At 37.6% G+C, this 72,089-nt stretch overlaps 2 protein-coding genes across 2 annotated transcripts; both read right to left on the minus strand.

Annotated features, from left to right (window-relative positions):
• Positions 1-39,031: 39,031 nt before the first annotated feature.
• LOC142550055 (uncharacterized) lies at positions 39,032-39,646 on the minus strand. The gene has a single exon (XM_075659296.1). It carries the CDS (start codon positions 39,644-39,646, stop codon positions 39,032-39,034), a length of 615 nt encoding a protein of 204 aa, XP_075515411.1.
• Positions 39,647-41,310: 1,664 nt separating this feature from the next.
• On the minus strand, positions 41,311-44,258 carry LOC142549167 (putative xyloglucan endotransglucosylase/hydrolase protein 28). Its single transcript, XM_075657982.1, has 4 exons — positions 43,796-44,258; positions 43,615-43,715; positions 42,887-43,095; positions 41,311-42,138 (listed from the first exon to the last, which is right to left on the minus strand). Exons 1-4 carry the CDS (start codon positions 43,998-44,000, stop codon positions 41,640-41,642), a joined length of 1,014 nt encoding a protein of 337 aa, XP_075514097.1. The 5' UTR covers positions 44,001-44,258; the 3' UTR covers positions 41,311-41,639.
• Between the last annotated feature and the right edge of the window lie 27,831 nt (positions 44,259-72,089).

A 72,089-nucleotide genomic window follows, 5' to 3' on the forward strand; every position in this document is an offset into this window, starting at 1 on the left:
CGAGCAATCAAGAAAACACGCAACAGTTTACTTCAAAATTTTGGAGTAGTTTGCAATCAGCTTTGGGTTCAAAGTTGACCATGAGCACTGCTTATCATCCCCAAACAGATGGTAAGGTCAGAAAGAACTATCCAGACTCTAGGGGATATGTTACGAGCAGTTGTAATGGATTTCAGGGGTGGTTGGCAAGAGTCATAGTCTCTGGTCAAATTCTCTTACAACAATTGTTTTCAGACAACGATCGGTATGGCACCATTTAAAGCTTTATATGGCAGAAAGTGCAGATCTCTGATTTGTTGGGAAGATGTAGGAGAACGACAGATGTCTAAACCAGAGGTTGTACAAGAAATGAAAGATAAAGTTGAATTGATCAGGAAAAGAATGAAAGCAGCCCAGGATCGTCAAACAAGTTATGCTAATAAAAGGCGTCGGCCTTTAGAGTTTCGAGTTGGCGATTATGTTTTCTTGAAAGTATCACCGTTTCGTGGTACTATGAGATTTGGACGTAGAGGGAAGTTAGCTCCACGTTATATTGTTCCGCATGCAATTGTTGACAGGATTGACACTTTGGCTTATCGTTTGGACTTGCAACAAAGTTTGTCTGCCATACACGATGTGTTTCATGTATCTATACTACGGAAGTACGAGCCAGATCCATCTCATGTATTGAGTACCGAGGATGTGGAGTTAGATAGTTCCCTAAGTTATGTTGAGCATCCAGTTCAAATTCTTGATCGCAACGAGAAGCAACTCAGGAACAAGACGATTCCTTTGGTTTTGGTACAGTAGAGTAGATGTGGGATAGAAGAAGCTATAAGGGAATTAGAAGCTAGAATGCGTCAAGAGTGGCCTCACTTGTTTGAAAATATGATGAATAACTCCATGTACTCAGATTTTCCTATGTATTATCAGTGGTAAATATTTTAACCACTTTGTGTAAGTGGTGTATGCTAGATTTCGAGGACGAAATCTTTTATTAGAAGGGGAGAATGTGAGAACCCGAATTTAATTATTCAGTATTTGGTAAGAATTAGAAATATTTATTTTAAAGTGCTAAATTAAAATAATTAAGCCAAATAATTATACTTGTGTGTTAAACATATGCATTAGAAAAATATTGAGATTATAGACGATATTAAAATACATATCGATGTTTAATAGCACACGGGAGTTGTAAATATTTGGATCGGGTCACATTCTAGCTTTTGAGCTAATTGGATACATGTATATATGTGTATATGTGTAATAGGAAACCCATTTCCCCCAAGCCCAATCCATTTCCTCTCAATCTTCTCGTTTCTTCTCTTGGCATCTATTTTGTTTTATTTTCCAGCCTTCATTCTTGCGTAAATGGTGTACTTTAAGGCTTGAAGATCTCATTTCCAACTCTATTTTAGTTCAAAGGAAGCTTTTGAAGGTAATCTCTAAGCCTAGGTTTTCAATTTTTGTTCATGGAAGAAGATGTTGAGTTCTGTTTCGAGTTGAAGGTTTTGGCTTCTGATTTTCAGGTTTCTGTGTGTATTGCACTAAGAATCTTGACTTGTGGTTCAAATATAACTTATAGATATTTGTGTTAGTTTTCTGGAACCACTGACAAAATGGAATTCCAATTAAAAACAGATTTGATATGATTTTAAAACCAAAATGTGTCAAAATGGAATTCTGTGTTGGATCTGTGCAGATTAGCTACTGTAATTCGAGTTTATGACATTTATGCGCTCGGATTCTGGACTTATGATTCAAATAGGCGTTGTAGAGCTATGTGTTTTCTTCGTATTGATATAAGATTCGTTAAATTCCACTAGGAATTGAGGTAGTTATGCTCATTTTTCCGAAACTGCTCATATACAGTCTTCTGTCCGCGAGGTGCGCAGGTAGTAGAGATTCTGGATAATTCTGGGATTTATCTATTAAGATTATGGAAATGGTTTCTTCTAGGAATACTTATATATTTGAGCTGTTTTTCATCTCCAATTGGCCGATATCAATTTGAGTCAATGATGAGTTAGATATGAATTTTATACTCATAAGTGACTAACCTGAATCTGTCACAGAACTCATTTCCCATGGCTTCTAGTTTTGGGCGTTTTTCTGTGTCGAGATGATTGAATTCCTTTATGACATCTTCTGATGAATTATGGTATTTTGTGTTAGGATTCCAGCCATGTATGATAAGTATGTTTTTTGGTTAAGTTTTGGTTGAGTTAAGACCTTACAACCGAGCTTAGGTCCAAGCTGGAATTAGTAAATTGTTTTTGGCTAAGAGCTAAATCTTTATTTGATTGAATAAATTATTTCCCACAAGTTTTAATAGCCAGGAAGCTCCAAGGAGTTCATAAACTATTGTGGTAATTTAATTTGAAGGTTAAGGTAGGTATTGCTCGATTCTTTACATCGTCTATAACGACGTATAATTTAATTGATGTGATTTTATGAGAATTATGTGTTTATGTGCTCTTTGTGCTGTTTAGGTGTATTTTAAGATTATTCCTCAAATTTTTTTAAAATAAATGTGAGTTTTTAAATATATTGGAATAATCTGTGGATTATATGCATTGTTGAGCACGCATTCATATCGAGCCATGACTCTGTTGTTTTCGAGATTTCTGTTTACTCTTGTATGAGTTATTTAGACATCAGAGCCGAGGGCGTTTAAGCGTCACACCTCTGATGACTAGCGGAAGGGCCGATCAGTTCTGCAGACTGACACTCCTGACGCAGATGTGCAGGGCCGAGGGCGTATTTGACATGTCACACCCCTGGCACATGTGGCCACATTTGTTGTTATCGTTTCTTTGGATCCAGTTTGATACCCGAGATTATTGGTACCCTACATGCATTGCATTGCATTGATTTCATTACATGTCATTTATTTATGTTGTAATTTATTTGATCTTCGTACTGGGGTTTGACCCCTGTCCCTCGGGGCTACTGTGGTTTGTTTTATGATTCCGTAGCAGGTTATACAAGTGGTTCTGATGCAGCTGGCGGAGCGTCTGCCAGTGGAGCCCAGTGAGTCGGTTCGAGTTGGGAGTCCCCAGATATTTATACTATATATTTAGTCATTTGCCGAGGAGATGCCTCGTGTATTTGTATGGTTGTATTGTTGAGTGTTGGATCCTATTTGGTGTGATCGGGCCTGGTTGTCTTTGTGTGCGATTGTTATTCTGTTTGTTTTAACGGAGTCTCTTTTCGAGTATAAATGTTTTGTTGTGTTGTTTTGAAATTTTTGGTATGTCCTATTTACGGGCAGGTCATGCCGAAATTTCTGTAGGCCCAAAATGGAAAAATTTTACTCGTTTTCATTGTTTACGCTAATAAATCCTGGTTGTTTGATAATTAAAATTAATCAGGAACATGGGACCTCACACCAATTTTCTCCATTATCCCCTGATCACAAGTATAAGAAGAGTATTACACCATTTCAGAAGTAACATTCTCCAAATTACTAAAAAAAAAATGATTTTGGATCATGAAACATTAAAACTTCGAAATTCTCTCCCTTTCCCTCTCGGAGATGAGAAAATAAGTGAAAAAAAGTATAAAGCTACAGAAGAAATTAAGAAAAGAAGCGAAAGCGATATCGTATCTTGTGTCTGTACGTGGTGATCAGATAAAAAATTTCAAGATTCTTCTTTTAAAAAACACACAATTTAAGCTTTTTTTTAAATTTGAAATGTCTAACATCAAATCAATCCAAATACAATTTTAACGAGATATTCTATTTTAATTTATTAAAAAGACACTAAGGTTGTTTTCGCATTTCAAATCTATAATAACATATTAATTTCAAATCTCAACTAATTACTTTTAAAGTTATTGCAGTAGATTTTAAATCCATCATAGTATCTTCTTTCAATCCAAAGTCTTCTTTCAAACACAAACTTGCAATCTAAGCAATATAGCACCGAGTCTTTCAAATTCTCTTTCTTGAAAATCACATCTCGAATTCCTTGAAACGAATTGTAATCAGATATGAAATTGTTTTTTTACTCTTAAATAAATTGCTCCGACATTGGTGCCAAAAGTTTGATCGCCTAATTGTGTTTACCTAATTGATTTTTCTTCATATTTTTATCGTTTTCTATTTTAGTCCATCGAAAAATGCAATTGAAGCAATCAGGTGCTATTGTTTGTTGTCTAATATTTTTTTAAAGAATTTTCCGCTAATTTTGAACAATTTATATTATTTATTTTTTAACAACAATTTATATTATTTCTTTTATTAACTGAATGATCAATATTTGTATATGCTAATCGGATAGATCCCACAATGCTGACCTACGCTTGTTTCATTTTTTTTACTCATATATCAAAGCATATTTAATATTCGAATTTGATAAAATGTGGGCTATTAGGTAATAGAATTGATTGATCGAAATTCTGGTTGTGTTATAGGATTGATGGATTTGATGGGGGTGATCTGAAAAATAAGTTTCAAATTACATCCACAAAAAAATTATTATTGAAATTGTTTGATTGTTCAAGAGATCCAATCGGATCGATTGTTGGACTGAATAACCGTTATATTGTATAAAATAATAATAATTTTAAATAACTTAAATATATATATAATAAAATATACATTTATTCAAGTTTAAAATCTAAAAAAAAATCATATAATTAAATATAATTATATATTTTAAAAAAATAAAAATAAACCCACAGGTTCGATCCGACTTTGAAAACACCGGTTCACATTGAAATTTTCAAATACAAACCGTCAATTTTAGTTTTATGTGTATTTCGTTGTGACATTTTTAGTCATATATTTTCTTTGAAACAATTATGATTAAGTAATTATATCTCAACGATCAATTTTGATCGATCTCCTCCAAATCATGTAATTAAATTACTACTATCTTTGTTAAATTTTTATAATTACGCGACTAAAAAAAATTCGTGTAATACACATATATTTAACAATATAATTATAAAAAATTAATAATGATATTAGTCATTTATTATATAATTTTGAGGAAAAATATTAAAATTGAACATCGAAACATAGTTAAAAAGAGTATAATTGATTCAATAACATACACAATGCTAAAAATTTCATAATCATGTATTAATGACTAAAATCAATATTTTTCATGATTTCAGATCCATTACATTTGTTTGATCAATTAATTAATTAGGTGAATTATGAATTCATATGGCTACAGTTTAAGATATAATCCAAATCCAAATCCTTGTCAAATCAAATTCTAAACTAAATTAAATATTCCTGATACTCACAGAAAATTTGGGGTCTGATTCCAGCAAGTGTCACTAGTCCAGACGCAGGTTTTGGAATTGTCTTGAGCCTGAAGTCACGAATAAGACCGTTAGAAGTGGGCCAGGAGAGTGTTCTGGCATAGCCCCTCCGACGCTCAAGTCAGAGACTGAGGATATGAATGAAGAACAGCTAGGAGTGCTGCTGAAAAATAATATAGTGAATGAATTAACTGAACACTCAAACCTGATATTTATAGGAGAATACCTAGGCCCTTGATGGGCTTGCCTTCCATTTGGGCTGGGGATGGACCAAGGGTAGTGGACCCATCCACGAGGTATCACAAGTCTCCCCCTCCCGAGTCAAACTGAATCGTAGGTTAAAATTTCGATTAATTGGGTTCTCTTCGATTTATCATCGATGAAGGCATACCGTGTTAGAGAAATTTACTTGGTTTGTCGTTAACGAACGATGTTTACCGCTCCGAAAATTACGAGGATCGACCTGACCGGTCAGGTCGTGGGGTGAGATCGAGCATTTTCTTTCTGCCGCTCCTCAATCTCCAAAAATTTGGAAGGAAAGATTTGGTTGGACTTTCCCTATAAATATATTTCCCCTCCTCACTTCAATTTCACTTCTCCCCTACAGAGCTTTCTACGCCCTTCAGTCACTAGAACTCTCCCGCCTACTCCTCACCCACACGCTCCTCCTTCGCTCGACCGCCCGTGCGCCCTGCGCTCTCACTTGCACAGCAGCCTCGCCGAGCATTCATCTGCACCGCCTCGCCACCTTCGACAGCCCTGCCGATCTCCCCAGCCCTGCCTCGCCACCCTCGGCAACTTTGCCTCGCTGCCCGTGCGCACCTCGCCCCACGCCCGCGCCGCTCGCCTCACCCCTCGCCCTCGTCTCGCCCGACCATCACCCTTGCCCTACCCCGCACACGCCCTCGAGCGTTCGCCTCATCCCGCCTCGCCTAGCCAGTGCGCGCCTCGCCCCTGCCTCGCCCTACACTCCTGCCTCGCCCCTCGCCTAACTCGCGCGCTTCGCCTGTAAAGTGCGCGCAAGCCCTCGCCATGTGCCTCCTCGCCTTCGCCTGCTCCCCGAACGCTCGCTAGCCCTGTCACCCGAACACCGCCCTCGTCTGCTCGCCCTTACCCGTACGCTCGCCCGCTCGCCCTCGCCTCCGCCTAGCCCGAGCCACTTGCATGCTTCACCCCTGCCTCACCCTACACTCTTGTCCTCGCAGCGCCCGAGCTCTCGCCCGACGCCCTGCACGCTCACCCCTCGCCCTGAGTGCTCACTCGTGCCCGGCGCGCTCTCGCCCCAAACAAGCACGCACGCTCGCCCGAGTGCTTACGCCCACCCGGCACGCCTGCTCGCCCTCGCCCCTGTCGAGCGCTAGCCCTCGCCCCTGCCAAGCACTCGCCCCCCGCCCTTGTTCGCACGTCCGCCCCAGCGCGTGCTCACCCTTGCCAGCGCGCCTCGCCCTCGCCTGGAAGCCCTCGTGTCAATCGGCTGCTTGTTCTCGGGATCTAATTCAGTGATTACTTTTTCATGTCTCATACGGATCAGTTTTCTCCTTTTCTTCTTTGATTATCCTTAATTGTTATGTCTTCTTCCGATTCCGAGTCTAGTTCCTCGAGTGGTTCCGAGAGGTCTAGCAGGTCTAGCGAGTCTAGTGAGTCTAGCATGAGTAGGAATTCCCTAACTGATCCTGAATTTACCCTAGATTCTCATGAAGAGGAAGTCACCACCCATAGCCGCCCTGGCAAAGAAGTTCGTCATGTGACCCAACAGATGAACATCTCAAACGCTGATATCCTCTGGTATGGCCACCTATCGTTCCACATCTCTTCTCCCAGTGAATCAAAACTTAGGGCTTTGTGGCACATTCCTTCTTCTCACCAGATCAAAATTCCTACGTCCAAGGACCGGCCCTACTTAGCTTCCAAGGGTTGCTACACTTTCTTTCAGCACCATTTCGACATAGGCCTCCGCTTTCCCCTATGTGACTTCTTCCAGGAGTTGAGCAATTATTATCAAGTGCATCTAGGTCTGCTCACTTCCAATGCTTCTCCGCTTGATAAGCTGTTCCGATGTGTTATTCCGGGCCCTAGACCTCCCTTTGAATTGCACCACTTGCTCCTACTTCTTAGTTCTGTCCAGATCAAAAGAAGGACCTTTTTATGTGACTTCTCGGTCTAGCCATAAGCTTTTCGAGGGGGCTCCTAGTCATGTGAAGGACTGGAAAAAATACTTATTCTTTATCAAGCCACTCAAAGAATTTACTTGTTCTACCGATCGGTACCCTACTTTCACCAAGCCTGAACTTTCTAAGGGTTACAAGAAAGATAAGGAGTATCAGCAGATAATGAGTGTACTAGGAGACCGATGTTTTAGCATTCCCCAACTTCTATCTGAAGATCTCCTGTGCCATGCCGGGTTAAGTCCCGCGAAAATTAAGCTGAAAGAGGATGCCGATAGATATTCTCATCTCTTCATCCTTTATGTCACTCTTTTGCTTATCGTGTTCTTTGATAATATTCTCATTCGGTTCACTGTTTTTATTTGCAGGTGTTAGAATCATGAATGCCGCATTGCTTCACGAGGCTGCAAAAAAAAAGGCTGGGAGTTCATCCTCCGCCCCCCAGAAGTCAGTCGTTCCAGCTGTCACGATGGGCACAAAGGGAGAGTGTTATGTTGCTGAGAAGAAGAAAACAGGTTCTTGCCCTACTACTGCGAAGAAACCTGCTAGATCCCCTACTGCTGTGAAGAAGAAGGCAGGCTCATCCTCCTCCGCCCCAAAGCGATCCTCCTCTCCACCTCCTCGAGCCAAGTCCCCTCCTCCGTCTGGTAAGAAGAAGGCGTCCACTGATCCTAGCCCGTCAATCCCACAACATGGTAAGTGCAAGATTTCTGAGATCTCAGTCGTATCGGTCTTTCCTCCAGAAGAGTCCGGGTCAGATGAGGGGCCTCCCCCTGAATCGGAGGTACATCCTCTATACACCCCGGATTCGGCCATCATGGGGCGGGATCCTACTCATCTGGCTTAGAAGATAATGTATCAGCTTCCTTCCGACAGCGTTCATGAGTTCAATGGTGTGGTCTGAACTCACTCGTCGGACATGCAGCAGTATAACTGAGGTATATTTCTCCTTCTAGTCTCTAGATTGATGTCCAATACATATTTGATTTTCTTGTCGTCTTTTCACTCTTGTCTACTTATTCAGGGCATGATGTACATAGGGGAGTTGGTTGAGCATGCTAACGACACTCGATCTACCGCCTGCCAAGACTTACGCGAGGGCAAGGCTCTTCACGAAGAGCTCCAGGTTACTATTGACGAGATGAAAGTGATGCATGCTAAGGAGCTTAAGAAATCCCAAGCTCGAGGTGACGAGCTTCTGAAGGAGAAACAAGAGCATCAGCGGTGGACAGAGGACCACGCAAAGGAGAATCAGAGGCTGAAGGAAGAGTTAAAGAATGCTCGAGCTGAAGCGGCACAAATCCGTAGGGACCTCAAGGACGCCAAGGTGCAACATGCTTCCGAAGCCTCTTCATTCAAGGAGGAATTCCTCAAGTCCGAGGAGTTCAACGAGATATGTACCCCTAAAGCTTATCATTTTCCTGGAGGTGGGTTTCGAGGGTGCAGTCGGCCTCTTCAAGGCTCAGGGCTATCCTCCGCTTGGCACCCCTACTGACTTCATCGACATTGGGGGTTTCATAGCGAGTCCCCCCCCCCCCTCCCCGACTTTAACTCCTCTGCTAGGTGATACCTTAGCAGGAAAATAATCCACACCCTCGCTCTCTAACTCCTGTGCTAGGTGATACCTTAGCGAAAAAATAAAAATTCAACACCCTCGCTCTCTAACTCCTCTGCTAGGTGATACCTTAACCGGAAAATAAAAATTCAACACCCTCGCCCTTTAACTCCTCTGCTAGGCGATATCTTAGCAGGAAAATAAAATTTTCAACACCCCCACCCTCTAACTCCTCTGCTAGGCAAAACCTTAGCAGGAAAATAAAATTTTTTCTCTTCTTTTCAACTCTACTCCTCTATTAGGCATAACCTGAGTAGGAAAATTAAAATTTTTCTCTTATTCGCCTCTGCTCCTCTACTAGACGATGTCTTAGAAGGAAAATTTAATTTTTCTCGTCCACTCTGCTCCTCTACTAGGCGAAGCCTTAGTAGGAAAATAAAATTTTCAACACCCCCACCCTCTAACTCCTCTGCTAGGCGATACCTTAGCATTAAAATAAAATTTTTTCTCTTCTTTCCAACTCTGCTCCTCTACTAGGCGCAGCCTAAGTAGGAAAATTAAATTTTTCTCCTACACTCTGCTCCTCTACTAGGCGATGCCTTAGTAGAAAAATTTAATTTTTCTCCTCCACTCTGCTCCTCTACTAGGCGCAGCCTAAGTAAGAAAATAAAATATTTTCTCTTCTTCGCCTCTGCTCCTCTACTAGGCGATGCCTTAGTAGAAAAATTTAATTTTTCTCCTCCACTCTGCTCCTCTACTATGCACAGCCTAATTAGGAAAATAAAAATTTTTCTCTTCTTCGCCTCTGCTCCTCTACTTGGCGATGCCTTAGTAGGAAAATTTAATTTTTCTCCTCCACTCTGCTCTTCTACTAGGCGCAACCTAAGTAGGAAAATAAAAATTTTTCTCTTCTCCGCCTCTGCTCCTCCACTACGCGATGTCTTAGTAGGAAAATTTAATTTTTCTCCTACACTCTGCTCCTCTACTAGGCGATGCCTTAGTAGGAAAATTTAATTTTTCTCCTCCACTCTGCTCCTCTACTAGGCGCAGCCTAAGTAGGAAAATAAAATATTTTCTCTTCTTCGCCTCTGCTCCTCTACTAGGCGATGCCTTAGTAGAAAAATTTAATTTTTCTCCTCCACTCTGCTCCTCTACTAGGCGCAGCCTAATTAGGAAAATAAAAATTTTTCTCTTCTTCGCCTCTGCTCCTCTACTTGGCGATGCCTTAGTAGGAAAATTTAATTTTTCTCTTCCACTCTGCTCTTCTACTAGGCGCAACCTAAGTAGGAAAATAAAATTTTTCTCTTCTTCGCCTCTGCTCCTCCACTAGGCGATGCCTTAGTAGGAAAATTTAATTTTTCTCCACTACTCTGCTCCTCTGCTAGGCGATGTCTTAGTAGGAAAATTTAATTTTTCTCCTCCACTCTACTCCTTTACTAGGCGCAGCCTAAGTAGGAAAATAAAATTCTTATCACCATCAAAATACAACAACATTCATGAACTTGAAAAGAAGGACTTGATTTTATTGAATTCCAACGGATTACATAGGAAAATTCAGAAAATAAAATACATCAACGATATAATCAAGAATAGTATTTCCTAAGGTGGTAAGCGTTCCAAGGTCTCTTCAAAGCCTTGTCTTGCACATTTTCCAAGTAGTAAGCTCCAGATTTAAGCTTTTCAATCACTTTGAAGGGACCCTCCCACTTTGGGTCTAACTTCCCTCTCTACTCTTCTTGCACCTTCCTCAGGACCAAGTCGCCTACCTGGAAGCTTCTCTGAATGACCATCCGATTATAAGATTGCGCCATGCGGTTTTTATAGGCTTCCATGCGAATGCTCGTGGCTTCCCTCTTTTCTTCCAACAAATCAAGGTCTATGGCGCGTCTCATATCATTATCTTCATCATAACAGATCACCCTTGCAGATTCCAAACAAATCTCAGATGGGAGCACCGCCTCATTACCATAGACCAGACTGAATGGAGTTTCTCTGGTTCCTTCTCTCGGAGTGGTTTGGTACGCCCATAAGACACTTGGGAGTTCATCCACCTAATTGCCCTTAGCTTTGCCCAGTCGAACCTTTAGACCCTGCACCAGCGTCCGATTAGTCACCTCCACCTGCCCATTACTATGCGGGTAAGCTATAAAGGTAAAGACTTGTTGTATCTTCATCTCATTACACCAGGCTTGGATCTTAGCTCCTTAGAACTGTCTTCCATTATCGGATATCAGTTTCCTGGGCACCCCATACCTGCACACTATATTCTTGCACAGGAACTTCAGTACGTCATTCTCAGCAATTCTGGACAACGGCTCTGCTTCAACCCATTTCGAAAAATAATCAACTGCTACCAATAGAAACTTTTTCTGCGCGGGAGCTATAGGAAAAGGCCCTACTATATCTATTTCCCATTGGTCAAAAGGACAAGCAACGACGATAGCCCTCATCAGCGCGGCCGGTTGGTGATGCAATCGGGCGTGACATTGGCAGCTATCACAGGACATCACCAACTCTTGAGCATCATGTAGCACTGAGGGCAAACAATAACCAGCGAGCGACACCTTCTTTGCCAAAACGTACGCCCCCGGTGATTTCCACAACACCCTTCATGAATTTCTCGGAGCACATAATCAGCCTCATGATAACTAAAGCATCGAAGAAGTGGTCCGGCGAAGGATTTTCGATACAATACCTCCTCGATCACATATAACCCGAACATTTTATTCTCAATTTACGAGATTCCCTCGGATCAACAGGAGGTTTTTCCTCCTTCAAGTAATCAGTTATAGCGGTTTTCCAATCCTCATCTTCTCGCTCAACTGCAGGTGAACTCATGTGAGGTGTGAGTTCGACTTGAAAGACCACATCTCTAGTCTTCCAACTTCCCATTGTCCCAGCCATTTTGGCTAGAGTGTCTGCCTTCTCATTTTCTTTTCTGGGAATCTGCTCAAACGTAACCTCGGTGAATTTTTCTCTAACTCTGTTCACCTCTTGCGCTTACTCAATAAGTTTTTCATCTTTCACATCATACAATCCTTTCATCTGCTGCGCTACCAACTGTGAATCAAAAAAAACATGTACTCGGGTAGCTCTCACATTTCTGGCTGCTTGAAGTCCTGCCAACACAGCATCATATTCTGCCTCAATGTTGGATGCTCGAAAATCAAACCTAACCGCTAACTTCACCTCCTCCCCAGCTGGCGAAATCAATACTACCCCCACCCCACTTCCATCCTTAGAAGATGAATCATCCACATACACTTTCCAAGGGTCTTCATTTTCAAGATGCACGGTCTCAGCCAGAAAATCGGCTAATGCTTGTGCTTTAATAGTTGTTCTCGGCTCATACTGGATGTCATACTCTCCTAGCTTAGTAGTCCACTTAATCAAATGGTCAGACATATCCGAATGAGTGAGGATTCTGCCCAATGGACTGTTGGTGAGCACCACAATTGGATGAGATAGGAAATAGGGCCTCAAGCGCCTCGCTGTCATCACCAAAGCCAAAGCCAATTTTTCCAACCCTGAGTATCTTATCTCTGCCCCTTTGAGTGCATGCGAAACATAGTAAACCGGCTGCTGAACTGATCCCTCTGGCCTGACAAGGACCGAACTCACAGCCCCTTTGGTGGAAGATAAATATACCCACAAAGGCTCACCTGCTGCCGGTTTGGCAAGGACAGGAAGCTCAGCAAGGTACTCTTTCAATTATGTGAAAGCTTTCTCGCAATCCGGACCCCATTCAAATTTTTTTGCCTTACGCAAGGTCCGGAAGAATGATAAGCTTCTGTGGACGGACCTCGAGATAAAACGTGTCAGCGCAGCAATCTTCCCTGTCAACTACTGAACATCTTTGGGTCCCTGGCGAGAGACCATATCTTGGATTGCTTGAACTTTCTCGGGGTTGGCCTCAATCCCCCTCTCTGTCACCATATAACCCAAAAACCTTCCACTCCTCACCCCGAAGATACACTTCTGAGGATTCAACTTCAGCCCGTAGGATCTGAGGGTGGCAAAGATTTCCACCAAATCAGGTATGAGTTGGGCTGAGTCTTTTGATTTTACCATGATGTCATCCACATACACTTCGACATTCCTTTCCATCTGCTCAGAAAATACCCTATCCATCAATCTTTGATACGTGGCTCCGGCATTTTTGATTCCGAAGGGCATGACCACGTAGCAGAAAGTTCCTTCAGAGGTGATGAAGCTCACTTTATCTTGGTCCTCCACAGCTAAGGGGATTTGGTGATATCCCTGATAAGCATCCAACATTCACAGATATTGATGTTCATTCCTCTCGTGGGGTGGTTATCTTCGTCTGTTCTCCTCCTCGGCTCGACAGGTTCCCGAGGAACATCCTGACCCCAGCCTTCTCTTTTCGGCTCTCCGACCCTCTAGTTGATCCAAGGAGGACCTCGACCTCGCCTAGGAGACGGGTGAGGTTTCGGTCGGTCTCTGGATGAGGATCCCTCTCGTCTGTCCATCAGAGGCATCCTAACACCGCCTTCCACTCTCTGCGACTTCTCCCACCTCCCCTTTGGCTCCCTCACCTTCATTACCATATCACGATTCCTGTTCAGAGGGACATGTGATGAGAATTGTCCTCTACTTCTATTTCTGTGTTCCTCCTTCTCCCCTGAACCTCTCTTCCTACCTCCTCTCTCTCCTCCCTCCATCCTACTTCCCCCGAGCCGCTGCTCCATCCTTCTATACCAATGGGCATCTTCTAGATTTACATACTTCTCCGCCTGAGCCAGCAAGTCATCATAGCTCGACGGAGGTTTTTTGACCAGTGATTTAAAAAACTCTCCTTCTCTCAGGCCTTGGGTGAAAGAACTTATCATGATGTCCGGGGTAGCCGCTGGTATCTCCAGCGCTGCATTGTTAAAATGCTGGACAAATTCTCGCAAAGTCTCAGACTCCTATTGTTTCATCACAAATAGGCTCAAATAATTCTTCTGGTGCCTCTTGGGGCTTCAAGGTGTTAAACCACTGCTGGGCTGACCTCACCAACGTGCCCAAAAACACCCTGCATTTGACTCATCTGTATACTGATGCAACAGAGCCGCATTCTCAAATCTCCCCAAATGCTCTTCTAAGTCGGTATGTCCATCGTATTCTCCAACATTGGTTGTCGGAAACTCGGGGGAAGTCCTTCCTCCAGAATGGCAAGCGAAAAAGGACTTCCTCTCTTGGGGGCCGGCGCTCTTCTTTCCACCTGCTGCCTCAACATCCATATTTCCTTCCACATCTCTCCAATCTCCACATTCCCTTCGCTTGGGAGGGGATGTGTTTCTTCAATCCTGCTCTGCTGACCCTCAACATTTTCCTTTCGCTCCTGGCGAGTAGCCTGCTCTTCAGCGAACATAGATTCTTGGTTCCGCTTCATAGCCTCATCCACTGTCCGAGAGATAAATTGGCCCAACTGCTCCAGGGTCAAGTTCCCCACATTCTCATTAGGACGGGGTTGCTCGGCCCTGGTCTCTTGACGAGGTTATTCAGTTCTCGTCTCCTGAAGGGGTTGTTCTTGCCTCGCCTCAGCATGAGACTATTCGGGTCTTCTCTGAGGACGCGATGATGCTGAGTTAATTCTTCTGCTCCCTCTCCTCCCTACCATCTCTACGTCTCAACTCAAATTTTCCCACAGACTGCGCCAAGTGATACTCACGAAAAATTTATGGTCTGATTCCAGCAATTGTCACTAGTCCAGACGCGGGTTTTGGAATTATCCTGAGCCTGAAATCACAAATAAGACCGTTTGAAGGGGGCCAGGAGGGTGTCTTAGCGTAGCCCCTCCGACGCTCAAGTTAGAGACTGAGGATATGAATTAAGTGCAGCTAAGGGTGCTGCTGAAAAATAATATAGTGAATGAATTAACTGAACACTCAAACCTGGTATTTATAGGAGAATACCTGGGCCCTTGATGGGGCTTACCTTCCATTTGGGCTAGGGATGGGCCAAGGGTAGTGGGCCCATCCATAGGGTCCAGAGAGTGTCACTAGTCCAGACGCAGGTTTTGGAATTATCCTGAGCCAGAAATCACGAATAAGACCGTTAGAAGGGGGCCAGGAGGGTGTCCTGGCGTAGCCCCTCCGACGCTCAAGTCAGAGACTGAGGATATATGGAGGAGCAGCTAAAGGTGCTGCTGAAAATAATATAGTGAATGAATTAACTGAGCACTTAAACCTAGTATTTATAGGAGAATACATGGGCCCTTGATGGGCTTGTCTTCCATTTGGGCTAGGGATGGGCCAGGGGATGAGCCAGGTGTATCAATTCCAAATCCATATAATGTTAATTTTATATTGCATTGGATGTTTATAATAGAATGGTACCACGATGTATGTATTGCATACTCATATAGCTTTGTTTTCTCACAAAAACAAATTGTTTTTTAATAAAATTTTGTAATTAGTTGGATTTATACAATAAAATAAGGTAATATTATAATTATCAATATTTATAAGGGTAACTATGGTAAAAAAAATCAATATGCACAAGGGTAAATGTAATGCCCGAAAAATCGGGCCACGTAAATCGCATATATGCAAATGAATTAAATTACATAATTGTTTTATTTAATTGATTTTAAATGCTTGCATGATAAATATTAAATGGTTAAATGTATGATTGCATGATTAAATAATTATATGAAATTATTTCATGAGAATTGTAGATTTTATCTGAATATTCGATAATAAGCCGGGGAAATGAGACCGGGGACGACCAAGACAAAATAAATATTTTAAAACAAAAAATTTTCAAGGCTTCTTAATATGATTAAATATTAATAAATTTTTCTAAAATGATAGAGTTCAATTATTTTACGGGACAAGCTCGGTTTTATCCGGGAAGTCGGTTTTGTGCAAACGAGGGGCTTTTAAAATATCAAATGCATTATTTTTTAAAATTAATTTTTATAGAATTTTATTTTTCAATTAAACAGGTGTTATTGGACCTAATTTACCTAGGATGAGCAGGCCCAATTGCTCCAAAACTTAAAAGCCCAAAACTCAAGTTCATTATCATGCAAATTAAAATCTTAAAAAATAAAAAGCTAGGCCTTTTTCCACCCTACCAGCTGAAACACTACACACACATCACCCTCATATTTTCGAAAATTTGGAGGAGGAAAAACAAGAAGTCTTCGTCCAACGTTCGTTCTTCTTCGCACCCCACGCCGACAATCGTATTTTCGAGCGTTCTAAAACGCAAAGGCACGTTTCTAAACTCCCTTGACGCATCATTCGATCCATAATATGTATGTTTTGTTTATTTTTGCATGAAAAATATTGGAGTTCAAATTGCTTAACGTTTTGATGATATTTTTTTAAAGTTTTGAAAGTTTTTACGTATATTTGAACGTGATATGATTACCAACGAGTACGCTGCCAACATAGGATTTTTAATGAGTGTAACATGGACAAATTAAGGTGGAAACGAGGGCTGGACTCGAGTTGGAAGGGCTATGCAATAGGGAGGCTAGAATCATAGGGTTTCTTTAAAGGAAGAAGGCTTGGCTTGGTCCATGGCTGCATGCGACTCGGCCAGGGCTTGGGGAGATGCTGTGCTGGTTGCCGGTAGGGGAAGAGCCCACGTGTTCAAGGAATCTTCCCATGCACGCGTGGGGGCGGCTTCTGAAATAGGGTCTGTGGCTGGGCTGTGGGGGTCTAAGCTGGTCCAATAAGGTCTAGGGAGGATGGTCAAGGGTCGGGTCAGGGGCTGATGCACGGTGGCTCGATGGGGGCTCGACCAAAGCATGAGGAAACTCGCGCGGTTTGGTGCATGCGCAAAGGGCTGGTCTCGTGTCTAGAGGTTGGTGCCCTGGGTTAGGCTAGGTCAGAGAAGGTCCAGGAGGCTTGAGTGAGGGTCTGGTCCATGATGGTTCGGGGGTGGCTCGATGAAATCGAGTCGTGGCTCAAGGGAGTTAGTCGAGGGTTCGAGTATATGGTTTAGGAAGAAAGGGTTTGAACCATGGTCCAGGAGGTCAATTACTGGTTCACGAGGGTAATTTAAGTATGAAAAGTTCATAATAAAATTTTGGGTTTAAAATATTAAAGTTTGAATTAAATCGGGAATTAAACGCTTCACGAATTAGTAAATAGGAAATTAAATCGAAAACCTTGAATTTAAGCTAAATAAAAATATTAAAAATTTAATTTAAACTTAAATAATTATTTAGGATGGTCTAGAGTCAATGAAAGTAAGAAAAATTCAAAATCGAGAAATTTTACGTCCAAAGGCAAAACGGTCATTTTACACCTGGGTAGTACGAAAAGGGTTGGCATCATCCCGAATGTTCATAATGCATGTTAAATGATATTATGATATTTGATGAAAATATGATATTTTATGATTTATCGTAAAGTTGTGCAATTTATACTGTAAAAATGTTATTTTTGGGAAGTCTTGATATTTTATGGTTTAAAAAGGAAAAAAAATATTTTGAGGGATGTGAATTGACTGTGACATAAAGGATATGATATATGATTTTTGGGAATATCGTAAAGGAAAAAACCCCAGAGGGACAAGGCTCCAGAGGGAACCCAACAATCGTATTTTTATTTTACGCCGGTGCCTAGTACCCGTCTTCATGCACAATAGTGAGCTAAGATTGATCAGTCGACCAGAGGATAAAAGGCTAGTCACTTTCAATGATCAAAATTCACCCAAAAGGATAAATAATTGAAAGTTTTACGATATACGATTTATTTATGCTTAAAGTTATTTTGAATAAGAGTATGATTTTAATGCTTGTGCTTATATATATACTATTTGTTACTCCTGTTTAGGACGTGCTGAATCATTAGACTCACTAGGTTTGAATGTTGCAGGTGATGATGATATTAAGGAAGGCGCCGACGCTTAAGTGGATCGAGTCCGACACTACACTCCCGATGGACATTTATTTTCCGCATTAGCTTGATAGTTATAATATTTAAAAGATTTTTGTTAATGTTTTGAGTAGAGATATTTATGCTTTATTTTGAAGTTAGTTGATCTTGATAGAGATAGGAATTTAATTTTGTTAATTAACGATTTAGGAATTTTTATGTACTTGAGATTTTGAATCTTAAATTTTTTTGATTTATGGAAATGTTAAGTATTTAAATTGTTGAATTTCGATGTTATGCTTATAAAAAAATTAGTAAAATTTTAAAAGTAAAAAGTTGTGGATGTTTGAGTAAAATTTGGACATGTAATTACCAACATTTATAACATGGTAAAATAACAAAACACATAAAGATAAATTTGGTATTGAATAAAAAGATTGATATGACGGGGTGAAACTGATAATCTAAATCTAAACATCATTTAAAGGTGTCAAAATTTTGAAACTTGTACCTAGATATTAGCTTTTACAATAAAGTAAAACAAAAATGTCAAATAAAATAGGAGTTCAAGTTTTTATTTTCAGGAATTTCCATATCAAAAAAACGTTTTAAAATGCTTTCTAAAAAGTCATTTTACTAAAATTTAACACAAGAAAAAACCAACCAATTTGGTCAAAGTCTAATTTTGTAGGGCCCTTCATGTATATATGTGAAAAGTTATATGTTTTTACTAAAATATCTTTACTTCATTTAGTTAAATACTAATGTTTTTCCCCCAACTTCACCCTTTATTTATATGAAATTCCAAATTCGATCGATTCTATTTTATGTCATTAACTCAAATCCGAATACTAATCTACAGATGTGGTAGATTACATAAATTATTATTTTTTTATGGAAAACTAAATCATTACTTGTATAATGTCATGAATAAATTTTAAAAACTGTTTCTCAATTCTCTATTACTACTTCCACGTGCCAATTACATAATTTACTAAAACGGTATTTCTTTTATATCATATATGCATGGGCAAAATGACAGTAGCAAAGATGTGTATGTTAAGATAAATGTGTGGCAAAACGAGCAAAGATAGAATTAGGAATGAAGGATTATGAGCTATTTAAGTGTAGCTCCGTAGATGATAAGATTAGCGAAAGACGTCTAACATAGTTTGGTCATGTGAAGAGGAGATCAAACACAGCATCGATCCAACATATCTTAGACTGACAAGTTAAAAGAAAGAGAGGTACGCCATTGAAAACTTGGATAAAAGTTCTTAAAAGATATATCTTCGATCTTAATTTAAGAGATGACATGTGAGAAAGTTGTTTAGTTTGTGAAACTAATATTCATATAACCGACCCCACAACTAACGAAAATATATGATAACAATGATATATACATCAAAATTATATAGATAACTGCTCCAAGAAAACATTTTATTGGTAAATTAAACACTTCGCAACAATAGTTATGTATAATAATATGGCCATTGGTTGGTATACATCATTGTCTGGTTCCAACTTTTTATTTAGCGCACTTGCGTGAAATGGAACTTTACTCTTCTAAAAATTTTGCTCTTCACGTTAAATGAGGACACAAATGGAAACCTTACGCCTTTTTCAAGTGACTCTGATGTAGAACGTAAACTGATACTTGCCTTTTTCTCTTCCACATTGTTTCGGGCCAAAAAAGTATTGCAATTATTTTGTTTGTGACGTAAATAAATATTAAATTATAAATTTTTACGTGTTTTTGTCTTTAGAATTAATTTATCATTAAAAATTAACTGAAAAAACACGTAAAAACTAATGAAAAGAGCGCATGAAGTTCATGTGCTCAATATTTTGTGTATTAAGTACTTTAACATTTCTGTTAAGATCGAAGATAGAGTTTAGAGAGATAGATCAACTCTTTTTTAAAAAAAAATTAAAACTTTAACTGACCTTAACAATTGTTAGTTTTTAATCATGTTACTAAACCGACTAGATGTAGCTAGACTAGGGGTGCAAATGAATAGAATTGAGTAAAATATTAGTAAAATTTTAAGACTCGAATTCGACTCGAATTCAGTGCATTCGAGTTAGAGCTCAATTCGAAGCTCGATTTTATAATTCATTTGGCATGTATCCTGATACTCACGAGAAATTTAGGGTCCGATTCCAGCGGGTGTCACTAGTCCAGACGCAGGTTTCAAAATAGTCATAAACCTGAAATCACGAATAAGACCATTAGGGGGCCAGGAGGGTGTCCTGTCGTAGCCCATCCGACGCTCAAGTCAGAGACTGAGGATATAAGTGGCGAGCAACTGAGGGTGCTGCTGAAAAATAATATATTGAATGAATCAACTGAACACTCAAACCTGGTATTTATAGAAGAATACATGGGCCCTTGATGGGCCTGTCTTCCATTTGGGCTTCGGATGGACCAAGGATAGTGGGCCCAACCATGGGGTATCACCAGTCTCCCCCTCCCGAGTCGAACTGAATCGTTGGTTCAAAGTTCGATTAATTGTGTTGTCCTCAGTTTGTGCTGTCCTCGGTTTACTGTACGCGAGTTGTGCATTATCTTCCTGCCGCTCATGAGTCTCCAAAAATTCGGAAATAAATCAAATCGCAATCTCGTCCTGAATGGCAAGATTTGGTTTGGGCTCTTTAAATAAGAGTCATTTCTTCACTCCATTTCACTTCTCCCCTACATAATTTCCTCTGCAACTCACATACGCTCCACCATCGAAGCCCACCCGCCCAGCCGAGCCCTCGCCCCAGCGTGCACACTCGAGCCCTCGCCTGCACGCCCACGTTGAGCCCTCGCCGTGCGCACCTACTCGTCCAGCCGAGCTCTCGCCCCAACTTACACACTCAAGCCCTCGCACTCCCCCTCCTCCTCGACCCGAAGCCTCGCCCTTAGTCTCGCCTGCTCGCCTATGCCGAGCCCTCGCCGTGCGCGCCTACTTGCCCAGCCGCGCGCACACCCCACCCACACATACGCCTCGCCAGCCTCCTTGCCTGAGCGCACCCTCGACCGAGCTCGCCCTTGCCCACGCCAGGTCCTCGCACGAGTGCTCGCCCAAAAGCCCCCAAGCTCGCCGCCTGCCCGCTCGCCCCTTGCCGAGCCGCACTGTCGCGCACGCCCAGACGCCCTCACGTTCGACCCTCGCCCTGCTGCATGCTCGCCCAGAGCCTGGCCGTCCGCTCGCCCCTGCCGAGCCCCAGAGCCTTCAAGCTCGCTGCATGACCATCCATCTGCACGCTCGCCCGCGCGAGATCGCCCCACCCCTGCATACTCGCCCGCGCGAGATCGCCCCTGCCCTTCTCGCCCACGCTCGCCCAGCGCCCGAGCGCCCGAACGCCTCGCTTGCCACGCTCGCCCTCTCAGACCACCCTAGTGCTCGCCCGCACGCCCGTGTGGTTTCCGAAGAGCTTTTGGGGGAGTTGCCCCCAAAGCTCCATGACCTGACCGGGCAGGTCGATCCCCGTAATTTTCGCAATGGCAAACATCGTTCGTTAACGACAAACCAAATAAATTTTTCTAACACGGTATGCCCTCGTCGCCCACATCTTCAAGGTCCTCTACTAAGCTTTTGAAGGAAAATAATTCCCACTTCCCCGTGCCTTTGACTCCTCTGCTAGAATAGTCCTTAGCAGGAAAAATAAAACTTCAACCTCTTCACCATCTAACTCCACTGCTAGGCGATGCCTTAGCAGGAAAATAAAACTCTCACATCATCATCTCAAAACTTCTCTGTTAAGCCGGGCCTTGGCAGAAAAAATCAAACTCTCACCTCAACATCTCATAACTCCTCTGCTAAGTCGGGCCTTATCAGGAAAATAAAAATTCTCCACCCTCACACTCCAACTCCTCTGCTAGGCGACGCCTTAGCAGGAAAATAAAAATTCTCCACCTTCACCCTCTAAATCCTCTGCTAGGCGACGCATTAGCAGGAAAATAAAAATTCTTCACCTCACCATCTAACTCCTCTGTTAGGCGACTCCATAGCAGGAAAATAACATTTTTCTCCTCCCAAACTCTGCTCCTCTTCTAGGCGATGCCTTAGCAGGAAAATAAATTTTTTTTCCTCCCCAACTCTGCTCCTCTGCTAGGCGATGCCTTAGCAGAAAAAATAAAATTTTTCTCTTTCTCAACTCTACTCCTCTGCTAGGCGATGCCTTAGCAGGAAAATTAAGTTTTCTCACCTTCATAATACACCAACATTCATGAACTGGAAAGAAGAACTTGATTTTATTGAATTCCAACTGATTACATGTGAAAATGCAAAGACGAAATACATCAACGATAAAATTCAGAATGATATTCCCTAAGGTGGTAAGCATTCCAGGGCCTCTTTAAAGCCTTGCCTTGGGCATTCTCCAAGTAATAAGCTCCACAATTAAATTTTTCAATCACTCTGAAAAGACCCTTCCACTCTAGGTCCAACTTTCCATCTGCTCTTCTTGCACCTTCAACAGAACCAAGTCACCCACTTCTTCCTTTCCTAATCATGTTAACCTCCACATGCGCTCCTTTTACCTCCTCCCTCACTACCCCTTCATAACACCGACGCGCGACTTTTTGTTCCCCGCACAAGACTCCAACTCCTTTTCCCACAGGAAACTTAAGCTTCTGATGACAAGTGGAAGCTACAGCTCTAAAATCCTTCGGGGCTGGTCGTCCTAGAATTTTATTATACGCTGACGGAGTATCTACCACGGTGAAGGCTATAATTTTTGTTACTCGCAGAGGATCAGTCCCCAAGGATAGGGGAGGAACAATCTGACATAAAGGCGGGATAGCGTGTCCTGCAAAACCATACAGCGGGGTGGAGACCAGCTCAAATTCGAATCCTTCCACCTTCATTTGATCCAATGTGCTCTTGAACAAGATGTTTACGGAGCTTCCATTATAAATAAATATCTTCGCAACATCATAATTGATAACGATGACCGTCACCACAAAGGCATCGTTATGTGGATTCACACCGCCTCGGAGGTCTTCCGGCCCAAAGCTGATGATGGGGTTTTGTGGTAAGTCTGCACCCCTAGATATCTCAAAGTTCTCCAACCTTCTCCCACGTGCCTTCCGAGCTCGCCCAGAGTCTCCATCAGTAGCACCCCCCGAGATCATATGAATCATTCCTCTCATAGGATTGTTATCCTCATTCATTCCCATCCTCGGTTCGACGGGCTCCTGAGGGACATCTTGACCTCAACCTTCCCCTCTCTGCTCCCTAATCCTCTAATTTATCCATGGAAGGACTTGAACACGCATAGGGGACGAGCGAGACCTCTGTCGACTCCTGTATGAGGATCCTTCTTGTCTATCCCGCGAAGGCAATCTAGCACTACATTCAACCCTTTGCGACTTCTCCCACCTCCCCTCGGGCTCCCTCACTTCCATCACCTTGTCACAACTCCCATCCAGAGGAACATGGTATGAGAATTGCCCTCTGCCCCTAGCTTTATCATCATCCCTCTCGCCTACGCCTCTCTTCCTACCTCCTCTTTACACTCCCTCAACTCTACTTCCCCCAGGCCGCTGCTCCATCCTCTTATGCCGCTGGACATCTTCGAGATTTACATATTTTTCCGCCCGAGATACCAGATCATCATAACTTGATGGAGGTTTCTTCACTAACGATTTAAAGAACTCTCCTCCTCTAAGTCCCTGGGTAAAGGCACTTATCATGATGTCAAGAGTGGCCGCTGGTATCTCCAGCGCTGCATTGTTGAAACGCTGGACAAACTCTCGCAAGGTTTCAGCTTCTTGTTGTTTCACCACAAATAGGCTCAAATAGTTTTTTTTGTGTTTTTTGCATGCTAGCGAATCTGTGCGAGAAAGCACCGGAAAAATCCTCGAAAGATCGTATGGAGTTGGCTTGCAAGGTGTTAAACCATTGCTGGGGTAACCTCACCAACGTGCCCAGAAACACCCTGCAGCTGACCCCATCTGAATATTGATGTAACAGGGCCGCATTCTCAAACCTCCTCAAGTGTTCCTTAGGGTCAGTATGTCCATCGTACTCTCTCACATTCGACTGTCAAAAATTTGGAGGAAGCCCTTCTTCTAAAATGGCTAGTGAAAAAGGACTTCCTCTCTTGGGTGCCGGCGCTCTGCTTCCCAACTGCTGCCTCAACATCTGTATTTCCTTCCACATTTCTCTCATCTCACTAATCTCCCCACTTTGGTGGGGCTGTGTCTCTTAAACCCTACTCTGGTGGCCCTCAGCATTTTCCTCTCGCTCCTGCCGAGTGGTCTGCTCTTCAGCAAAAATAGACTCTTGGTTCTTTTTCATGACCTCCTCTACTGTCTGCGTAATAAACCGGCCCAATTGTTCCGGGGTCAAGTTCCCCACGTTCTCATTGGGATGGGGTTGCTCGGCCTCGATCTCGTGACGAGGCTTTTCGGATCTTGTCTCCTGACGAGGTTGTTCGTCTCTTGTCTCTTGACGAAGTTCTTCCTGTCTCGTCTCAAGACATGGTTGTTCCTGCCTCGTCTCAAGACGCAGTTGTTTAGGTCCCATCTGAGGATGCGACGATGATGTGTTAGTTCTTCTGCTCCCTCTCCTACCTGCCATCTCTACGTCTCAGCTCAAAGTTCCCACAAACTGCATTCGAGTTAGAGCTCGATTCGAAGCTCGATTTTTTTAATTCATTTGGCATGAATCCTGATACTCACGGGAAATTTAGGTTCCGATTCCAGCGGATGTCAATAGTCCAGACGCAGGTTTCAAAATATTCCTGAGCCTGAAATCGTGAATAAGACCGTTAGAAGGGGGCCAGGAGGGTGTCTTGGCGTAGCCCCTCCGACGCTCAACTCAGAGACTGAGGATATAAGTGGCAAGCAGCTGAGGGTGCTGCTGAAAAATAATATATTGAATGGATCAACTGAACACTCAAACCTGGTATTTATAGGAGAATACATGGGCCCTTGATGGGCATGCCTTCCATTTGGGCTTGGGATGGACCAAGGATAGTGGCCCCATCCATGGGGTATCATATCCAAATATGATAATAAGCGGTTTATGAAAATTTGATACATGAGAGATAAAAGTCTGCGTGTATCGTTGTCTTATTATAAAACATGATTGGACAAATAGATGTCAAATGATGTGCATTGATTGATAAGTAATCTTTTGAAATGTCGGATTGGTAAGAAGAACATGAAATATCGTAATTATATAAAAAGACTCAATAGTAAAAGTTTGAATGCCAAAACATCCAATATGTAGACATTTAAAAAAAATACTATGCGTTGTCTAATATATATCACAAATCATTAAGAGTATCAAGTAAAAACTAACTCACATATAAGTAAAGAATAAATGTTGTTTTCTTTCATTAGCCAAGTCTATATAATTGACACCACCAAAAATAACATTTCGCTCAATTTTCAGCCATTTGTCTGCTACGAGTGTCTTACTATGACGATTTGGCCGTATTTTCCATGAGTTTTTTATAAATAATTTAAAAATAAAAATTTATTTTAAAAATAATTCAAAAAAATATTTGCACAAATACTTTAATTTGTGCTTGTGAATCACATATACTACTCCACGTGAGCATTATCCGTGCCTCATAAGCCTGGACGCTTCACGTGGGCGAGCATCCGTGCTTACCAAGCACGGATAATCTTCCACATCATACCTTATCTGTATTTGGTAAGCACGGATACTCAATTCTACTCAGTTTGTTTTGGTATTTTGCGCTCAATAATTATATCGATGTACCTTACTTTTGTATTTTTCCTTCAATAATTGAATCTTTCGCAAAATTTTCACGTGAATTCTGAAGTATGTTTGATCAATCAATGAAAAGTTTACAATTTCTTTTTAATTTCATAGACGATTATTATTATATATATAATTTTGTGAACTTCGCAATGAGTTATAAATTTTCTCTTGCATTCGGCTTAAATTTTTCAATTTCCTGAGAGATATCTCGTTGGAGCATTCTGCTTAACTTTTCTCTATAATTTCCTCGGCAAAATGTCTAATATCGATATACTCTTATATTTTGGTGGTCATGTAGTTATCGATAATGGATCGGTTGAATAGAGTATTCCATTTGTTAGATCGATACGAGTATTACGATCTATTAATTTGTTGGAGTTGGTTGAAGTTGTACATAAAATGTTAGGAATCGATCCAATGATTTTTCTCTAAAGTTTTCAACCAAATATTCATTCATGGAGAGATCATCTTGGCATGAAATTCAAGTCAATCTTGGTGATGATGATGCTTTACAGTTTATAAAGCAATGTGACAATATGCATGTTGCATTTATACGTGGAAGCAAATTCAATTGAGCATCATGTTTGATTTGATGATCCTGAATCCTATGTTCCACATGCATCCGATTCAAGGTTCAATAACCAACCCGAAACTTCTAGATATGGTGGTTTCCAGGATCTAGAATCTTATGTTCCACATGTTACTGAAGGACTCAGTAATATAAATTTTGATAATGTAAGTGGGTCTTTGGATCAATATATCAATGTCTCGTCGAAACAAAATAATGCTCTATATATTGGCCGAATACAACATTAGATGCGAGTGCTCGTTGTCCGGATCTTGCCAATAATGATGATATTTCTAAGAGTGATACTGAACCCGATATTTCATATAGCGAGTCTGAAGAAGAAGAAGTGAATGATGATGAATAAGTGAATATATTTTAAAATCATGATGAGGGGACATCATCTCGGCAACCACCTCGTGAGACTTTACATAGGCAAACCGTACTATTTCTTTCTAACACTTCTGAAATGCCATCATTTTTCAATAAATTTTTTTGGGGAACATCCTTTTGATTCTGTCGGTGTACCTTCTGGAATGCAAACAAGCTATTATAATCCGAAGAGAGGTGAATTATGCGCTAATATGTTATTTAAGGATAAGAATGATTTATTGCATCTGTGAAGGATTATTCCGTTAGGGTTGTCAGGCGTGAGTACCGTGTCGTGGATAGCACACGCAGTTTGTGGAAATTACATTGCAGAAATAATTCTTCTACGGTCATTTGTAGATGGGGACTACGCGCTTCTTTGAAGGCCAAAACTGGTTAATGGAAAATAACAAAATATGGCGGGCCTCAGACATGTATATCTACCTCTATTGGTATAGACCACCAGAACTTGAACAGTGATATGTTGGCACATACGCTATTAGGAGTTGTTTGTTGTGATCCTTCATACGAGATTAAGTATATCATTGAAAATATGAAAGATAATATGGATATCAAATATTGTATATGAAGGCATGGCGAAGTTTGAAACATGCTATGGAAATTGCTTATGGTACATGGGAGAGCTCTGTTCAATTACTTCAAAATATATGTGTGTTTTGTCCAAATATAATCCGGGAACAGCTGTGGAGTTGAAGCATCTAAGATCCAACAATGAAATTATTAAGACACTGAACTATGTTTTCTGGGCATTCAGGCCGTGTATTGATGGGTTTCGGCATTGTCGAAAAATAATTAGTGTCGATGGTACACACTTGTATACCAAATACAAACACAAAATGTTCATCGTTGTCACTCTGGATGCGAACAATCAGGTTCTACCGCTATCATTTGCTATTGTGGATGAAGAAACATCATATTTTTGGAAATGATTCTTGAAGAATCTAGGACGACATGTAGTTTGTGGTGAAAATGGTGTGTGCCTAATTTTTTATAGGCATAAGGGAATTGTGCGAGCAACTGATGATCTACCCTATCTTCAACCTCTTTATGGTGTGCATCGTTTTTGTTTGATACATGTGTATTCAAATTTTAATGCTAAATTCAAATACGTGCATTTGAAATATTTATGCTGGGAGGCAGGCACACAAAATCAAATTTGTAAGTTTGAAGCAACAATGGATGCAATCAAGCAAAAAAAACATTTTGACGCACAGATATTTGGCCGGAATTGCGAAAAAATGGATTTTGGCTCATGACAGTGGTTGGCGTCGTGGGGTAATGACAACAAATATGTCGGAGTGTTTAAATAGTATGATGAAAGGTGCTCGTAGACTTTCTATATCTGCGATAGTACACTTGACACTTCTGAGGTGCGTACAATATTTCATTGAACGTGTGACTAGAGGTGGTCGTATGGTTCAAGAAAATCAGTTGTGGTCAGATTATGCATATCGGAAGTATGATAAATGGGAGAGAAAATCTAGTGAACATCGTGTTGCCAAATATGATATGGTGCGTACAGTTATTCGATTATATCATTGAAAGTAATCTTCGTCAGTTTTCATTGATAACCCATGTCGTCTTCCTTTAGCAACATATCTGAAACTACTATTCCACAACTCAATTGAATTTTTACGATATTCTCTACAATTTGTGTTTTGATAACCTATTCTCGTGATATTATGAAGATCATCGTTGTCGAGAGCATACACTGGAATTGATTGTCGTCTTTTGAATTATCGCATCACCCAATTAGGACGCTCCACGATGTCAAATCAAATAAGGGGACAAACACATCGCCATATTTTGTTGTCGTATGAATCAATAATCTTTTTTACATCTAAGTCATTCTTCTGGTAAACGATCCAATTAAACTGTAAAAAAATATAAATGTTATAATTTAACATTCTTTTAATCATAAAAAACTTTAATATTCATTTAATCAGAATAAAATACTAAACATTCAATAATAGCTCATTTTGATTCATACTATCTAGAGAATCCATTATAATTTTTACAGCATATGTGGGCGAATGTGTGTAACTAAATCCAATTTTCCACCTAAAATTTAACAAATACAATTACATATCAAAAAATTATAAGAGATATACATGATATTACCGCAATAAATTTTAAATATTACTGTGCTCCATATTGAGAAACTAGAATAATAGCATCTGGATCAATGGGAGGTACAACTAATGTTAACCCATCTCGGTTGGGGTTAACACATTTAATCCTGATCTATGCCCATATCTGATTATAATAATAAAAACAGTTAAACAAAAGTAATAAAAAAATTGTGTTAAATAATCACATTACATTATTTTTACCTGCAGGATATATAAAGGTCTAGCCATTGTAGTCTTCTCTATACGTATTGCGTTACACAATTCACGATATAGAAGAAGACTTTACATTATCAATATCTCGTAGCAATTGCAAAAACATGAGTCTAGCAGACCCTCCTTGATAGTCATGAAACAATATTCCTCCAATAATCATTAGCGCTACACAACGGGTATATTTCAGAACATCTTCTTATTAATTATCATAATTAACAAGGTTAGACATGCAATGGTCGTGTAGTGCAGTCATAGACAAATGACCACCTTCCAAATGTTTTGATGATGCCACAAATCCCAACAAATCCAAACATATGTGTTGTCATTACTCAACTCTGTGTGACACATCTATTCCAATGACTGCTTCACCATCAATTGTTAGACCCCAAATGATTGAAATATCTTGTAACGTGATAGTTGCTTCACAACATGTAAAATGAAACGTGTGTGTCTCACGTCGCCAACGTTCAACAAGAGCAGTAATCAAATAATTATCAAAAACTTGTGAGCCACATTCTAAAACTCCATAAAAATCCATATGATTCAAGTATGCATGTACACGATTGTGTATGTAATTATAAGTGTATAACTTCCAAATCAAATTGTCTGACATCTTCACTTTGACAATATCATCAACGGTTACGGAAGAAACTGTAGATGACATATGTCTCGCTTGTAAATAGAGGACACTGAGATCTTCTGGACCTCGATTGTCTGTCATTCTAAAATAAGTTCTCAATCTTTTAAAATTCATTATAATATAAGAAACGAGCTCAAGATCTGATGAGAAATCGAGAATTTTCGAAAGCCATACAGAAATAAAGAGTGAAAGAGTAAGGAAGGAGGAAGAAGAGTGAAAGTTATAAGGTGCGGGTGGGTGGAGGGGATATATCGACCTGGACTGGAGCCTTCCGTGCTTACGCCAACATGGAGCATACATGCTTACGAAGCACGGATGCTGGAGTATCCGTGCTTCGTAAGCACGGATTTTCTCCCACGTGGAGAATCCGTGCTTACAAAGCATGGATAATGCTCACGTGGACATTGTATCCGTGCTTCGTAAGCACGAATTAAAGTATTTGTGCAAACATTTTTTTTTTGGAATAATTTTTGAAATAAATTTTTATTTTTACATTATTTATAAAAAAAAACCCTTTCATTTTCCTTTCATAATTAACCATGTACACAAAATCTATAATTGATTAAATCATGGCCTGCACACTATAAGGATTAAGCCTAAAGCTAGGGATGTAAACGATCTAAATCAAACCAAACATTAGCAGGCTTGAGCTTGGCTCGTTTAAGATTGTTTGAGGCTCGAGCTCGATTCGAGCTTCTATTATCAGGCTCGATCTCGGTTTGTATTGAAATTACTAAGCTCGAGAAAAGCTCGAGCTCGGCTCGTTAAAAGCTCGTTTATCATGTTAATCAAGTCGGTCTCGAGCTTGATTCATTAAAAGATCGTTTATCATGTTTAACAAGTCTGGCTTGAGCTCGGCTCGTTTTTGAGCTCGTAAAGCATATAATTGAGCTCGAGTTTGAGCTTGATTCGAGCTTGTTAAGAATTAAATCTGAAACGTCTGCCCTTTTTATTGCTTTAAAAGTACTAGAAATTTTTTTTTTAAATCCTCTAAATTTCGGCTTTCCCTAAAATATTTTTATAAAATATTTTGCCCTTTTTAAAATAAAACATCAGCCAACTAGCATTTAAAAATCAAGTGAAATAGTCACAAAATAAAATCGTCTACTGTTTCACCAAACCTAAAGAAAGCAATAATTTGAAAAGAATAGCACATATTAAACCTCTCAAAAATCTCTCAAAAGCATAAATAAATAGTCATAAATATCTCTAACATAAATCATGAGTCATAATCGTAAATGCGGAAAGATAGAAGCGCTGGTCCTCGGGTTGTGTGCGCCATAAGTCAAGTCAAGTCATCCGTCAAGACCTCCCTCAACCTCACCTGCATCCATCACACCTAGTGAGTCTAAAGACTCAACACATCATAATCTTTATAACAAATAATACGTAATACAGTCAACATATAACAGTGAAAAATACTTGTACTTAAAATATCGTTTTCATGAAGATGCATAAACTTCAAACACTGAACATTTTCGTAAACCTTTTATAATGCATGAACTTTAAATAGAAACATTTTCAAAATGATGCATCACTTTAAGCATAAACATTTTCATGACATGCATCACATAAAATTTAACCTTTTCTTTTTTCCTCTACATGACATGACAAAACATTTTTCATGATCATAAACATTTTTCATTTTCCTTTGTTGAATTCAGATCGTTAATTGTGACTTTCCTCAAACCTCAAAAGTCGATGGATCCATCTACATGTAACCACAGTACTGGGCGGCGGGGGATACCAGCAACACTCTCACCGGTCAACTGGGCCCTGGCCTATCATGATCGAATAGAAATACGATCGTCTAGGCTCCCTCTGGGGCCTTCTCCCATAAATGGGCTCCCTCTGGGGCCTTCTCCCCTCACGATATTCCCATTCTTACCTCAAACCTCATATCCTCATAACCTCATATTCGCAATAATGGAAACACGATCGTCGGACTCCCAGTGGGACCATCATCCTCACGACATCGCCATCATTAACGAATTAGTCACAATCACTTCACTTCCTTCAACATTTTTCATTCCCATCACTTTAGAAAAATAATGGATAACATAACATTTTGTTTTTTAAACCAAGCATGCAACACGTCTTTTAAATGTCTTTCTAAATTCATAAAAATCCCATGGACATTTAAAAAAAATCATAATTTAATCATTAATATTTCATAAACATTTAAAATGACATTTTACCCTCAAAATATTAAAGTAACATTTTTACATATTAAACCATAACCATCTAAAATTCCTTAAGCATTTAAAATATCATTTTACATATAAAATCTCATAAACATTTAAAATATCATTTTAACATAAAAAAATTCTATAAACATCCATAACTATAGAAAATAATCATATTAGCACATAAAACAGCATTCAGGGCACTGCCATGACGTTTATAATTTTTAGGTGTAAAAAGACCGTTTTACCCCTATACGTAACATTTTACGTTTTTGACTTTTTCTTGAATTCATTGACTCTAACATGTCCCAAATAATTATTTAAGCTTACATGAATTTTTCTTTATTTTTATTTAGCCTAAATCGAGAACTTTTAAATTAATCTTTAAATAAGACGTATCACTGCGTTTTAATCCCGAATTAAACCAAACCTTAATATAAAATTCCCAAATTATAAACTTAGACTTTTAATAATTATTTAAGCTCAAATATAATTTTTCATAATTTTATAAGGCATAAAACTAGGCTTTTCAATTAACTCGTTATTAGCGTTTCGTGCGGCGATTAAATCTCGAATAAATCCAAAACTCGTTATTTTGACCCCAAATTTTAAACATAGCATTTTTAGTATTTATTCTACCCTTCCTAGTCATGAGCCACACCCGTGGACCCATGGATTCAATTTTAGTTCTTTAATTTTCGTTTTTGACACCTTATCGATCACACCGAGCCATCTCCTAATTTACCCGAGCCACGCCCGAGCCATCTCAAGCCAAACCCGAGCCAACCGATCTAGGCACCCTCTTGAGCAACCCTGACCCATAAAACCTAACCCTAGCTCACGCCCAAGCCCTGCAACCGAGCCACAAAAATCTGCACGTGAGCCCCTTCCTTGCCCAAGACTCCTAGTGACCCTAGGACTCCTCTAGCCATCTAACCACTGATCACCCACGACCCTTACTGACCCTAGACCAGTCCCAAGCCCGAGCCACCCCCAGCCCAAGCCCCTGAGCCGCACAGCAAGACCCTGCGCAAGCCTCTCCTAGCCGCAGCCGCAGCCCGACTCCCTCCACCTAGCCGTCCCTATACAACCCTCTAGACCTTCCTGCACCACGCCTGGACCCGCGCACCAGCCTAGGCGCTTGCACCAGCAGCACGCCACTTTCTTCTTCAAGTGGGTCTCGCGCGTCTCCCCTTCTCCCTTACGTGCAGCAGTGCCAAGCCACCCTAGGACCCTATCTAGCCTTTGAAACTAACCCTGGCCAAGCCCCCAACAAGCCCTGGCCAAGCCTCAGCCCCCATGCATAGGAGCCGACCACTTGCACCAAGAATACACCACAACGAAACTCACGATTCTCACCCTTCTTTGGCCCACGGTTCCAGCTTTGTTCCTTTTTAATTTGCAACATTTTTAGTGTGTTTTAGGACTCTTTAAAACATGCAAAAACACATCTCAAACCTATCCTAATCATGGCAGCCCCTTCAAGCACACTTATATCATGTTTTGGGATGGAAACACATGCTTTAAAATTCACATATGATGCATAACCGAATATTTCCGAAGATACAATTTGTTTTCATGCAGTTTCATAAATAATTACATAATATGGTGTGATGATGAGTAAAGGAAGAATATGGCGTGCATTTGCGTATTTAACGCACGAAAAACGTTGACGACGAAGAACGGAGCTAGACCTTGGCTTGATTCTACCTCGCAACCTTTGAATTTTCCTTCCAAAATATTGTAGGTGTGTGTCGTGTATTTGGAAGTGTTTTTGGGAGAGTAAATTTCAGAAAAGAGGCGTGAGAATTGGGTGATAATGGGGAGGGTTTTGAGTATTATATAGTAATTAATTCACTAAACAAGGCTTAGGCCCAATAAGCATACAAATTAGGCCCATTAATCTTTAATTAAATAATAAAAAATATTTTATTTAATAAATTTTATGAATTAAATAGCCGGGTTGCTAAAACGTTCGTATTTTTGTTGAAAATCCAACACCGATAAAATTTACGTCCCGACGTATAAAATCACCTCAAAACCCTTTATTCTCAAAAATAATAAAAAGCATCTCCCAAATTTAAAATAATTAAAAACATCTATTTAATAAAAACATTTTCTATTTTTCAGTCATCGGTCTCCGTTCCTCGATCGTCACTTGAATAATCCTTAAAAAATACATTTTAATGCAATCATGTAGAAAAATATCTTTTAAACATGTAAATATGCACAACATAATTAATTATTGCAATTAAAACATTAAAATACAAGATAATTTAATAATTGCATGCATGTGATTTGCGTGGACCTTTAAATTTTCGGGGCGTTACAAAATCTATCGATGAACTAATTTTAAATCAGACATAAAAATATAAATTCATTCATAAATAACCAAAACGACAAAAATAACAACTAAAAAACTCAAACTCATTATATTATTGAACATCCCAAAATAAATATTTAACATCCATATAACAAATATTCGTCATGCACCGATATCATCATATAAATAACATTGCAATAACTTCACTTATTTAATACTTCATTCGTTGTGTTCCAAGTAAATTTTTTTAATCAATATAAATTCATTATATTCAGTTTAATATAATATTTTAGGATAATAATTTGTAAAGTTACTCAACGTTTATATGACTTGGTGATGTAATTTTTTTGGGGGAAAAAATAAGTTGGTGTATTTCTGTTAATTTATTATGTTTTAAAGAATATTTAGTATAATGATATGCAAGTAAAATTAAAAAAATATAATTGTGACTATGTGGTGTAAATTCATCTTTTTCCACTATGTTTTGTATTCAATAACTTCCATTGACATTAGTACAATATCTTTATTTGTCAACTCAACAAATGAGCCAATTTCGAGCTTACAAGCCACTTAAACGAGTCAAGCTCGAGCTCGTCAGCCTATTATCGAACATGTTTGCGAGTTCACAAGCCGAATATCCTTAGGCTTGAGCTTGGTTTGATTCAATTTTAGAGTTCGAATTGAGCTTGAGCTTGGCTTGATATGATTAACAAACGAACTCAATCGAGCTTTTTATCGAGCCGAGCTTCAAATAGCTCACAAACGGTTTGGTTCATTTACATCCCTACCTAAAGCCTAGGATCCAAACCGAATCGATCGATAATCTTTCAAACGGACTAAACCGATTAAACTAAAAAAATATTAAGTAATATCTATATCGTGTGAAAACCGAAACTGTCAAACCAATAAGATTAGTTGAACCGGAACATATATATGTTGGGGAAAACCCATAAACCACAGAATCCATCACGTTAAATCATTAAGAATTTGACTGAAAACTTAAGCGGAAGCGTACTTGAAGCCATAATTCTGAATTCTTTAGAACGTGTCTTGATCTTCCAGATCTACGCGCTCTTTTCTTGAGAGAATCCTTTAGTTTCTCTTCAGAACTATTTTCTTAGGGGGAGAGAATAGTGAAAGTGATAACGCGAGATCTGGGGACCATGACCCATATTTATAGATAATGTTTATCAATATCTTCTGAAATTTCTGTTTTAGCCCATCATAAAAACAGAAATTACACTTATATCTAGGGGTGGGAAAAAATACCGACATACCGAAAAAACCGTACCGAAAAAATACCGAACTTACCGAAAAAATCGGTATACCGAAAATTTCGGTACGGTATGATACCGTACTGAAATTTTCGGTATCGGTATCAGTACAGAATATTTTTTTTCGGTATTTTGGTATATACCGAAAATAATAAGCAGTATTCGCTACACTCAAGGTAACTAGACCCATCAATTGTCACATATGCCAACACAACTGAATGACATGGATCATGAAGTGGATGTGTAGCATGGAAATTTTAATGCAATGTGACCGTAACATGCCTATTTCCAATTGGTCCTCCCTTTAACCTTATTGAGATCAAACTTTAAATCATAATCAGAGTGTGACTTAACTTGAAATTTATTTATGCGGAAAATAAATTTACATAACTGTAACTGAAAATGTCTACAACTAAAAAGTATTTAAAATAACAAACTCCCACTAAAACTGAATTTCCTCAATTGACATAACACTCATACTATCAGTGTGCTCATGAAACTGTTTGGGTGGTAGTCCCTTAGTAAGAGGATCTACAACCTTGGAGTTTGTACCGATATGCTCAATAGACAACTTTCCACTCTGAATTCTTTCTTTAACAACCAGAAACTTGATGTCAATGTGTTTTGACTTCGTCGAGCTCCTGTTGTTATTGCAATACATAACTGCTGATTTATTGTCACAATGTAATCTTAGTGACATTTCAATGCCATCAACAATGCGCACTCGCGTGACAAAATTTTGCAGCCATATTCTAGAATTGGATGCCTCATAACACGCTACAAACTCAGCTGCCATGGTGGAAGAAGCTATAAGAGACTGTTTAGCACTGTTCCAGGAAATGGCACCTCCAGCAAGGAGATAGATGTAGCCTGACGTAGATTTCATACTATCTTGGCATCCAGCAAAATCGGAGTCAGTGTACCCAATGATCTCAAGCTGATCCAACTTCCGATATATGAGCATGTAATCTTTTGTTCTCTGTAGGTACCGTAAAACCTTTTGACTGCTTTCCAATGTTCCACTCTTGGATTACTTAAATATCGTCCCAACATTCCTGTCACATATGCAATATCTGGACGTGTACAAACCTGAGCATACATCAGACTCCCCACTGCAGATGCATAGGGAACCTTCTGCGTTTCTTTTTCCTCAAAATCATTCTTTGGGCATTGTTTGAGACTAAATTTGTCTCCCTTAGCCACAGGGGTATCCGTTGGTTTACAATCTTGCATCCCATATCGCTTGAGAACTTTCTCGATATAGTCTTTCTGAGATAATCCAAGAATACCCCGAGAACAATCCCGATGTATCTTAATACCCAGTACAAAAGATGCATCACCAAGATCTTTCATCTCAAAATTCTTAGCTAGAAATATCTTGGTTTCATGCAATAACTCTATATCGTTGCTAGCGAGTAGAATGTCATCAACATATAAAATCAGAAAAATATACTTACTCCCACTGAACTTATGGTACACGCAATCATCGACCAAATTCATCTCAAAACCAAATGAGATGATCACTTGATGAAATTTGAAATACCATTGTCGAGATGCCTGCTTGAGCCCATAGATGGATTTCTTTAATTTGCAAACCATATTATTTGTGTCTTTGGACACAAAATTTTCTGGTTGCACCATATAAATCATTTCATCAATGTCACCATTTAGAAACGCAGTCTTTACATCCATTTGATGAAGCTCAAGATCGAAATGCGCCACCAAAGTCATTATAATCCTTAATTAGTCTTTCGAAGAAAACGGAGAGAAAGTTTCTTTATAATCAATGCCTTCTTTCTGTGTAAACACTTTAGCGACAAAACGAGCCTTATATCTTTCCACATTGCCTTTCAAATCCCTCTTGGTTTTAAATATCTATTTACAACCAATGGGCTTCATACCTTTAGGCAATGGGACAAGATTCCATACGTCATTGTCTTTCATGGACTTTATCTCTTCATTCATGGCATCATTCCACTTTTGAGAGTTAGAACTTTTCATGGCTTGACGGAAGTTAATAGGATCATCCTCCATCAATCCAATGTCTGCCTCATGTTCTTGAAGAAATACAATGTAATCATCTGGCACTGCATTTCTCCGCTCTCTAGTGGATCTCCTTAATGACATAGGTTCTGGAGGTGCTTGAGTTTGTTCATCTGGAATGGGAGGATCTCTAATATTGTCTTCCTGTATTGTGTCTTGGTCAAATTGAGAAATATGATCCTGATCAATGTCCAAGACACCTTTGGGAATATTTACATATTCCTCTTCAAAGACAATATCCCTTAATTTATCACCCCCGCAAACTCAACATCCTCAAAGAACCGGGCATTTCTTGACTCAAAAATCGACTTACTCGTGGGATCATAAAACTTGTACCCCCTGGATCTTTCAGAGTATCCAATAAAATAACAACTAATCGTCCTTGAGTCAAGTTTTTTTCATTAGGCTTGTAAAGCCTTGCCTCAGCTGGACATCCCCAAACGTGCAAATGCTTAAGACTGGGCTTTTTACCCGTCCAAAGTTCATAAGGGGTTTTGGTCGCTACCTTAGTTGGAACCCTGTTAAGGATATATACTGCGGTCTTTAGTGCTTCTCCCCAGAGTGATTCTGGTAAGGTAGAATGACTGATCATAATCATGACCATGTCCTTAAGCGTTCTGTTTCGTCTTTCAGTAACACCATTCATAGTGGCCGAACCTGAAATAGTGTACTGTGGGATGATACCGCATTCCTCCAGGAATCTAGCAAAAGGTCCTGGATGTTGTTCACTGAACCGTCATATCTACCATAGTGTTCACCACCACAGTCAGATCTAAAGCTTTTAATCTTTAAGCCAAGTTGATTTTCAAATTCAACTTCATAGTTTTTGAACACATCCAATGACTGTGCCTTTTCATGAATGAGATAAATGAAGCCATATCTTGAAAAATCGTCTGTGAACGTTATAAAATACTGTTGACCATTCCAAGAAGCCGAAGGGAATGGTCCACAAATATCAGTATGTATAAGTTCTAAGACGACTGAACACCTGTTGGCTTCAAATCTCCTTTTGTTGGTTTGTTTTCCCTTTATACAATTAACACAATTATTAAAATCTGTGTAATCTAAAGGTTCGAGAATTTCATCTGGCACGAGTCTCCTTATTCTCTTTTCATAGATATGACCCAATCTTTTGTGTCATAACTTAGCTGAATTCTCACTGGTTAATTTTCTTTTAGTGCATCTACTTGTTTGCAGGGATTCATTAAATAAAGCAATAACATCCAAAGAATAAAGATTATCGTATCCTGATAAAGAACCAGAACCAACCAATTTTGAATCGAGAAACTGAATATTCCATTTCCAAAAAAACAAGAATAACCAAATTTGTCCAATGCAGAAATGGAAATCAAATTCCGTCTAAAAGACGGCACAACAAATGTTTCATAAAAATCCAAATATATTTCAGTCTTTAACAATAATCTGAATTTTCATATTGCCTCAACTTCAACTTTGTTGCCGTCACCAACATAGATGAATCTTTCAGCATCACTTGGTTTTCGGCAATCTAGGCAACCCTGCATAGACACACTGATGTGAGTTGTTGCACCAGAATCTATCCACCATGTGTGTCTAGGCACTGAAGTTAAATTAACCTCAGAACAAATCATATTCAGAAGCATACCTTTCTTAGCACGCCAAGCGTGATAATTACTGCACTGCTTCTTCATATGCCCATCACTGCCACAGAAAAAACAACCAGAACTTTGAGAATCACTAGGATTCTTCTGTTGTTTCTTCGGAGGCTAGTGTATCCGCAGCTTCCTTATCCTTTCTTTTCTTTCCTTTAACCTTCGAGGTAGACGAATAATGAGCACTTTCTGTCTTGTCTTGCTTCAACCTTTCCTCTTCCTGGACACAGTGCGAGATGAGCTCATTCAGAGACCAAGTCTCTTTCTGACAATTATAGCTCACCTTGAACTGGTTAAACTGGGGAAGAAGAGATGTCAAAACCAGATGCACTAGCAAGTCCTCAGAGAGGTCAAGCTTCAATGCTTTTAACCTTGAAGCAAGATGAGACTTTTCCATAATGTATTCCCTGATGTTGCCCTTACTTCTGTACCTCATTGAAACGAGGCTTGCCAAAAGTGTACCAATTTTAGACTTTTCACTTTTCGCAAACCTCTTTTCGAGGTCTTGAAGGAAAGCCTTAGCCGTAGCAATGTCGCTAGACATTGTGCCCCTGAATGTTTCTGGAATGGCCCTCTTCATGATCTTCATACACATGCGATTCGATCTCTCCCACCTTTCAAACTCCCTCTTTTCATCAGAGGTACTCTTATCCGTAATGGCGGGATGATAGTCAATCCTTATCGCAAGGTCTAAATCCATGACTCCGAGAACTATCAATAAATTCTCTTGCCACGATTTAAAATTCGAGCCATTTAACATAGGAATAGAATTTATGTTGGAATGAATATTTGCAGGAGTCAAATCTGAACAGAGAACAAAAAAAAAATATACATGCTCAACCAAATATCTATATAAAATAATCAATAAATTCAAATAATGTAAACCCCATGAACAGAATATCGTGCACTCCATTAATGTTTCATCTTTGGGCAAAAGATTAACTTGTAAGTGATATCCTGGTGCAGCAGTCAAACACTGATAGTAAATATCATGTCAAATAACAACCTTCCTTTGGGCCGATTTATTATTCACATGAAAAACCGAACAACTATCACATGTTTACCACCATAAGTGCATATGTAATGATATTAAATATTAACATTCCTTTAGGGTCGATCAATATTCATATAAATCACATATGCCTAAAATCCTTTTGTATTTCAAAATAAAATTAATTTCCATAAAAGATGTAACTTTGGCGACATTTTATTTCATTTAATCAATTTTAAAAATACATATAACCTTATCATTATTTGAATTAATGAATATTTAACCTTAACCGAATAAACCTTAATCGAAAAAAATGTTTTTTCCCGGAAATTCCTTACGGGTTGGGTCGACCCGGTTCCGTACGACCCGACCCGAATCCGTATGAGTCAGGTCGACCCGGGTCCGTACGACCCGACCGAATCCGTACTTTTTTTTAAAAAAAAATTAATCTGAATTTTCAATTTTCCTCTAAAATTTGTTGAACAAAACTAGAAGGAAAATCGAAATCTTATACCAAATCTTTAAATTTTACAACCAAATCTTTTTTTACCAAAACTGAAATTTTAAAAGATTTGGTTTTCAACCAAAATATTTTCCAGATCTGAACCATAGAACAAAAAATTTTCAGATCTGAAAACATATCAATATATTCTTCAGATTGAAGTCATAGCAAAAAAATTTTAAAAAAAAATTCATTTTTCAGATCTGGATCCAAATAATATCCAAAACTTTACACAAATCTTAATGATTCAAACATGAATCTGGCTCTGATACCACTTGTTGGGGAAAACCCATAAACCGCAGAATCCATCACGTTAAATCATTAAGAATTTGACTGAAAACTTAAGCGGAAACGTACGTGAAGCCATAATCCTGAATTCCTTAGAACGTGTCTTGATCTTCCAGATCTACGCGTTATTTCCTTGAGAGAATCCTTTAGTTTCTCTTCAGAACTATTTTCTTAACGAGGGAGAGAATAGTGAAAGTGATAACGCGAGATCTGGAGACCATGACCCATATTTATAAATAATGTTTATCAATATCTTCTGATATTTCTGTTTTAGCTCATCATAAAAACAGAAATTACACTTATGTCTCTACATATTAAAGGTCCACAACGCATTAGATACATTAAAGCCCAATAACCCGAAACATTAATTAATCACTTTATTTTGGGCTTAACTTAATAGACAACCAACAACTCATAATTATTCACATATAAGCCCATATAAATAAATTGATCCAACAATATACACATATAATTTGTTCCCACCAAATTCCAATTATTTTATTATTTGGTTTGAAAATGAACTATCCGAAATCAATCATCAAATACAACAAATAGACAAATTCAATCTTCATAAAATTTCAAAGAAAATTAAACCCAATTTTATAATATAGAGATAATAATTCTCCATCTGGTGTATGCTCAACATTTATTGAAGTGACAAGGTTCTGTCAAATGTCAAAGTACATGAGCGAATTGAATACAAGAAGCCGCAGATGAGAACCTTAATCTAAAGGCACCGTATGGAATATACACATACCCCACCATCAATGGCCTATATATCAATTCTATGACCCACAAGAAATCTATGTTTTCTCTTCTTTCCTCTATTCACAGGAAAAAGTAAAACATTGCAGTGAAATGACGACAGTAATACCATGTGAGGATGTAGAAAACACGGCCTTGTTATCATCATTATATGGATGATGCCTTGAACTTGTTCGATCGGGCTGGCTGGTGCCGTTTGCTACGGTGGTGATGGGCTCCTCCGAAAGTCACGGGGTCAAAGCCCCTGAGCTGCTCAGCTTCCTTGGGCTCAATTGCACACTCGGGGAGAGGGAGTTTGTATCGTGACCGGTCATAGCAATACGAGTATTGGATGTACTTTTTCCTGAAGTTCTGCATTTTAACTCTCTGGTGCCGTGGGAGACCGGTAGGGATCATTTTGTGCTCCGGAGCAGCATCACATTTGGACAGTTGGAGTGGATTAACGGCACAACCAAGGAGGACGAAATCAGAGAACTCAGCAATATAAGGGGCATACTTGTAACTTACTTTGTCCTTGCCTCCATTTGTGGCCCAACTGGACCCATCCCATATTGTTGCATACAAAGACATTGACTTGGAGGGGAAGTCCCCGCCCATTTCTCGTGTCCTCTTGATCTCTCTAATAGGGACATTATCGACATAAAAGCTGCAAAAACAAACAAAAGCGTCATCAAGATTTGGATTAATGTATCACCAAATATACATATACTTATGGACCAGCTTTGTGTGTACAATATCACCCATGGTTCTTGTTTGACATGAAAATAGAAAAAATGGATGTGAATAAAGCAATCAAAGTCTTCTAATTGATGTAGATAGGAAAGTTGAATTTTTTTAAAGTGAAAAAAAGAGAAGAGTTGACAGAACAATTTGTCTCAGTTGAAGAATCTGTGCTTCAAAAGGTCTTGGTAATGTGCAAAAAAGACGATTAGTTCTTTAAGTTGACAAAATTGCAATGAACCAGCTGTGAGTTTTAGACGATCATTATACAGTTCCTTTACTTAAATGAAGTTTTAGATACTTTGTTCATGAGCTTAAGCATTGGTTAAATGAACTAAAAATAGCAGAGAATTTGGATAACTTTATGTCATTAAAATGAATCCAACCAATGAATCAAAAAAGGTTCCAAAATAACCAAAAGAAAATACAATATGTCATTTCAGTCACATAGAGATTAAAGAAAGTTTATAATTGGACACATGATGAGATGAGATGAGATGAGATGAGATGAACAAAGGATGCCCAGCCAAACATATGTAATTCTAGAAACTAGAAAAAATGTTTGCAGCATGACCGGAGACCTAACGACAGAAAATTTTCAAAGGGAAAACAGAATTGTGTTAAACATGGAAACAAATATAGTATGGGAAAAAATAAAAGAATTGTTCACTCACATTATCAGATTCTCAGTCCAAAGGATACTGTACTGGTGGAATTCTTCAGAGGGATCAAACCAAAGGCCATATCTTTCCTCTCTACCTTTACTTGTGCTTCCATTTCCATATATATTGGTCTGAATTCTCCAGTCTTTTCCCCTTATGTTCCCCAGGAACTCAAAATCTATTTCATCATGGTTCTTCTCAAACAAGTCAGCATTCGACATCTATCATCACAAGTTTCAGACAATTAATATTTTCTTTTTGAGAAATCCCACTTCAGTATAATCATATAATCAAAAATTACAGAAAACATTCATTACATTTTTTAAAATTAAAATTCAACTTTTAATCACTAGAATCTATTCACCTGTATTTTAAAGAGAGAAACAATTCACCGTTTGACGTGCATTCACTAGTTTCAGATAACTGCCTTTTTCTTTTTGACAAATCCAACCTCACCGTAATCAAATTTAACCAAGAATTAACAGAGAACATTCATTAAATGACATAAAATCAAGGATACAACTTTTCTACACAAGAAATTATAGAGGCTGTCACCAGTCTTTTTAAATGATGAACAAGTGTTTTTTTTTTATAACAAAGCTCAAGGCATATGTGGACTCGATCGAAACTGTTACAAGCCAGATTCGAATACCAAAATGTTTTTATAAATAAAGCAGAAAATAAATTTAAATAGAAATAGAATAAAACAAAACGATGATAAATAATCAGAAACTACTCACATAAAATGCAACAACAACTCCAGCAGTGTAATCTGCAGGAAGCTTAATAGAAGCACTGAAATATCCATGATGGTAAAGGTCCTGCGACACAAATCCAGACCCTACGCGCACAAACCACTAATCAATACACAAAACATGGCTTAGAACGCAAAAAAAAAAAAAAACAGTGATGAAAAAGGACCTGTTCTCTCATCCAGAGAGATATGAACAGATTTTCCATCTTTAAGAACCATTAGATTGCCATCTCCAAAGAGATGCGAGTACCCTTCATCGAAAGACACTATCGGGAGATTTCTCGACGACCCACTGACGGAAAACACATGAAGAGAGGATAAAAACACGAAGGTGACGATAATATTCATATGGGAAATCATGGTTCCTCCCATCACTTTACTTTGTCCACGATTACAGAAAATATTTGACAAAAAAAAAAAAAGGAATCTTTTGCTTGGCTGTTATGAATCAATTCTTTTGAAAACAGGTTATTTTTTACGTGAGTAATTCCTGTGTTGTTTGTATGAAATTCGAGCGAGAGAGGAGACAAGGAGACGGAATAAATGAGCAGAAGAGAAAAGGGAGAGGGATGATTTTATTGGGTGGAGAGAGTGAGTGAGTGAGGCGTGTGTGTGTGTGAGCTGTTCTCAACATACCCAAAATCTTTTTAGGAAGGTGGTGGTGTGGTGTGTTGATTTTACTACTATATTTTACTAGTAAAACTTATAAAATTAGGTGTCACGAACACCACATAGCATTAAAATATTTGAATGATAATGTGAAAATCAGTGAGAAACAATAGACTGATTTTACTAAAATTAAAATTTAATTACTTATAAGATTAAAATTCAAAATATGTTAAGTTCCGGATTAAATTTCGGAACTCAAAAACTCTTATTATATTATCTCACATGTCATTTTTGTGAGACGAATCTCTATCTCAAATCGCTCAATAAAAAATATTATTTTTTCTTATAAATATATATCAGATCAATTCATGATATGGTTTTACTCATTTTGGGAATTTCCCTTGTTATTGTCTGTCTATTTCATTTATTTTACAGAATGGGAAATATTATATTATTTATTATTCTAATGATATGTTTTATTTACCAAAATCATGCTTTTGTTAATTTGAATTTGCACATCTTTAACGCAAGCTTATTTGATGATATTATTAATATTCTTCTTTTTAAAGTGTATATCTTCTGTATCTTTCCTAATGTAATTAATACATACACATACTTTTAATTAATTTAATTTAATTTAATCACTATTTAAAATTTAAACATAGCATATATAAAAATTATTTAGCCCCCTTTATATATATTTAAGTACCTACGGGGGATAATTTTGTAAAACAAAACATGTCGTTGGTCCATTGACCATAATTTTCTCGAAGTTTTATATTTTTAACCAATTTTACAATTTAGATACCTTTTTGTTCTTAATCAAACAAATTATCTGTTTGTGGCAAATAAATTCTTGAAAATATTGTAATTGTCATCATTCATATTTTTTTAACAATTTTGGTCATTTATATTATGAAAATTGCTATTTAGTCTCGTATCTTTAAATTTTTTACAATTTTAGTATTTTGATGTTGATGTTTTGTGGAAAATAAATTCATGAAAATATTATAATTTAATTCTTTCAATTTTTTTTTTTACTTGTAGTTTTCATCGTCCTTCATATTTCTTTTTTTTTCTTTTACGAATTTGGTTATTTATGTTGTCAAGATTGAATTAGTCATGTATCTTTCTTTTTTTTTTTTTTTACAGATTTAACATTTTTTATCAAAAGTTTTGATGTGACACTGGACACATGAATATTACACTACACACGTGAATGTCAAATTTTGGTAACATATATTATCAAAAAGAAAAATTTACTGTAATAAATAACAATTTTCCTTAAATTTTATTTCCTTGATATACAAAAAAAAATAAATTATATAAGTGACCAATTTTAATGGGTGTAGCATATATAATATAAAGTGGCAATTGTCAATTGAATTTAAAGATTTGATTTTTATGGATGAACTTAAGTTGGAAGGGATTTAAAGAATATATTGAGATGAAACTCACCAATTCATGTTAAAATAGAGTCATTTCAAATACTTTCTCGCAATCTAGATATAACTTAAATCTACAAATAAGAAGAGATTAAATTCACTCAACATAAATAAGAAGATTTGAAATACCTAATATATCTTTTGATTTTTATTGGATGATGTCTTATGCTACATGATATAATACATTCTTGTGTTACTATTTTTATATTATATTTAGTTAAATGGATACCTTATTTATATTAATTATTAATTTTCTTTATCGATTTTATTTAATCAAATTTAATGGGATATATCATATTATACAGCTGAATCTAACGAATCTAACATAATATATTTTAAAATTATATTTTCTTTCATTAATCTCAATGTTATTAATAATTTATTTAAAATCATCCTTCACTTTTATCTCAATTATTTATTCTAGATAATTATATTATCAATTATTTATATTTTAATTTTATGAAAAAATTTAATTATAAAAATAATAAACACCTTACGCATGCATATGTTAGCCAATATAATTATATTTTTTCCCTCTACTTATTATTATTATTATTTTGGGTAAATAGGTTTGGTAAGTGATGGGTCATTCATTTACCCCTTAGCTCCAAAAAGGACGACTTACTTTTTCATCAAACAAAACAATTTTCAATTAAAGTTTCTGACTACATTTTTGGCGACCATTCCAAATCTAAGAGATTCTTTCATTTCATTTACTTAAAAACTAAAAATTTTATCGGAACAAATGCTTCATCTTTCTCTATTTTTTTTAGGAGGTATTTATTTATATTAATGTGTAATACTATTAATCAAAATCCAAATTTTGAGACAAATAAGTATTGCTATCTGGTGTTTTACATTATTTGAAAGAAAATCATTTTGATAAATCATTAATAGCTATAACAAAATCATAATACTACACGCAAAATAAGCTTATTTATTTATTTAGAAGTTTTCAAACTTTACTTTAAATCGAAAAACCAAAATCCGAACATAAAAAATAAGAAACTAAGCTGAACCGAAAATAAAGTTTTTATTTTGGATACAAATGTTGAAACCAAAGTTCAAATAATTTGGTTTCAAATTATATATGTCTAAACTGAACATACAATAAACCCGAAGTTTAATTAGATTGATAATTTTCTTCAGATTATATATTGTATAAATTGATATGAGTAAATAATTGTAATTCTTGTCAGTTTTTAGTTTAGTATTATTGTTTTAATTTATTTAGACTGTATATATATATAAATTTTACAAATAAAATTAACTAAAAAGATACATAGTATATTAAAATTTACTTTGATTATTAGTTTAAATAATTTTCCAAGCTGGACCATTTTAGTAAAAATCAAATCGAGCTTTAGTAAAACAATTCAAATTGTATATTTTTAAAATCGAAAATAAAAAAATTAAATAAATTTGTGTAAAATAAAACCGAAGCATTTTTTATTTTTAATTTTTATAATTCTGCCAACAATTTTTAAAACTTTTGTAATATTTTTGGGAAAAAATTAAATAAAAAAAAAAAATTGGACCCTGTTGTTATATGTTTGAGAAATCGTGGACTTTTTCATATTAATTGGGAAAAAAAACTGAAATTATATTTCCAATTATAATTGGTGGAAAATTAGTTATTGATTTTTAAGCATTTTCTATAAATTTTGCATTGGATTCTGAGGTATAAATCTGAACAAAATAAAATAGTTCTCTGTGACATTTGGGGAATGTTTCATTTCTTAAATAAATACTCATTATAGTTTTTTTTTATTAATATAATATAATATTAATTTCCAACAACGATCGTTATTATTAAAATAGTGCGTATATAGAAGGGAATTAATTGAGAATTATGTGGTCAAAGTAACATTTAATGAAAGTGTTGATCATAATTAGGCAAATAGTAATATAATAATATTAATAATAATTATTTTTTAATCAATATTTTCTCCTCATCACATTCATGTGGTGTACTAATTACATCACTTGAATGTGGCCGATTTTATAGTAGCTGTAAAAAAATTAAATTCCACCAACCCTACAATTTTTTTAGGGATCTAATATAAGTACATTACATTTTACTACTAACTAGAGATAAGCAGAAATTGAATCAAATCGAATTGAATCGAACCGAAAAATCAAAATAAACTACTGATTTTGATTTGTTGAAAGTCTATCAATTTGTTTTAAAATCAAGTAGATCATTTTTCAATCAAACCCAAAAAATAGTTTTGAATTAAAGTTCAGAAAAATAATTCCAGATCGAACCGATTATATATATATATATATATATATATATATATGTGATAGACATTGTTAAAAACTTGACTTGCTATGAATTTTTAAAACTTTTCCAAATTCTTCTGATGTTTATAAATGTCTAAATACGTTAAATCACTGCAAAATTAGCTAATAGTTTTTAAATTATATTTATATGTATTATATAGAATAATATTTAAGATGAGACCAATAAAATAACATTTTTCGTTCTCTAAAATAACTTAGGATCGAGAAATGTTTAGACAGAGGTAAATAAAAATTCTAAACAATTTTAGAAGATTTTGCAAATCAACCTATGTTAGCATATGAATTTAATTTTTCGACCAGATTGTGTTACGAGCAACTAAAAAGAGTTTTAAATTGCAAAAACAGCTCGATACACTTAGTGAACGAATTATATACAAGATCTAAAAACAAACTAATTAATGACAAAGTAAAATAGGGCAAAAGTTTGTTTATAGAAGTTCGAAAACAAACTTTCTACGTCTCTCATTCTTTTATTTACAAAAAGATTTCACTAAAAGTTTGTTTATAGAAGTTCGAAGACAATATTATTTATTTAAAATTGATATGGTCCAACGTCCATTACATACATAAACTAATTAATTTTTCATTCACTATAATAAAAAATTCAAAATTTAATATATATTTTTAGTGGGCATCCCAACATAACATTATGTTTGGAAGGAATTTATATATTATATTTCAATGGTGTATAATAATAATGATTTGTGTCACTTTATCTCCTTTTTAAAAGACTTATATCGAATTTCAAAAATCTAAGCATCATATCAATCTTAATTTTTAATTTTCTTGGCTTTGGGATAAAGTGGAGAATAAAATTATGGCGAACGCAAAGTGCCATGAAAATGTTTTCGGCGCCCACGAGATATGTAATTGGTGTGATTCGCATTCACATTATTTATATTTTATGTATTTGACACTAATTTTTTTGACATTTATAATTTTACATTTGATAAAGAAGATAAATGACAAATACGTAAAAATACAGGAGAGATGGATACAAAAAACACTGTTATGTTGGTGTATCGTGTTCTCGTACCCAAGATGCAGCGGAAGTTTAAAAATTTTGTTCTTGGGCGTCGTGTGTTTAAAACCATACATAAGACGTTTAGAATTATACATTTGTGTTATTAAAGCTTGGACTCCAAACTATTCCGGTTTTTACACGGAGATAGCTCTTCTTGTAAATCCCTGCGAACGGCTTGTTCATTTGATCGACTAATTGGGTCCACGATCAGAAGGTTTGTTCCTCGCTTGGATTGCTCTAGAAATCGCAAGCGATTTGTGCGTTGAGACTGCAGCCTCCAAATTTCCAAAATTCGAAGTCGGTGTGGTTAGACGTGGAAGAAAGCACTTGGCCAAATTTTTTATTCAAAAAAACTTTATGTGGCCATGAATTTCACTTGATGGATTGGAGAGAATTTTCTTTTGTTTTGTGTGCAAAAATTAGGTTAGTAATTATGAGTCTTAGTGGTGTATATATAGAGTGAGAGTCCTAAACTAGTTAGGAGTTCCTCTCCCACAATGACTCTAATAATTTCATTATATTTAAACTTCCATATAATTATATATAATTTATTAATTAATTTTTAATAATACATGATATAATAATATCATATACACATATTTTATATCACCTTATAAAATATATACATGCATATGTATATTAAATTAAATAACCATTACTTAATTTATAAACTAACTCATTGGTTAATTTAATTCTAGACTCCTCTAGAATATTTATGAGAATTTGTGTATATTAGTAGTCACCACTACTGGTACAATAATTTATTCTTTTTCTTATTCGGGTTTATCCTAGTTAGCCTCATTCTTTTCATCAACACCTTGATCAAAAATGTCAGAACTCATTTACGATTGTACATATTGGATCATAGTAAGAGCGTCTAGTATCATCGCTCTATGATCCCCTAGATATATCTGATAGTACGTGCAATAACCTTTAGTCATTGTTAGCATACAGTACGGTTCCTTCAACACATATATCCCGATCGAATCTGAACCATTAGTATATCGAGAGTTGCATATTAATTTGATAGCGATGTGATTTATCTTTGAGTAATAGCATCATGGTATGCACAAATGTTGAAACACCTTTTCAAACTGCACATGTTTTACTCCGGCCGGAGATTTCTTACACTATTAACTCATCAGACCACATACAGTATCTTTACCCGTAGGTAAACGGCGAATCCCTGACTACAATGCATTTGCTTCTACATCTTTCAAAACTACATCCAACCTCGCCACCTGATGACCCTCGATGGACTCAGTAAACAAATCAAAGTGCATGCTGATACATATAGCTCTTACATTGTCCCAGGTCAAAGGATTAATGGTGTACAACCATAATTACGGACTATTCCACTCGATAAGTGGGATCCACTTGGATAGTCCGAGGGAGAGTGGTTCAGTGCATCATCATATGATCACCCATCTATGTCAATGGACATCTTCAAGACCTTCCCAATGAAACACGACGTTTACTCTACAGATGCTAATCTCGAGCTCGAGCGACCTTTATCATTGTTTTAGGCGACAGATTCCACTAGGAACCTATTTAGAATATACGGTACACTTTCTAATGAGTTCTATGATCTTACGTTGCGCATACCTCATGGCACCTATTGTATATTCAAGGAGTTTATCTATGCAGCTTGCATGAGTATACATATAAATTATAATGCCATAATTTAATAGAATCGCAAAATATCATTAAAATAAAAATTATTTTACATTAGAGTCAGTAAAAGCCCTAGCCACATATTGGCTTGCCGGGCACCTACCCTAAAAATCTCTCACTTGCCATATAGCCAACTCATATATCTTAGACCCATTGCTTCGCGATGCTTCTCAAACAATGGTCCTGATAGGGGTTTCATCAGTGGATCAGCAACGTTATCTGCGGAGGAGACTCTCTCTACCGATATGTCTCCTCTTCCTACAATTTCCCGGATTATGTTGAACTTCCTCAGTATATGTTTGGATCGCTGATGAGACCTCGGTTCCTTCGCTTGCGCAACGGCACCGGTGTTGCCACAGTGGACCGAGACTAGATCAACTGTTTGAGGAATGACACCCAACTCTTGGACGAAATTCCTCATCCAAACACCCTCTTTTGCTGCAGCCGATGCAGCTACGTATTCGGCCTCATTGGTTGAATCCACTGTAGTATCTTGCTTGGAACTCTTCCAAGAGACAACACCACCATTGAGCTTGAATTCAAATCCAGAGGTTGATTTCGAATCATCCACGTCTGATTGGAAGCTAGAATCAGTGTAACCTTCCAATTTTAATTCTCCACTCCCGTATACCAAGAACAAATTCTTAGTTCTTCTCAAGTACTTAAGAATGTCCTTCACTGCTTTCCAATGCAGTGGACCGAGATTCAACTGATATCAGCTTGCAACACTCAGTGCATATTTAATATCAGGTCGAGTAGATATCATACCATACATAATACTGCCTATGGCGGACGCATATAGAATGCGGCTCATGGTTTCTATATCTTCATCAGTCTTATGGCTCATAGACTTGGATAGAGTCACACCATGAGACATTGGGAGATATCCTCTCTTGTACTCTTCCATAGAGAATCTCCTCAGTATGGTATCGATATATGTGGATTGAGTGAGCCCTAGCATCCATTTTGATCTATCTCTGTAGATCTGTATTCCTAATACATATGATGCTTCACCCATATCCTTCATAAAAAACTTACCAGCTAACCATATTTTAGTTGACTGCAACATCCCTACATCATTCCCAATGAGTAATATGTCATCAACATAAAGCACCATGAATGTTACTGCACTCCCACTGACCTTCTTGTATACACGAGGTTCCTCAGGATTTTTGGGAAAATCAAACTCTTAGATAGTGTTGTCAAATCTGAGGTTCCAGCTCCTTGATGCCTGCTTGAGTCCATAAATGGATCTCTGAAGTTTGCATACCTTATGCTCACTTCCTACTGATGTGAATCCTTCAGGTTGAGACATGTAAATCTCTTCCTTAGTATATTCATTAAGGAACGTTGTATTCACATCCATCTGCCATATTTCATAGTCATATCATGCCGCTTTGGCTAGCAGTATCCTAATGGACTTGAACATCGCGACTGGAGAAAAGGTTTCCTCATAGTCAACACCTTGTCTTTGAGTATATCCTTTTGCTACCAATCTAGCTTTGAATGTCACCACCTTCCCATCCGCTCCAAGTTTACTCTTGTAAATCCATTTACATCCTATGAGAACAATTCCCTCAGGTAGATCTACTAAGGACAATACTTGTTTCGAATACACGGAGTCCATCTCAGACTGCAAGGGTTCAAGTCATTTAGATTAATCTGCATCAGACGCCGCTTCCTTGAAATTTCTTAGATCACATCCAGGAATGGACTCACCTTGGCCCTCTTCGAGAAGCAGGCTCAACCTATTAGGCGGTCTTGAGATCCCGATGGATCGGTTCTCACACCTTCAAAGGTGCTTCAAACACAATATTCTCAATGAGCTGCAATAGCTTGTGTTCTAAGAATGTTAACACCGATGAATTAGATCGAGTTTGGTTTTAAATCAAGAGAAAAATACTCGAAGTAATCTTTCGTTAAGAAAGCTGTTAAGATTGAAAGTCTTTTAACTTGTATAAACTGAATAATTGAAATAAATAGGATCGGTTCTAGCATATATCAGTTCAGTTATGCTGAGAATGAACTGATAACACCTCGAACTGATCAAATCAGTTTGAAAACGATAGTTAAACAGTTAAATACACAATATATGTTTATGGATGTTTGGAGACTTCAACTGCTTCTACGTCATCTCTTCTACCTCCTCGGGTTTGATACACTAGAAGATTTTGATTTATACAACACTTTGTACGAATCCACTCAGCTTAGGACTTACTCTACTGCCTCAACTGAACTCTTAGACTAGACTGAAGGCAGCACCTTTAAGTCAACACTTTTTTAACGTCTATATGTTAAAGACTACATACACAAGTTTTACGTCTTTGTGCAAGACTCACTCAGCTAATCGATAAGCTCTTTTCTCTATATATGTGAGTGGTGGTGTGTGTGTGAGAACTGGTCTCTGAATACAACACGAAATTGTTCTCTCACACTGAGGGCATTGTGCTTCTAATCTAAGCTTATAACACGTTGAAGTGTTCCCTCTGGGCAGATTGCTTCTTGTAAGATGATAAGAATTGAGCGTGCCCTTTATTCTTTCTGTGTTTTTCACACAAACTTTTTTTGTTGACGATCTTGATCTGTATTTATAGCAGCAAGACGATCGTTCACCAAGATTCATCAAATATGTCCGTTGCAGTTGAATTCATTCCTCGATATTTGTTTTTTCATGCGATCCTTTGAACCACGAAAAGCAAACGCGCTAAAAAACAGAGTCACGTCCTCGATTCGAGGAAACAAAGAAACGGTTGTGTTGTCCCGATCTTTTTGAACAAGTAAGTGTGTAATATTCACCTCTAAATCACAAAGAATTTAGCAACAAATATTAACGAGATAACAATCGAAATTCAAGCGAATCTTAAAAGAACTCGTCTTTGAAAATCCGAGTGAATAACAATCGACAAACGCTACAAAGTATTAAACTTTGATAAATTTGATTTAAGAAACACACGAATGTGTATTCAAAGCCAAGCTTTGAAAATTTGAGAGAAAAACTCACAAATATGATTAAATAAAAAATAATCTAATGTTACAATGACCAATTTTCTAGTATATATTGTTTACAAATCTCAAAGATATCAAATCTAGTTGCCAAAATAATTAAAATTCTAAACTAGGAAATTATTTGAGTCGCGCGCATATGCGCGCCCTGAACTCGCGCATATATGCGAATGTCTCTGCCTTCTGATTTTGTGTCGCGCGCATATGCCTGGAAGTCACTGGAAGTCCCTAAATCTGGATTTACGCCGTGCGCATATGCGCGCCCCATATTGGCACATATGTGCGATCTCGCGCGCACGTGCGCGCCCTAGTTCCGCGCATATGCGCGGAGCCTTCTGTCCCGTGCCTCTAAAAATCCTTCTTTTTAACACTTGCACCACGATACTATGACCTCCAAGTTTATTTCCATGCATCGTGAACCCTTCGTGGCTTGGAACCTTGCTCGCAAGATCTTCTCGATTGCTCATGAGTTGACCCGATGCTTCCTTGAACCTCATTCTGATCTTTTGAATGCCATGCCCGGCCAGATTCATATCATACTCCCCTTCTTCAAAAAGATTTGTCCTCAAATCTTGTCTACCTACGCAAAAATGAAACACGTCAGTAATAAAAAGAATTAAATTATCAACATGCTTTCCTTTCAATCTAAGTTTGTAGGTGCTATCGTTTGTTTGCTCCATCAGCACTGGAAATCCCAACATCACCGTTGCCTTTCCTATAAATTCCTTAACTTTACCACATACCAAATAATAAATGACACCAGATGATAAAATACCATTGAGTATCACAAAAATAAGGTTTCTCCCCTTCTTAAACCTACTTAGCAACACAAAAATTTCCACAAAAGTGTACACCCATAGTTTACTAGGAATAATATATAATTGATGCAACATATACGAATCAAGCTCCGATGCCCTTTCCCTATAGCCAATGCACCCTTCAATACACCACTTAGCATGCCTCTTCATATGCAACCAACACATATAATCATGCATTTTATTAATGATCAAGCCACAATTATGTGTCTCAAGAACAAGTTGATCATGAAATAAATATAGACCAAATAATTTATTCTCTTTAACCCAATATTTATCATGATCATAGAAATCATTATAACCAAACATGTAATCTTCACAACCATCATCAAACAAGTATGAATCATGCAAATAGAACACACTATATGTGCTACCCATGTAAACATTTAACTCATCACAAAGATTGAACATAATGCATCCAATTCATTGTCATAACAAAAACTCATTAATTTGACAACTCTTGAAAAATCACAATCACTAACATTTAAATTTGATCTATTCAAAATGTCATCATTCTCAAATCTATGACTTCTAGGCACAAATGTTAATTAACAGTTAGACCCTTTAGACATATCACTCTCAACTCTCTCACCAAACACTTGAATACAACACAACAACGAAGTAAGATAAGGACGAAAGTCATACCTCATGGTTGTTGCGTTGGCAACTAACCTTACCTCACGGTGATTGCTCTTAACATCAAATAGATCATCCCATTGCATTTTTACACATTCCACATTTGCTCGTCTCCTCATCATGTCTTAATTGAAATCCTGCAAAGGAGAAATAATAATTCTCGGGATTGAACCAGCTATATCATCACAATGAGAATAAACCAACTTGTACATATGTACATGAAATGGTTTATGCAGGAATAAATAACTTTCTACCTCACTTTTTTGGGTCTTTAGTTTATTTTTCTTTTTCTTTTCTTTGGCCTCTTTTTCTTTTTCTTTCCTTTCATTTTTCTTTTCTATGGCCATCTCACTCATTTGTTCACTCTTTCTTTCGGCCATTTCATATTTCTTTTCACTCAATTCATGCATAAATCTCAATTGATCCTCAAGAACATTTGGATTCAATTGAACCAATGAAACATTTTGTCCTTCAAGAAATGGATGTACAATAATTGCTCATTGCCTACTCCCCACATCTATATTAGACAATTTAAGCACTTCTCCTCCACCTAATGATTCAGCTTCCACTATACATTGTTTAACATCATTCGACTCATCAACTAGTGGAATACTATCATCAACAATTTTCAAAACCTCAAATTCAGATTAAGGTTCCATTACAACCTCATCTCCAAGTTCAGACTCAACAACCACCTCATCCTTCACCTGAGATTCAAGCTCACCCACAACCTCAACCTTCATTTGAGAATTAAGCTCAACTGGTGATTTTACTACGGTCACCTCCTCACGTGGACATGGGCTGATATCATGCCCAACTGCTAAACACCAACATATAATATCACAAGTACTAGAATTTGAGTTGTTAAATGTACCTTGATATTCATATTTGGTAGTTTCACGTATCGACTCCTTCATTGGCCTAGCAATGATTTTCTCTTCTAAGCTCGTCCTCCACGTGGATACCAACGACTCCCCATGTACACCACGTTCGTCTCTTCTGCCAACTCCTCTATTCTTCTCACATCGCCGATCATCATCAGGATGCAAATGCAATGCTCTACTTCTTTCAATTCCACAACCTTGACTACTCTCATCAGCATGCCCATCATATGTCTCAACCTCTTCCTCGCACCGCCTATACTTTTCGCGTAAAGGTTTAAACTCCTTCTCCCACATTCTATCCAACCCTCCTAACATTAATTGAAATTGACGATCGTCAATCATTAAACCTGCAAGAAATGGTTAGTATAAAATAATAAAGAATAAATTTCCTCACCAAGAATCCTCATGGTCACTCCAATGAAAATTCACTCGACTCTCTCTTTTTCTCTTTTTTTTTTGTCCTCACTACAAAACCTCGCATGTCGCTCCAAGAAATAAATCCTCGCCCTCAAGTATGTCACTCGATTTTGAGAGTTCTCTCGTAGGGTACAGTTTCAGGCTCTGTAGCTTGTGTGCATCAAACCCACAAGTTCAAACTTCACGACACTTGCAAACTGACTTACACGGACTGCGCAAAACAAGAAATTTGAAATAATTTTTTTTAAATTTTTGATTGTGAGAGTCTCTTGAATATGACTCACAAAAAAGAACAAGATACAATGCTAAATAATAGCACAATAATATTTTTTTTGATTGTGAGAGTTGAATATGGCTCCCACAAGAGAATAGAACAAAATACAAAAACCAATCTTTGGCAAAATTTCGGAATTTTTGTACTTTTTTTTCCTCTTGCACAAGGATTCTTTGTGCACTCGAAAAAAATAAAAAAAAATCACAAGATTTCGAGAAACAAAGATTCACGAAAGACGAATAACGACAAGATAAAACAGATCTGATAACAAACGAAAGATAAACACAGATCTGATAATAAAAGGATAAACTTACTTGAATCAAAGGAAACCTAAAGCTCTGATACCAAATGATGCGATCCTTCAAACCACGAAATGCAAAAGCGCTCAAAAACGGAGTCACGCCCTCGATTCGATGAAACAAAGAAAAAGTTGTGTTGTCCCGATCTTTTTGAACAAGTAAGTGTGTAATATTCACTTCTAAATCACAAAAAATTTAGCAACAAATATTAACGAGATAACAATCGAAATTCAAGCGAACCTTAAAAAAACTCGTATTTGATAATCCGAGTGAAGAACAATCGACAAACGCCACAGAGTATTAAACTTTGACAAGTTTGATTTAAGAAACACATGAATGTATATACAAAGACAAGCTTTGAAAAGTACAAAGTATATTAAACTTTGATAAGTTTGATTTAAGAAACACAGGAATGTGTATATAAAGCTAAGCTTTAAAAAGTTGAGAGAAAAACTCACAAATATAATTAAAATAAAAATAATATAATGTTACAATGACTGATTTTCGAGTACATATTGTTTACAAATATCAAAGATATCAAATCTAGTTGCCAAAATAATTAAAATTCTAAACTAGGAAATTATTCGCGTCGTGCGCATACGCGCGCCCTGAACTCGCGCATATGCGCGAATGTCTCTGCCTTCAGATTTTGCGCCGCGCGCATATGCGCGCCCTATACCCACTCATATGCACGGAAGTCACTAGAAGTCCCTAAATCTGGATTTACGCCGCGCACATATGCGCGCCTCATATTGGCGCATATGCGCGGTCTCGCGCACACACTAGTTCCGCGCATATGCGCGGCGGAGCCTTCTGTCCCGTGCCTCTAAAAATCCTTCTTTTTAACACTTGCACCACGATACTATGGCCTCCAAGCTTATTTCCATGCATCGTGAACCCTTCGTGGCTTGGAACCTTGCTTGCAAGATCTTCTCAATTGCTCATGAGTTGATGCGATGCTTCCTAGAACCTCCTTCTCATCTTTTGAACGCCATGCACGACCAGATTCATATCATTTTGTCTTTTTTGATAGTTATTCTTGAACGATTTTCTTTAAGCTCTGCTACAACGTCCATTATTGTCCTTTGACTGGACAAAATCTTTTCCTTAATGCGCGCAACTGGATTCCACCTTTGATCAGCTTGTCGTGTTCTGCAAACTGATTGATTCCTAACTAATCTTCTGAACTTGTCAGTTGAACTGGTCTTGAACTGGTTTGGTGAAATTAGTTGGCTCGTCAACTGAACTGATTTCACTGCTTCAATTGAACTGATCAGTTGGACTCTTCTTCAGCTGGCCGGGCTTCTGAATATCTTCTTCTGAACCACCTATCAACTGAAAAATCAGTGGAACTAGTCTTTAATATTTCAGTTGGACTGATTCAGTTTGGGCAATCAGTTGGCACTTTCAGTTTGCTTCTCAAAAGTTTCAGTTTTGGCTCGATAATTGATCAGTTCGAAGCCTGATCAGTTTCATCTTTTCTGCGCAGCTTAGGTAAATCATTAGAAACAAAATAACAAGTTTTGTTAACATCAAAATCAAGATTGCGAACATGAAATGTTTCAATAATCTCCCCATTTTTGATGATCACAAAACTTGAGCAAATAAAGCGATTTAAAATTTAAATTTTTTTAACTGATTCTCTCCCTTTGTGAGAATAAAAAATATTTAATGTAAATAAAATATTTTTTCAGTTTGAGGGATAAGAAAGCTCTCCCTCAAAAACTGAATTAAAAACAAATGAGGTTTAAAAAATAATTTTTCAGTTCGAGGGTAAGAAAACTCCTCCTCAAGAACCGAATTAAAAACAAATGAGTTTTAAAAACATTTTCAGTTCGAGGGTAAGAAAACTCCCCCTCAAGAACTGAATTAAAAATCCCTTTTAAAAAAAATATCTACGCCAAAATGTAGTAGCTTTTAATCATCAAGCAGTTTAGACAAAAAAATCTGGAGATATCAGTTCAACACATAGAAACATAACTGGATAAACATGATGTTTGTTTAATCAAATAGATATCCCTTGTATTATACATTTAAGTACATCATCAGTTGTAAGGGAAATTGCTACTACAATAGCATATTTTAAACAACATCAATTATCAGTCAGTTTATGTATGACAGAACTGGATATACCAACAACTGGTTGCCTTGAGCGCTTGAAATGCTGCAACGATCTTGAGTCTCTTTGCCAAAAAAGCAACTAATTTACCTTGAACTTGATCTCTTTGCTGGCTAATTGGTCGAGCTGACTCAAACTGGACTCAACTGATGTTGAACTGCATTGATCATCAACTCTGATATGATATGACAATGAAGCAGCGGTATACTGCTGATGATTAAGCTTCCATTTAATCATCTAACATCTCAACATAGATCGGTTTCGTCTGTTGATCTGCTAAACTGGTAGGATGGCAGCTAAAATCTTGTCCACTGATCAATTTGGCTATTCTGCTGTCAGTTTGGACTCAAAATCCTGCAAGCTGATTAAAGCCCCAAAGCTTGGAGTCTAGAGAAGTGGCTACAATGTTAGTTGCAGAACCAATCCTCTCTAATCTTCACAATGAGCATTAGTGTTGGAACATTTCATCTTCGTAATCTTGATTTTGATGTTAACAAAATTTGTTATTTGTTTCTAACATATTTACTCAAGCGTGAAGTTGCAAACACAAGAAGTAAACTGAAACGGAATTCAGCAAAACAGAATTTCTGGCGAGTTTTGGTGTTTTGAAGATATCTCTCAGCTGGATGATCCAAATGACAATCCGCCAACTTGAATGTTCAGAAAAATAAATTTAGAACAAGTTGTATTGCATGTCAGTTGGGCAAAATCGGATGTTATCAAGGTCTAACTGATCGCTGAATTATCGAACTGATTGCACAAAAACAGCAATCAGTTGGGTATGAGCAGTTGCGGTATTTTGGTCATATATCTCAGCTCGGTTATTATAATGAAGTGATTCAGTATGCGTTGGAAAGATAAGATGATGATATACAAATCATCTTGAGAAGTCAAAGTCTGAATCGAAACTTAAGATGCTGATCAATGACGATGAAACTACTGGTTCTGCACAAACTGAAATCAGCTAGGATGATTTCAGCACACCAGCTGAACTGAACTGAACCAGCTGCTGACCAGCTGAACGGAACTGAACCAGCTGCTGACCAACTGAACTGAACCAGCTGCGTATCAACTGAAATTGAACCAGTTGAACTGAACTAGACCAACTGAACCGAACCAGCAGTTGACCAACTGAGCTGAACTGAACTGAACCAGCTGCTGACCAGTTGAACTGAACGACCAATTGAATTGACCAGTCGGGAAAATTTCCAGCAAGGCGAATTTGACTGTTGCAATCTCAGAAACAGTACCGAAATTTTACAAACGGTCATATTCTTGTGTCTAACGTATATATCATTGTGGGGGCTTATAAATATAACATCTAGAAACAAGAGCTTTTGAAGGGGATTCAAAGCATGGGCAGTTAGAATGAAGAAATCAGCTAGTTGAGAGCACAAGCCCTTGTCTGAGGATACATTTCAGATGTACACTGTAAAGAAAAATTCCTCACACACAATCACTCACACATATACAAGAGAGTTGAACTTCAAAGATTAGTTGAGTGAGTCTTACACAAAGACAATAAACTTGTGTATGTAGTCTTTGCATATGAGACATTTAACAATATCCTGATTCTGAGGTGCTGCCTACAATCTTGAGTGCTAGGAATTCAGTTAGGAAGTAGCGTAAGTCCTAGCTGAAGGAGTTTGTACAAAGAGTTGTATACATCAAAGTCTTTTAGTGAATCCTTCCCAAGGGGAAGAAGGGGTGACGTGACGTAGGAGCATTTGAAATCTCCGAACATCCATAAACAAATTCGTCTCTATTTGTTTATTGCATTTACTATTCATTTCCACTGTTTTTAAAGAAGCATTAATGAAGCATTTTTTGTGTTCTTCTGTGGGGACCCGGACGCTAATCATGTTCTTAATCATCATTGGGACAATTTAATTGATTATAATAAACAGGATCTAAATTTTTTTTTAATACAGTATTAAATGTGGAACGTAATGGAATACATTCTAATATACATGTCAGTATTAAAGTACAAGTCTTGTACTATATACAATCATTCAAACTAAGGTTTAACAACTAAACATCAAGTGTCCAAACCCTATCTCTAATCAAGGTCCGTAGTCTCCACTCTAATCACGATCTCTCTTCATCTCCTCGACCCCGATCCTGTCCCACCTGTGCCATGCACACATACAAACACGACAACAGCCGGATAACTCCAGTTAGAATATAATCCCAGTATAAGCAATGTATACATGCGATGCATAAAATCATATACAAAAGCATAAATCATGTATTAAGAACATGAATCATAAATTTATGACACATTAGTGAATACAGATAAAACTCTCGAACTCGTCATCTCCGACTCGACTCATCTCTAATCTAGGGATCCCGGTTCCTGGACATTAACACATATATCGAATCTCAGCGATAGGAGTCGATCCGCCCCTAAGCAATATCAATATAAGTCAATAATACAGTGTCTTGGCATATCCGCCACAGACTTGGCATATCCGCCAAAGCTATCATATGACAATGTGCAATGGGCCAATGACCATTCTATCACTGTCTGGCCCTTCTGTCAATGAATCTCGTTCAATAGCTATTGTCTATTCTCTACTTTCTATAAATCAATAGATTAATCATATCAATGTCAAAAAATTACAATAAAATAAAGTATGTGGTTTTAGGGAAACTAGAGTCCAATCTGACTCAAGTTAATATCCCGTTAACATCGACTTATACCTTATGTTCGTAGTCTCGGTCTGAAGAATTAGAAATTCTGAATTCAAGACTGTCTCTGTCAATCTGAAATGATATATCGAGAATAGTAATATCAACATTCCATTCCCAATTCAATACTAAATCCGATCAATCTGAATCTAATTCAAAATTAACAGCATAACGGCACAATCCCGATATCCTCGTCAATACAATATCAACAGATATCCATTAAAAATCATAACCAATATCCGATACAATCCAGAATCATTCAATAATCCAAATCTGTTCAATTTCCAATTAATATAATCAGAAAATCATAACAATTCATAATCAATTTGTTCTTCGATCTGACTTCGATTCTACGATGTCTAGCATATCCAGAACACCATATAATGATCAAATAATAATTCCTCCAATATCATAATTTCAAATGATAACAGAACTCAATAAAACTTACGTCATGTTGTAGCTGTTGACAAGAGGAGCACGGTACTGTGTTCGGATTCAAATTCTGACGGATAGATCTTGTAAAATCAGAATTCTAGTCTTCGAAGGAAATTTTGAAAATCTCCTATGGCTACCTCGGTTTTCTCCTCTGGAAATGCTGAATGGATTGAAGGATTTTAACATATATAAGCATGGGAAGACTTGTGTCCCACTCAATCCAATATTGTACTTTAGCCCCTGAATTCTTCACTATTTGCAATTTGGTCCTCACAACTCTTTTTAATTCAATTTCAATCCTAATTAATTACAAAAACCGTGGAATCTAATTCATCATTCCAAAATTCGTAAATTAAATAATCTCGGATTAAAATGCTAAAATATCGGGCCTTACAATTCTCCCCCTCTGAGACATGATTTCGTCCTCGAAATCGTAGGTAGTCAAATCATATCAGATAAGAAGATAACAGAAGTTAAAATAAAAGACTCACATCAGTTAAATAACTCTGGGAATTCCTGTCTCATATCTGATTCAGTCTCCCAAGTAGCTTCCTCAATGCCAATTGATGGATCGTTTCTCACACCTTCTAAGGTGCTTCAAACACAATATTCTCAATGAGCTGCAATAGCTCGTGTTCTAAGAATGTTAACACCGATGAATTAAATCGAGTTTGGTTTCAAACCAAGCAGAAAATACCCGAATTAATCCTTCGTTAAGAAAGCTGTTAAGTTTGAATGCCTTTTAACTTGTGTAAACTGAATAACTGAAATAAGGGGGATCAGATCTAGCATATATCAATTAAGTTATGATGAGAACTGAACTGATAACAGCTCGAACTAATCAAATCAACTTGAAAATGATAGTTAAATAGTTAAATATACATGATATGTTTATGGAGGTTCACAGACTTCAACTGTTCCTACGTCAGCTCTTCTACCTCCTCGGGTAGGATACACTAGAATACTTTGATTTATACAATACTTTGTACAAACCCACTCAGCTTAGGACTTACTCTACTGCCTCAACTGAACTCCTAGCCTAGACTGAAGGCAGCACCTTTCAGCCAACACTTGTTTAACATCTATGTGTTAAATACTACATACACAAGTTTTACGTCTTTGTGCAAGACTCACTCAGCTAATTGGGCACCTATCTGCCCGCTGCCAGATCCGAACGGGCAGTGGCGGGCGCGGCTGTGCGCACGCCATGTGGCGCTGCGTGCAGGCCGTGTGCGCGGCCATTGCATGCGTATGCCCGAAACAGTTCCGGGCAGACCCATTTTTTTTAAAATCTGGTTTTTGAAAAATAATTTTGAGAGGCGTTTTTCTTAAAAATTCTTACGCGGTTAGAAATAATAAACCCAACCCAATTTAATTAAAACAAATGATTGAGAATTATCGGCTCTGATACCACTGTTGGTGTATCGGGTTCTCGCACCCAAGACAAAGCGAAAGTTTAAAACTTTTGTTCTTGGGCGTCGTGTGTTTAAAACCATACATAGGTCGTTTAGAATTATACCTTTGCGTTATTAACGCTTGAACTCCAAACTATTCCGGTTTTCACGCGGAGATAGCCCTTCTTGTAAATCCCTACGAATGGCTTGTTCCTTTGATCGTCTAATTGGGTCAACGATCAGAAGCTTTGTTCCTCGCTTGGATTGTACTAGAAATCGCAAGCGAATTGTGCGTTGAGACTGCAGCATCCAAATTTCCATAATTTTATGTCGACGCGGCGCAAAAGAAAGAACTTGGCCGAATTTTTTATTCAAAAAAACTTTATGTGGCTGTGACATTCACTTGAGGGATTGGAGAGAATTTTCTTTTGTTTGGTGTGCAAAAATTAGGTTAGTAATTATGTGAGACCCGAGAATAAAATAGTTTTGATGGCATTTTTGTAAATAAGTTGAAAAATATTCAATTTATTTTGATGGTATTTTCGTAAATAAATTGAAAAATAATGAATTAATTTTAAGGGTAAAATGGTAAATAGTGACATATCTTTATCTTATGAAGTCCAAATGATTTGAGATTTGAATATAACGTAGAAAACTCAAAGTTATAGAAGTTTCATGTTTTGAGTTTTGGAAAATTTGATCGTTTGACTGGTCCAAAGGGATATACCGGCTTTTAAATGTTAAATATTATATATTATATTATTTTATTAATTTAATATTTTTTTAAAAAATAAAAAATATTGATATATATGAAACTTACGTGAAAGACATTTTTCAAAAAGTAACAGAAAGGTGAGAGGAGAGGAATAGAGGGTTTTGAGATTTTCTTTTTGATCTTGCGACGTATCGGTTTATCCAATCGATGAACCGACTTCAGTTCTGAGATCGTTGACATGAGATCTTCGATTTGAGGTATAAATTTTATATTTTTGGTGATATTTGAAATTCGTCGATTTTTGGAATAAATTCGATAAATTGTTAAATCATACAGAAATCGAAGATTGTTGAATAGTGTATGATTTTAAAGAAGAAGAGATGATTATAATGATGTTATTTTGAATTATTCTCAATTTATTATAATTAAGAAATTTTAATCGTTGGATTGATATTGAAGAATTGTTTGTCAGTTGTTATTATATCTGATTATATATGTGGTAGAATAGCCGACAAGAAAATAAGTTTTAAATTCGAAATTGAATTTTGCTATGATTTGATAAGAATTTTCGAAGTTTTAAAAGATATTTGAAACTTATATTGTTGATTTTGAATGATGTTATTGATTGAAATAAATATGTTATTGATATAGATAGATTATTATACTGATATCTTCAAGCTACATCGACTGGAACGAAGAATTGAGGTATGTTGCAATCGAGTAACATACGACAGGTATCTGTATCATCTATGATCCTTGGATACCTTGATATGAATGAATTTGATTCTGGGGTTTGTGAACACGATGCTATGTTTGGCATTATGTGGCCCTTAAAACATAGCCATTAGTGGCCCCGCTGATTGATTGAGATTTGGGATTTGATAGCGCTTTGTCGACGTTATCATACGAGTATCCCTGATTGAGGGCATTTGACCTGATACCTTCACGACATACATGCATTGCATATCATATATCATTGTTTAGATATATGTGGTATATATTATGGTTGCTTCAGACTGAGCTTTGCTCATCCACTAAAAGGCGCTGTTGTCGTCTTTGTATGTGGACAATGACAGGTACTCCAGGATACCAGGAGACCGGAGATGGTGCTTCTGGAGGGAGTCACTGTTTGAGCTGAGGTTTTATGTTTTGTTTCCCAGTATATATATATGTATCTATATACCGGGGCATGTCCTGAGGATATGTGTTATTTGTATGTGGTTGGCTTTGATTACGTGTGGGCATGTTTTATGATATGAGATGAAATACTAATTTTAGTATTTAAACAAGATATTTTGGGCTCATTGTAAAGAAAATTTAAACTCGTTTTCTGCTTGTAATTAATTAACCCTAATCAAATTGCATTGTAATAACGATTAGGAGTTAAGGGCCCCACATAGAGTGGTATCAGAGCATAGCTGGGAATGCTCGATTGAGTCTTGTGTACACTTGAATAGGCACAAATGAATTGTGCATTTGTGTTTGATTTATTTGTATTACTTGGTCTTACTTGATTTAGTTTAAGTAAGTTATTGATGGGATTGATGATATGAGATGATGATGATGTGAAATTGATATTGATTTGTGATATTCATCTTCTGATTTGTAGATGGATCTCATGAATGAAACTGCGATTAGTAGTACTGAGAGGATAGTTGGACAATTGAATTGTCCATGGATTTAGTGATGGCTCGATTCCAGGATTTGAAACCACCGAGGTTCTTTGGCACCGAGAGTGCAGAAAGAGCAGAATCCTGGTTGAAGGATATCGAGCATTTGTTTAATATTGTTGAGTACTCCAAGCCTCGGAGAATGAAGTTTGCCCTTTATCAATTGAAAGACCGAGCCAAATCTTGGTGGGAAGCCGCTGAGATTGGATTGAAAGAAGCCGGGATTGAAGTCACCTGTGATGTCTTCAAGACCCAATTTTTGGAGAAGTATTCCCCTTCTTCTTATTATACTGCTCAGGAGAATGAATTCAATAGTCTGCAGCAGGGAACGATGACTGTTGCAGAGTATGCTTCGAAATTCTCTACTTTTTTGAAATATGCACCTCATGTAGCTGCGAATGCAAAAGCGAAATATAACATGTTTGTGAATGGATTGCATCCTGCTATATATGCTTTTGTTGTTTCTGGTTTGCCTATGAGCTACGCAGAGGCAGTTGAACGAGCTAAGGCAGCCGAAGCTGGACTAAGGCGAGGAGGTCCTCAGTACGCTCCTTCACCTACAGTGTCAGCTCAGCAGCCTACTTTGCGTCCAAGAGGTAAGAAGTTCAAGAAGATTGGTTCTGCTTCTTCATCTTCTTCGAGTATGAGTGGATCTCAGCGAGGGAGTCCTGTGATTGCTCCTTATTGTGGTCATTGTGAAGGCAAACATACTATCAAGCAGTGTCGAGGTATGTTTGGTACTTGTTATCAGTGTGGACAGGAAGGCCATTTCTCTCGAATATGCCCGAACAGGGGTACGACTTCTTCTCAACCCTTGCCAGGATTTAGAGGTGGACACAGTATGATAAGACCTACTGTTCCTGTTCCCTCTTTTCAGCAGTCAAATGTTCCATGATATCGAGGACCGGGTGGTCAGACTGCTCAAGTCCCTCCGCAAGTTCGAGTATATGCTATGAATGAGGATCAGGCGAAAGAAGCTCCTGGTGGTGTGGTTGCAGGTATTTGCATGCTTTGCGATTATCCTGCACATGTTTTATTTGATACAGGAGCATCTCACTCATTCATATCTCATGCATTTGTTGCATCCTATGATATTATGTGTACTCCATCGTATGATACTTTGTCGATAGCCACGCCAGCAGGAAAGATTATTCTATCTGAGAAAGTTGTGCATAATTGTGTATTGATATACAAGGATAATATGATATTCCTGAATTTGATTGTCCTCCCAATGCACGACTTTGATTGTATTGTTGGCATGGATATCTTGACAACAAATCGAGCTACTGTCGATTGTTTTCATGGAGTGGTTCGATTTAGACCTATCGATGGACCCAAGTGGAATTTTTATGGCAAGGTTTCCCATGCCAAAATTCCATTGGTATCTTCTTTGGAAATGTCTCGACTTTTGACTAGCGGAGATGAGTGTTATCTTATATATGCTATTGATGTCTCTAAGAATGAGCCTTCTTTATCCGATATACCCATTGCGAAGAAATTCCCGAATGTATTTTCCGATGAGATTCCTGATTTTCCTCCTCATCGAGAAGTTGAATTTAGTATTGATCTTATGCCGGGGACTGTGCCTATTTCTAAAGCTCCTTATCGCATGGCACCATTGGAATTGAAAGAATTTAAAGAACAATTACAGGATATTCTCGATAAGGGATATATTCGACCGAGTGTATCACCTTGGGGAGCTCCAGTTTTATTTGTTCGAAAGAAAGATGCTACTATGCGAATGTGTATCGATTATAGGCAATTGAATTGGGCTACTGTGAAAAACAAGTATCCACTTCCTCGTATTGATGATTTATTTGATTAACTTCAGGGTACATCTGTCTAATCTAAGATTGGTCTTCGTTCTGGGTATCATCAAGTACAAGTTCGAGAAGAAGATGTTTCTAACACTGCTTTTCGTACCAGGTATGGCCACTATGAGTTTTTTGTTATGCCTTTCGGTCTCACGAATGCTCCTGCTGTTTTTATGGATTTAATGAATCGTGTCTTTCGAGATTATCTTGACCTATTATTTATTGTTTTTATTGATGATATTCGTGTCTATTCGAAATCGAAAAAATGAGCATACTGAACATCTGAGACTGGTACTTCAAACTCTTCGCAATAGTCATTTATATGCTAAATTGTCTAAATACGAATTCTGGATGGATAGAGTTGTATTTTTGGGCCACGTCATTTCGAGACATGGCATATCAGTTGATTCTGCGAAGGTTGAAGCTGTATTGATTGGCCGAGACCTACGAATGTTCCTGAGATCCGTATCTTCATGGGTTTGGCTGGTTATTATCGTCGCTTTATTGAAGGATTTTCGAAAATAGCTTAACATATTACTCAACTGACACAGAAGAATGAGATTCATTTGGTCAGATGAATGTGATGCTAGTTTTCTTGAATTAAAGAAGATTGACCGCAGCACCTGTGCTTACTATTCCCTCAGGTACCAGAGGATTTGTAGTGTGTACAGATGCGTCTGGTAAAGGTTTGGGCTGTGTTCTGATCCAACATGGCAAGGTGGTTGCTTATGCGTCTCGTCAATTGAAATCTCATGAAATACGTTATCCTGTTCAATATCTTGAATTGGCCGCCATTTTGTTTGCTTTAAAGATTTGGCGCCATTATTTGTACGAAGAAAAGTTTGTTATTTATTCGGACCATAAGAGTCTGAAATATCTCTTTTCTCAATCTGATTTGAATATGAGGCAATGCAGGTGGATGGATCTCCTGAAGGACTTTGATTGTGAGATTCAGTATCACCCTGGATCGGTGAATGTTACTGCGGATGCCCTTAGTCGTAAGGTGCATGATTCTGTTTTAGCTTCTGTTTGTGTCGCCAAGGTACATGAGGATATATGTACTTCTGGTTGGACCTTTCACTCGAATTGGAATTCTGTCACTGTCTCAACATTGCAAATTGAGCCGAACTTGATATCAAAAATACGAAAGGCTCAATGAAGCAATACTCAGATCCAAAAGTCGAAAGAACTTGTATCTGCAGGACATCAGTCTGGATTTCAGATTTTTTCTGATGGTTCTTTACGACTTAATGGTCGGCTGGTAGTTCCTGATAATTTTGATTTGAAATATGTCCTTCTTCGAAAAGCATATATGTAGCAAATACAGTATTCAACCTGGAGGCCGGAAGATGTATTTGACATTGAGACCTCAATTCTGGTAGAGACGTATGAAGAAGGACATTGCTCAATTTATTTTGAAATGTCTTGTCTGCCAGCAAGTGAAGGCGAGAGAATGAAATCGGGAGGATTACATCCCAAAGTGGAATTGGGAACATATTACTATGGATTTTGTGACTCATTTACCTTGTTCGCCCAAGGGCTGTGATGCTATTTGGGTTATTATTGATTATTCTTATCAGAGAATGGCCCGTTTATACATTGAGAATATTGTGAGACTGCACGGTGTGCCAGTCTCAATTGTATCAGATCGTGATCCCAGGTTTGCTTTTAATTCTGTGGTAGTTTCCTAGAAGTGAAGGGTACGCGTTTGGCTATGAGTACTGCTTATCATCCTCAAACTGATGGTCAAACTGAGCGTACAATTCAAACGTTAGAAGATATGTTACGTGCGATTGTGATGTATTTTAACATTGGATGGCAAGATGCCTTACCATTGGTTTAATTTTCTTATAATAATAGTTTCCAAACTAGTATTGGCATAGCACCGTTTGAAGCCTTGTACGGGAGATGATGTAGGTCACCGTTATTCTGGGATAAAATTGGTGAAAGACAATTGACTGGACCTGAAATGATACAAGAAATGAATGATAAGGTTCAGTTGATTCTACAGCGGATGAAAGCTGCTCAGGATCATCAAATGAGTTATGCGAATAAAAGAAGACGACCCTTAGAATTACAGAAAAGGTGATAACGTGTTTTTGAAAATATTTCACTTTAGAGGCACTGTTCGATTTGGAATGCGAAGAAAGTTATCTCCTCGATATGTTTGTCCATACGAGATCCTTGATCGAGTTGTGGATCTTGCCTATCGACTGGCATTACCACCAGCTTTATCTGCCATTCACGATGTATTTCATGTTTCTATGTTGAGAAAGTATGAACCAGATCCATCACATGTGCTTCAACTTGATGAGATTGAACTTGATCCTTCACCTTCCTATGTTGAACAACCTGTTTGCATTATGGATCGAAAGGAGAAAATATTGCATAAAAATCGATTCCTTTAGTTCGAGTACAATGGACACGACATGGTATGAAAGAGTCAACGTGGAAATTGGAAAGCAAGATGCGAGAATCATATCCGCACTTGTTTGATTCTATTCCACCTGTTCCATTGTATTCAATGTATAGTAATCCATTTACTGATTTTAGTTTTGATATATACTATAACTGGTGACATAATATATGTTTGCCAATGTTATGTATATAGAGATATTTGAGATTTCGAAGACGAAATCTTTTAAGTTGGGGATAAATGTGAGACCCCGAGAATAAAATAGTTTTGATGGTATTTTTGTAAATAAGTTGAAAAATATTCAATTTATTTTGATGACATTTTCGTAAATAAGTTGAAAAATAATGAATTAAGTTTAAGGGCAAAATGATAATTAGTGACATATCTTTATCTTATGAAGTCCAAATGTTTTGAGATTTGGATATAATGTATGTGAGGCCCGGGGCCGAAGAGGGCGGGGGGTGATCGCCGGTGCCATCAGTTGCACGGACAATGAGCGGCTCCTGGCAGGCTTCTAGGTGAAGGGAACATGAATGAACCGAACCCACACGGGAATGAGAGGGATTCCGAGACTGTTCAATGTAATGGACTGTACAGTTGAAGAGGGCTTAAAAGATTTGATTTGTACTACTCATATCACGAAGGTGCATCTTCTTTTCGGTAGCTCATCACATAAGAACTCCAAAGTTAAGCGTGCTTGACTTGAGGCAATTTTGGGATGGGTGAGACCTCCTGGGAAGTTTCCCAGGGTGCGTGTGAGTGAGGACATAAGCACGCTGGAAAGACTCGTCTTGATACAGTGAGGACAGTCGTCGAATCTGGGGCGTTACAAGTGGTATCAGAGCCGACCTCTCTTAGTACGGTGTGGTTCGGGGACGAACCAAGCGGAAGCTGGTGGGCATGTGAGGCCCGGGGCCGAAGAGGGCGGGGGGTGATCGCCGGTGCCATCAGTTGCACGGACAATGAGCGGCTCCTGGCAGGCTTCTAGGTGAAGGGAACATGAATAAACCGAACCCACACGGGAATGAGAGGGATTCCGAGACTGTTCAATGTAATGGACTGTACAGTTGAAGAGGGCTTAAAAGATTTGATTTGTACTACTCATATCACGAAGGTGCATCTTCTTTTCTGTAGCTCATCACATAAGAACTCCAAAATTAAGCGTGCTTGATTTGGGGCAATTTTGGGATGGGTGACCTCCTGGGAAGTTTCCCAGGGTGCGTGTGAGTGAGGACATAAGCACGCTGGAAAGACTCGTCTTGATACAGTGAGGACAGTCGTCGAATCTGGGGCGTTACAAGAAAACTCACAGATATAGAAGTTTCATGTTTTGAGTTTTGAAAATTTTGATCGTTTGACTAGTCCAAAGGAATATACATGCGTTAAAATATTAAATATTATATATATTATTTTATTAATATAATATAATATTTTAGAAAAAAATAAAAAATAATTGATATATATGAAACTTACGTGAAAGAAGTTTCATGTAAGTTTCATTTTTCAAAAAGTAACAGAAAGGTGAGAGGAGAGGAATAGAAAAATTTGATATTTTCTTTTTGATCTTGCGACGTATCGGTTTATCCAATCGACGGACCGACTTCAGTTCTGAGATCGTTGACACAAGATCTTCGATTTGAGGTATAAATTTTATATTTTTGGTGATATTTGAAATTCATCGATTTTTGGAATAAATCCGATAAATTGTTAAATCATACAGAAATTGAAGATTGTTAAATAGTGTATGATTTTAATGAAGAAGAGATGATTATAGTGATGTTATTTTGAATTATTCTCAATTTATTATAATTAAAAAATTT

This window comes from Primulina tabacum, chromosome 6 (assembly GCF_025594145.1).
Source record: "Primulina tabacum isolate GXHZ01 chromosome 6, ASM2559414v2, whole genome shotgun sequence".
In the NCBI taxonomy this organism is placed as follows: Eukaryota; Viridiplantae; Streptophyta; class Magnoliopsida; order Lamiales; family Gesneriaceae; genus Primulina; species Primulina tabacum.

Bases quoted from the DNA above. Each gene is read 5' to 3' on its own strand.
- LOC142550055 (XM_075659296.1), bottom strand. From the start codon at position 39,646: ATGGATTTAGACCTTGCGATAAGGATTGACTATCATCCCGCCATTACG.
- LOC142549167 (XM_075657982.1), bottom strand. From the start codon at position 44,000: ATGGGAGGAACCATGATTTCCCATATGAATATTATCGTCACCTTCGTG. The intron at 43,716-43,795 runs GTCCTTTTTCAT...TTGTGCGCGTAG, and splicing joins CTCTCTGGATGAGAGAACAG to GGTCTGGATTTGTGTCGCAG. The intron at 42,139-42,886 runs GTGAGTGAACAA...TTGTTTTTGCAG, and splicing joins TGGACTGAGAATCTGATAAT to CTTTTATGTCGATAATGTCC.